We start from the raw sequence: 72089 nt of genomic DNA on the forward strand, positions 1-72089 counted from the left end.
GACTAACCATAATGGTTAAAAAAAAAAAAAAAAAAAAAGCCAATCTGTGTGGGAGCATTCCCCTGACTTCTAGAGAACAGAAAATCAATTTGAAAGAATTAAACCCAAATCTTTACATTCCCAACAGCTGTACAAGAGATTTGCTACTCATTTACATCCAGTGGTTTTTCAGCTGTTCTCCATATTAAATAGTTGCTTTGTGCATGGCAGGCATTCTTCTGAAATCCACACACGGGAGACTTGGTTCTCATGGCAACTTCTTATATCCAGAGGGAAACTGAGGCATGTAGGCAGAGTTTTTCTTCAGACCACCAGTTAGCTCTGTCCTGCCAACTGCTACCAAAAACCACACAGAGACTTAATGTTAATTATAAATGCTCGGCCAATAGCTTAGGCTTGTTACTATCTAGCTTTTGCATTTTAAGTTAACCCATATTTTATCTATGTTCTACCATATGGCTTAGTACCTTATCTTAGTACAGAATGTTCATCTCTAGCTTCATCTCTGCATCTCTTAGTGACTCCCATGACTCTGCCCTCCTTCTTCCCAACATTCTCTGTGCCCTGAAAATTCTGCCTAGCCATTGGCCAGTCAGCTCTTTATTAACCAATGAGAGTAATACATAATTACAGTGTACAAAAAGATTGTTCCATAACAGAGGTATACAGAATTGAAACAAATTATTCACAGCAAAGAGACAACTGAGTAGACATACAGCTCCAGTACTGGCATGTCCAGCAACTAGGTGGGACTGTCACTGTATCACAGAGCTCTGAAGATTATGGAAGTAAACAAAAATCAGGCTCCCAGCTTTGACTCCAGGGTATATATTTTCAAGAACTATAGTATGGATTTGAGGGGGAGGGGTATGGGAGAAGGATATCAAACCAAGGGCCTCGTGCATGTTAGGTAATTACTCTACCACTGAGTCACATCTCTAACACTTATAGCCCAGATCTTAGATGTCTCCCTGAAGAGGGAAGCATTGGTTGCCAGCTAATGGTTCTACTAGTTAGTAGGTGGTAGGACCTGTAGGAGGTGGAGCCAAGTGGAAGGAAGTTGTGTATTGATGGCTTGCTCTTGGAAGGAATTAGAATGGGATCACTTCTTTGTTTTTCCCCAGCTGCTACAAGGTAAGCTTACCTGTTTGTCTTATATCCCCACCATGAAGTATTATGCTGTCACTGGAAACCAGGGACTGATTTCCTCTAAAATCAAAAATAGTCCTTCCTTAGGAGTTCATTGTTTCAGGCATTTTGTCGTAGTCAAGGCAAGTTAACACACAAAAACCTTAAAGAAGGTAGATAGAATGAAAGGCAAAAGGCCTTCAACATTAAGATACTGTCTGGAAGGTCATATGATAGGTAGTCTTCACTGACAATTTGACTGGATTTAGGATTGCCTAAGAGACACACCTTTGGATGTATCTGTGAAGGTGTTTCCAAAGAGAATTAACTGACCCACCCTAAACATGGAGACACCATCCCCTATGATGGGGTCCCACTGTTTAAAAAAGAGAGAGTTAAAAAAAGAAAGACCTGCTGTGGAATAATCCTCTTGTACACTGTAAATATTTGTCACTCGAATTGGTTTTAATAAAACACTGATTGGCCACTAGCCAGGCAGGAAGTATAGGTGGGTTAACCAAACTAGGAATGATGGGAAGAGGAAAGGCAGAGTCAGGAATCACTAGCCAGATGTATAGATAAGAATTATGGGTTAATTTAAGTGTAAGAGCTAGTTAGTAAAAAGCCTGAGCTACTGGCTGAGCATTTATAATTAATATAAGCCTCTGTGTGGTGATTGGGAAGCAGCTGCTGGGTACTTGGAAATTGCTGGCAGGACAGAGACTTCTGCCTACAAAGACCTCTCTCCACTGCCTGTTTTTCTGAGCTATGAGGAGGCAAGGAGCTGCCTGTATCATGTGGTGTAGTGGGTAGCCATTCCAGCTTTGATCTGGAAGTTCCAACCCCCATTGAGGCTTTGGTAATTGTCACCCCTACAAGGCGGGGCCAAGAGAGGACCCTAAAGACCCGAGATCCAGATGCACAGCCTTCTCTTAGATCCTGGACCCTGGACGCTAGAGGTAGACCGAGCAGAGTTCTCCAGAGAATACCACCAGACTGCACTTCCCCAGACCCTGTAACCTACCTATCCCTTCATTTGTAAGTGATGCCACTAATAAACCTCCCTTTTAACTACATGGAGTGGCCTTAATAATTTAACCAATAATGTGGTCTCTGCTATGGTGACTGTATCCCCTTAAACCATGAAGTCCTTCCTTGTAGCCTCTGCTGGGTATTTTATTACAGCAATGATGAAAGAAGCTAATGAGACCTTGCATAGCTGTGGCTGCTCTGCTGAGCCAGCCCGCCTAGGCAGCACTCCTCTGGGGAAGTGGTCTGATGCCTGGCAGCCATCATTTCTCCATGTGCTTGGTATGGTCAGGGCTCTACAGCCAGCAAACTACCGGGCATGCCAAGCTTGCCTCTAAGCCCTGGTTTCCAGATGCACAAGGCAGGGTGGAAAAGCCACCACCAAGATTTTGTCTGAATCACAGTAGCTCTGCTCTGAGTCCGTTACGGCAGGCACACGTGCTCACTACTGCTTACGGGGTCAGGAAAGCTGTGTAGGTGGAAGATTTGTGAGCACTGTCATTTCGCAGCAAGAGTGTCTGGAGCAGCTGGCTCAGTGTTCAGTCACTTCCGGAGGGTCCCCAAGGACAGGCTCTTGAAGTGCCGAATACGGGTACTGTCTCATGTTTGGGAGGAGTGGCCCAGAAGCTGGCCCATTTGGTCCTCCCAGCCTAATGGAACTTTTAAGGCGAGGGTCTCTTGGGATTGAGTTTCTGTCTACAAGAATCTAGGACCAGGAAATCACTGTCTTCTGCTATCAGCTGACACTGGTGGACACCCCATCAAAAGAGAAGACCCTCCATTAGAAAAGATAAGAATAGCTTTGGAAAAGTCTGAACAGTTCTTAAATCAAGCATCTATGACATTCTGATCTTTTAACTTACCTAAGGTACGGGGGTGTTTATTTCTCAGAAGTTTTATCCTAAACCCACTTGAACTGGACTATGTAGTGAGAGTGAGTCCCACGTGTGCCGGTAAACTTGAACCTCCACCCCAGGCTGCATGTCTCTGCTTGGCCAGGCTTCTTTCTATCTGCAGGACTCTCCACAAGTTCATGACTTCCTATGCGTCCTTCAGGAGGACTCAGGAGGCCTTCAAGGGATGACTGTCCAACATCAGGCCTTATCAAAGATAGTGAATTGTCCAAATTCCCTTCGAGAGTGGAGAGAGTAGGTCCTGAGCTCTTGGGAGATTTGCTTCTGAAAGGTAGGTACTGTTCTTGCAAAGGCCTAAGGAATGAAAACAACATGGACATACCTCTGAAGGTTAGTGGATGGTTATTTACAATGGTGAGTGTTATCTGGGTAGTCCCTTTCATTTGCGAGGTATTGTAGGCTTGGATCTTGGAAAAGGTGGCATTGCTAGGCAGTGCCTCAATTGTTAAATCAAACAGAGGAAACAGAGATTGTGGAGCAGCTTCCTGAAATTATTTTATGAATTCATCTGAGTTGCTATTTATAAACAAATGGGTGCTCAAAATGGCAGCCGCTAAACTCTCACACACCCCCACTTTCGACAGCTAACGTCATCAGGAACAGCACACCTTGCTGTTCACACGGTACGTAATATGATTGAAAATAGTGCCAAGCACACCAGAGCTGCTAGATCAGTGGTTCTCAACCTCCTAACGCTGTGACCCTTTAATACAGTTCCTTATGCTGTGGTGACCCCCAACCATAACAATATTTCGCTGCTACTTCATAACTGTAATTTTGCTACTGTTATGAATCGTTATGTAAATATCCGATATGCAACCCCACAAAGGGGTCTCTACCCACAGGTTGAGAAACACTGTGCAAGATGCTCTTCTGAAAAAACACAAACAAGGAACCACCACCAGCCCTTCCAGAGTCTCCTCTGGCTGGGCACCCCATCCTCATTTTTCTCCATGGGAGTCTGTTGACTTTGGTGACTTCAGGGTCATCCTTCTCTTGTTAACTTGTCTCCTAGCTAAGATGGCTCTGTCCGGCCTCCTCTAAAGTGACATCTCTGTCAGGCGTTAGTGTGGCTTAAGTATGACATTTGTCTTATCATAGCCTCCTTTATCTTCTTTCCCTAAGAAAAAAATAATTGGTAGTATTCAAACCCAGGGACCTTATCTGTGAGCAGTGACCAAGTGGCAGGCTGGCATTTGGGGACCAGTTTCCCAGTTTCAGTACAGGTGTTGTGAGGTCACTCCTTCGGAGAACACACAGACTCTTAAAGCCAACAGAAAGTCTTTATCCACCGGCTGGCAAGCTACATGAGGAACTCGCCCAAATCATGCAGCCACTAGTCTTACTGATCTTGGCTTTTTGTACACACACACACACACACACACACACACACACACACACAAACATATCCTGGTTGACACACTTCAATTAGCAAGAACATTTAGCAATAAGTGGAGCTACAGAAGCCAAAAGCAAGGCTAGTACATCTGGGGACTTTCCCCAGAACTATGGACTACGATGGATTAAGTTTTTGTTCTCCTTTTGGCAGGAGTTGGAGTCTATGTGCTGGGCTCTTAGGTCAGAATGGTGCCTCCATCATGGCGTCCATTGTGCTAAGGTCTGGAGGTCGGTCACATGGGGACCTCGTCTGTGAGCAGTGACTTGATGGCAGGCTGGTACACCAGGAGTCAAGCTCTGTACAGTTCCAGGAAGGTTTCATTTTAAAGATCTAGGTGGGAAGAAGAGAAGCAGGTACGTTGGCCCGGTCTCTCAGCAATTTGGGGAAAGCTGAACCCCCAGCCTCTTGACCACAGGGACATTCATCTGCCACAGGCACCTCACAGGGAGCAGGACCAAACCGTGCTGGGCCTGCAAGGAGCCGTCTAGTTCAGTTTCACTCTGGGCTGCATGCTCACAGGCAGAGTCTTTGATCTCCTTATCAGTGACTCCAAGAATGTGACGCAGTCACAAGTTTCAAGTGAGCAGGATTGTTTGTTCTGATTCTGGAGATTCATACTCTAAAAACAAGTCAAAATCTGAATGTCAGTGTGCAGAGATGTGATCCTGATGGCCGTGTCTCCACCCATCTCACAGCAAAGGCAACCAGGGGCCAGACCATGGCATAAGTCATTGGGAGACAAATGGAAACATGCTTTGGGGGCACAGACAACTTGTCCAGCTCCTGTTCCTCTGCTAGAGGCAGGGGCAATGAAACTGATCTGACAGAAATCACCGCAGACTCTAAAACCAACTACTTCAAATCATAATGCCGTGGAAATAATCCAGGCTAGGCGTGTATGTGGCCCTCAGAAGAAGAAAACTTAGTGTTCCTCCTCCTCCTCCCTTTCCTCCTCTTCCTCCTCCTCCTTTTCCTCCTCTTCTTCCTCCTCCTTTTCCTCCTCTTCTCCTCTTCTTCCTCTTCTGCTGTGGGATGTCTTTCTATATGCTGGGAATATGTGTTGCTCTGATTGGTTGATAAATAAAGCTACATTGGCCTATGGCAAGGCAGCTTAGAGGCAGGCGGAAATCCAAGCAGAAAGACAGGAAGAGAAAGGAGAGGCAGAGAGACGCCAGCCTGCTGCCCAAGGAACAACATGCCAGTAGACCAGTAAGCCACGGAACACTTGGCAAAACATAGATAAACAGAAATGGGTTAATTTAAGGTATAAGAGCTAGCTAGCAAGAAGCCTGCCATAGACTATGAAATTAGTAATTAATATAAGCCTCTGAGTAATTATTTTATAAGTGGCTATGGGACCGCAGGCTGGGCAGGAGCGGAGAAAAACTTCAGCTACACTCTTCCTTCTCCTCCATTCTTGTTTTCTGCTTCTCTCTCCTTTTCTTCTCCCCTTCCTTCTCATCCTCCTTATCATCTTCCTCCTCCTGCTTTTCCTCCTCCTTTGTTCTCCTTTTCCTCACCTCTCATTTCTCTTCCTCTTCTTTCTCCTCCTCGTCCCTGTTTTCAGACAGGCATTCTAAACTATAAGGGAAAACAACACATAGGACCCAGAACCAAAGAGACTAAGGGATCACCCACTCCACAACGGGTCCAGCAGCCAGCCCAGTCAGGGATTTAACTCCCTGGATGCATTCTCTTCTGGGTCACTAATTCCCACTTGTCTGTGGCTTGCTGAGATTGAGTCTGTTACCAGCATTAATGTCCCGTTGAAAGATGTTGAGATGATATATTTAACAAAAGCAACTTTTCCATTATCTAGGAAAGAAAAGAACCTTGCCTTTTCTCTAGCAATTTTTTTTTTGGAGAAAAAAAAATTTAAATAGGCAAATATCTTCTTAAAACCTCCCAGCAATGAGCCCTAGAGTCCCTACTGCTGAACAAAATTGTTGGTCCAAGCAGCGGGAGCCGCAGAGGAAGCCCATGGGATGTTGAGGCATCACTATCATACCAGCATGCCTTCACCTCGAGAAGAACTTCGGGTGAGGAGGCATTGGCTATGGTCACTCATCTCAAGTAACATCACAAATCCTGGAGACAGTGAGCGGAAGAGCCAGTGTTCCTCACACATCTGCTCTAGCTAGTATGAGTAAGCGTTACCCCTAATCTCCCCAAGCAACTTTTGTTTTATTTTGACACAGAGTTTCAAATTGTATTCCTGACCAGCCTGGAACTCACTGTGTAGACCAGGTTGGCCTAGAACTCAGAGACCCACTTGCCTCTACTTCTTGAGTTCTAGAATTAAAGGGGTGACCTACCACCTCTGGTCTATCCCCGAGCAAGCTTTTATAACAGGGGTGTTTACAGTTTAACTGGGAAATAAGTTTGGTGTACGAATGAATAAACATTATGTGTCTGAACTTTCAAATACAAGGCAATGAAAGTAGAGATACTGACCTTGACAATTGGAAAGTGAGGTCATCCAGGGAGGTCCTGGCTCTAGAAAACATGGCAGTAGGTGAGGAATGGAAGGCCGGTCTGGGCAGAAGGAAGCAACCTGGGAAAGTTCAAAGGCAATAAGGATGTGGGTGAGAGGGAGAGGCAGTGCTGAGAAATGGCTCTGCCTGGCTGGGGTGGTGATGGGAATTAGCAACACAAGCTCTCGCCTGTGGCTGATGAGTCTCCCTCAACACATGTCCCTGTACACACATCTCTGGGCCACAGTGTCAGAAGTTGGCTCAGAGCCCCCAGACCCCTTCTCAGGAAGCCTCCTACAGCTGTTCCATCTCAAGACACCTCTCTTTCTGACTTCCCTTGGCACTTAGCAGCTAGCCAAAGGGCCCACACCACACTAGAGCCATTTCTTAACTTCTTTGACCATTTGGTATGTTTACACGATACATCGAGATCACATCCATCACTAGTTCTACCTTCACACTTCCAAGACGTGACCCAAACTCCATTCATCTCCCTTTTGTTTTTGTGAGTTTGGATTTTTGGTTTGGGGGATTTTTTTTTTTTTTGTAGCCCTCTGGGTCCAGTTAGTCCTGCCTGTTAGAATATTGACTGGTCTTGTCAGCCTGATTTTGTTTGGGTAACCAAAGCTACTGTGAATTCATGAGTGCAGCAGGCATGCCATGTCCAAAAGACAGCATTTTACTGCATCCCTCCTCAACCTCGGGCTTTTACCTTCTTTCTATCCCCCCCCCACCCTCCCCCCCATGAGACGTTCCCTGGGCCTGAGTGGTGGTGGGGCTTGATATCAAGGTCTCCTTTAGCACTCACTAGTTACACTCACTCTCAGCCTTTGGTCAGTTATTGGTCTTTGCGTTAGCTGCTGATCACTGCAGAGAGAATCTTGCTTGACAAGATTGAAGGCAGCACTCATCTATGTGTATTGACATAAATATTTAGAAAACTGTTTGCCAACGTGTCCATTTAGCAAAACAACAATAGTACTTTCACCCTTAGGGCCTATGACCTCTTGAGCATGGGCTTTTGACCAGGTTACAGTACCAGACATGCATTCCCTCTTAGGGGGTGGTCTTCAAATTCGATCCCAACGTGGTTGGTTACCCTCATAACATTTGTACCACCATTTTACCAGTGGGTATACCTTGCCTGGAAGGTTAGCGTTATAAAATGCAGAGTTCACCATTGGGTAACACCATTGATAGGTTTTCTCCAACAGCCTAAATAGCACCTCTGGCACCATGAAAATTAACCAGCAAGGAGGAAGTTTTCAGGTCAGTTCCAGCTTGATTTCTCTACGTCCTACAACTACCACTCAACTACCACTGTCTAGTTCTGGTAGGCAACCAAGAGCAATGACAATAACCTATGGTATTTTGGGGGAGTCTCTGTGACATCCCTGAACAATGACTCATAGTGAGGTGTCCCTCAGCATATTTTTAATAGTCTCCTTCTGCTCCTCAGCCTTTTGTAGTGTGCCTAGCTAGTGTTTCCAACAAGATGGCAAGTTCTTGGAGATCAGGGTTGATGTTGCTCCCTTTCTACCTCTGGCTTCTCCCTCTGCCCCGGCCCAGGTTTGAACCCTTGCTACTTTGACCTTCATTTGTAGTGTGCCAGTTATTTGCAGCTGACTCCTAAAACTTTATCTCCTGTTCAAGCTCCTTGTCTATCACCCAAGCTCTACTCCATAATCTTCAGCTGTTTGTGAGAGAGTTCCAGAGCCCTGTCTTGTCATCACCCCAGATACGATGTATCCAAAATAGAATGATTTATATTCAGCGCAAAGCTGATCCGACAGTCAACTTCCTCGCCATTGTCAAATTTATTGCAGTTCCCTCAATCATAAATTCACTTTTTGACAAAAATACACATTGTATGTGAAATGTGTATTTCATTACGCTCTAGTACACTGAGTCTGATTCAAGGCTGGATTCCCTGGCAAGCATGGCAACAGTTGCAGTAGATTCAATGTTACATTTCACCTCTTCCACCATCATTAACTCAGTAGACTCAGCTTGCTGGAAGCCATGGAAGATCCAGCCGCAGTGCCTCAGGTATTTTGTTATAGCAATGGAAAACAGATTATTCAATTGTGAATCCGTGTCTCAGTGTAGCGCAAATCTTAAAAGGTCTTATTAATAAAATCAAACCTGGAGCCAGGTATTGGGGTGAATGCTGAAAGATCAGAGAAGCAGAACAAGCCATAGCTTCCTCACCTCGCCAGTTCCTCAGCTGATCCTGTTTCCTCAGACTGAAAGTCTCCGAGTCCTCATCCAAATAGATCTCAGCTTAACTGCTGCTAAAAGCTTAACCAGGCTCTAGTTCCTGATTTTCATGCCTTATATACCTTTCTGCTTCCTGCCATCACTCCCTGGGATTAAAAGCTCACTTTCTGGGATTAAAGGCGTGTGTCACCCTGCCTGGCTGTTTGCATTGTGGATTTGAACTCACAGAGATCCACACGGATCTCTGCCTTAGGAAGGCTAGGATTAAAGGCGTGAGTGTCACCATTTTCTGGCCTCTGTAACTAGTGGCTGTTCTGTTCTCTGACCCCAGATAAGTTTATTAGGGTGCACAATATTTTGGAGAACACAATATCACCACATCCCAGTCATCAAAAGAAGAATCCTTCAATATGCAAATAACATAATGTCCTTGCTTAAATATTTTCATGGCCTCTTGTGCCTCTTATTGTAAGCACACTCAAGTTCTGCCCCAAGTGACACCTCAGCTTCTTTTCCAAGTCACTTATCTCAGTTAGGGTTTCTATTGCTGTGAAGAGACACCATGACCGCAGCAACTCTTATAAAGGAAAACATTCGATTGAGGTGGCTCACTTACAGCTCAGAGGTTCAGTCCGTTATCAGCATGGTGGGATATGGTGGCGTGCAGGCAGATAAAGTGCTGGAGAGGTAGCTTGCTACATGTTGATATGCAGGCCACAGGAAGCAGACTGTCTCAGTGGGAGTAGCTTGAGCATAGGAGACCTCAAAGGCCACCCCCACAGTGACATACTTTCTCCAACAAGGCCACGCCCACTTCAACAAAGCCACACCTCCTAACAGTGCCACCCTCTTTGGGGGCCATTTTGTTCAAACCACCACCCCACTCTCATCTGTTCACTGGCTAGGCTGCCCTGCTGGCTTCTGACCGGGCAGTAACTGTCTGGGTAGGGTGGTGTATGGCTCTTCTCCAGAGTACGTCAACCTCAGGCCCCAGTTCTCTTGCTGCGTTTTCTGACCCTGACCTGGGAAGCAGCCTTCTTGACTTCCCCTCTGCCCTAGAATCTGTCTGGCTCATCCCCGATGCTTCCCAGGCACCTCGTCTGATTTGTCAATGCTATCACCCAGGACTGGCCTCACACTGGAACCTAGTGAGTCCATGCAGCAAGGAGGGTCAGGGGCTCACCCCGCATCCTGACACTGAACCTGCAAAGGCAGCTTGAGCTGATGGGAAAAGAACTGCATAGTGAGAGCCACAGAGCAAACCTCCTACTCTAGAAAGAACAACCTTGTGCCCACTAGGAGCTGTGCTTTATGATGCTAATGGTATAAACCTCTGTACATTATTACACCAGTTTATATCCAGTACTTTCTGAGGCACTGAAAAGAAAAATTGCACTTGCTATTCTTTATCCAACTGCTATTTTTGGCAAATGCTTAAGATTGTTCTGTTTCTTTCTCTGGTTTTATTTTGTCTCCTTAGGAAAGCTTTCAAGTCAGGTATGGTGGGTGGTGCATGCCCATAACCCTAGCTCTTGGGAAGAGGAGGCAAAGGGTTGTGAGGTCAAGGCCAACACGGCCTGCAGAGCAAGTGCAAACCTGTCTCAAGCAACCAAACAAAACTCAGGAAGGTTTCCAGCCCGTCTCTCCATGTAACCAAAGTTCCCAAACACCGTGATGGATGACCCAAGCATGTGCCTAAGCAACATGTTGTATCTCTGCTATGTGCCTCAGTTTACTCCACCACTTCCATGAGGGAGGGTTTTAAGATAGGTGAAACGTTTCAGCTTCAAGTCCCAAATGTAAGGTGGAAGAGCACCCCTTAGTGAAGCCACAGACGGCTGTATGCCTCGGCTGTCTCAGTGAACCATGGCACTCAGCACTGACCAGACCTTCATGACAACTTCATCTCCAGCCCTTGGGTTGCCTTCATGAATGTTTAAAATACAACATTTACAGAGTGTTCAGCTCTTCTCAAATTAGCTTTATCGTACAAGGTGCTGAAACTGTAGGTGTATTTAGGTAAAATCAGTTTGATTACGTTCAACATGGCTATTACACCTCATTACAGCCAATGCCTTTTGGCTACATGTTGAAAGTTGTGCTTTTTTCTGCCCCCAGCTGAATACAGGCTCTGTGCCTAAAGTTAAATCTGACATATCTGGGATGCTTTAGAGAGTCTGCTTTCATTTAATAACCCACGAGGTGCATTAAGTTGAAACTTTTTTTTTAAGTTAATGGGGAATTTTGAGGTGAAACACCAGTACTCCAGGACTTTGATCTTGGGGTGAGTGTGACTTTCAGGCCTTGATTTTAATCTTTCAATGCATTTTATGGTTGCCTTTTCATTTACTGCCCTGAATGAAAACTGTTCAAAAAAATCTTTAAAAATACAAAACCAAACAAACTAAAACTGGACGGCCTTCTTTTTCCTTGGACGCTGTAATGGCACCTGTCTATGCCACGCCCAAGAGAGCAACGGGGCCTGCATCATGGGCACTAGGGTACTTCCCCCCGCCCCGTCCCCACTTGAAATTAGAAGACTCAGTGGGGGGGACTCCAGACACTGGACCCCCAGGCCGTTGTATGACAAGCTGTCATGTGTCCAGGCTGTGGGCTCCTCTAGGCATGACTGAGGGGTTGGAAGAGGTAAGCCCTTCTTTCTCTTCACCTCTGACCTTTGACCTCACAGAGGCCCTTCATGCCTACCTTCTCATCTGTCAGAAGCTTGCATTTGCTCCATGCTTCTGGAGGCGATCGCGACTTCAGTGCTAATCAGCCATTCCATTAAACATCCTTTGGTTGGCACTAAAGTGGGTCAGGCAGAGTATCAGGCTAGAGACGCACAGATAAAGGATATAAATGGAAGTTTTGGCCCTAGGAAAAAATGTGTGTGTGTGTGTGTGTGTGTGTGTGTGTGTGTGTGTGTGTGTGCCTGTGCACTCAAGCGGATAAATGGACAGCAGTCGCAGTAAGATGTGAAGACTGGTGTGTTAGGAACCAAGGTAATCAGGCTTCCCACCCTGAAACCCAAGTGAGAAGATTCTCATCATCCCAGGGAGGCAGCTTTCCTTTGAAGAAACTCAAAGCTGGGGACCGACACTTCCTGGGAAAAAGCTCAGCTCTGGGACAGGATTCCTGGGTATACAGGAATCAGGGAAGGCAAGTGTGTGACCAGAAGTGATGGGAGACCCCTCTCCCAAAACTCCTCAGCCAAGCTGTTGGGAAGTTTCTCTCTTCCTTCTCCTCCATTAAAATCCAGCTCTGGTGATGGCCAGGATGTCCTCAGGTGGGAATGTGACCCCAGCACTGGCCTTTGTGGCCAGAGAAGGGGAACCCCCTCCTATAAACCCACTGAGGGTTAAGGCCCCACAGTTCACCACTTTCTGGCAGCCTTTTTGCAAATTGTGTGTCCTCCGAGTTAATTAGAATGAGCACGGCACTGACTTTCTTCTTAGATGCTTTCTTAGAATTTTAAAATTAGCAAGATAGAACTGATCCGCTCTCCCTTTCTCCTGACAGGGAATGTCTGAAGGAACATGGGAACTCTGTTCTCCCGGATGTGGTAGCCCTGCAGACACACAGGTTGTTGCTGGGAGCAAATGGGTAGTGTGTTGCTCCTGCTCCTCTGGGCTGCTCAGGACACAGGGCTCCTTCATCCTCCCTTCAGGGGCGCCAGCTGCCAGCGGGAGGAGGAGAGGCCCTCTAGGCTGAAGGAGAGGGCGAGGTGCAGGTAACTGAGCCTGGGCTGTGGGCGCTGCTCCTGTTTCTTCATTAACAAATTTGGAGCAATTACAGAGTGTGAATCAGGGGTGAATCTGAGGGCATGAGGGCAGCACTTACCCCAGAACCTGCTTCAGGAAGTCTCTTCGGAAATGTCAGAAAAATCATGATTATGCAACTTACTGACCCCGGATGTGAACTGAGTACCAACCAGAGACAACATGCCGGGACCACACCCAAACTTCCTATGGTTCCCTCTGCACCAGAGAGCCACCACCACGGCTCAGCGGTGAGTGGAGCAGGCCCTCCCTGAGCTACGTGGGAGCTGGGCTTCTGTGTTCCACCTAGGGCCTCTTTTGCCTCTGCCTTGTTATGGGCACCCTACTGTCTACGTGTCCCATTAGTCACCCCAAGACTCCCTGTTCTCTGCTACCTCATGGCTCAGGCTGCAGATAAAGGAGGCTGGGGATCCGAGAGGTTGTGTCGTCCTCACAGGGAACCTAGAGTTTAGCAGTGACTGCGCACAAGAAAGGCTGCATTTTGCTGTGTCTTGGGGTCCCAGGTTTGGGGTTCAAGTAGGACAGGCAGATTTTCCTTTTGGGTAAGAGAATAGGAGAGAGATTGATGATACAGATAAACAGGCAACAGCGTGGTGGGGGCTCTGAAGAGAATTCAGGCCCGAGACAGAGTGGAGTTCCCTTCTGGTAAACCAGAGAGGAAGCAGGGGTTCCACACCATGTGATTAGTAAGTAGTCCATAGTGCACGCAGCTTGCAGTCAGGTTGTCTTGATTCAGGTGGCAGGGCAGGGGAAGGGGTGTCTTTCATGGACAGGAAGGGAGGAAGGAGTCTTGTTCACGTTGGACTTAGAGAATGGGGGGGGGAGTAGGGAGAAGGACCACAGTTGGTTAAGGTGTAACCACTACAAAGGAGGGGTGTGTGCCATCGGTAGCCTGATGCCTTCCTTGGAGTCTGGTAACCTGGGAAATGAGAATTAGGAAGCCACCTAGTCTCCTGGAATCCAGGCACCTGGGGGCTCTGCTAGCGGATGGGCTTTCAGTGGGGGGAGGGGGGCTTGAAGTTTCACAATCGCTCTAGGAATGGCTATTGCAGGTAGATGTGGCTTGATCCACCTCTAGCCTAACAACTGACTAAGAGGGAGGAGTAGAGGAAGGGAGGAAAGAAAAGAGAAAGGAGAAGAGAGAAGAATGGAGGGAAGGCAGATAGGGCCAGAGAGACTATTTTAGAGATGGTTAAAGCTACAGGAAAAGCGAGGAAGGAATGTAAGGGGTCTGGTGTGGCTCTGTATAAAATGATCTCGTTCTGTTCTTTCTTAGGCCAGCCTGCAGTTTGGGGTGGATCCTGAGAATGGCCGTTACATGGTGACAGGAGACCGGGCAGAGCTGGATGGGTAAAGCATTTGCCTTGCAATCAGTGGACCTGATTTGATATCCAGAATCCGCATACAATGTTGGGTGTCAGGTGCTTATAATTTAGCGCTGACGCAGGGTGGTGAAAGGATTCCTGAAGCTCGCTGGCCAGCCTGCCTATCCTAAGCAGGTGAGTCCAAGGCCAGTGACAGATTCTATCTCAAAGGAGGTGGATGGCCTTCCTGAGAATGACACTGGAGGTTATCTACTGGCCGACAGACACACCCCTGCACATATATGTGCACCCCCCATGAACATGTAAATATATGCATGCACACATATACACATGAGAAAACAAGCCATTGGTATATGGTTACCTGACCCCAGTTTGAAATGTGGCTAGGGGATAATGTTTTTAAAGGGCCTAAAGAAAATGGTAGAGGAAATTTCTATAGAGCCCTGTTCTGGAGGCTCCTCCATCAAGGCTAGCATTTTTCCTCTTTGTTGTTAAGCACTGGGATGTCCTTCTGTATGCTGTGAATATGTGTTGCTCTCATTGGTTGATAAATAAAGCTGCTTTGGCCTATGGCAAGGCAGGATAGAGCCAGGCAGGAAATCCAAGCAGAGATACAGGAGAAGAAGGGCGGAGTCTGGGAGACGACAGTCAGCGGCCCAAGGAGCAAGATGCCAGCAGACCAGTAACACCATGGTCACGTGACAATACATAGATTAATAGAAATGAGTTAATTTAAGATGTAAGAGCTAGTTAGTAAGAAGCCTGAGCCATCATCCAAACATTTATAAGTAATATTAAGCCTCTGAGTGATTATTTTAAAAGCAGGTGCGAAACCAGGCAGGCAGGACAGACAGAAAAGCCTCAGTCTACACACTCATATCTCTCTTGGCCTGACATTCCTCACTGTAGCATTTTGATGTCCTCTTCCATTTGCAGGCTTTGATTGGTTTTTGTGGGGGGGGGTTGTTTTTTGTTTTTTGTTTCTGTTTTTTCCTAACTTGAGCTAATCAGCCTTGGCTAACTATCACTCCATTCCTTAGCATGGAAAGGCACTATGGGGATTCCAAGGATTTGAGGAATTGGATGCCAGGAAGCAAGAGAAAGACCAAATATACATTTCACAGCATCACACTATCCAGGCTCTCTGAGCATGCAAATTCCCTCCTCTGCAGCAAGTGCAGGAAGTCTGGCAAACACTCATGGTAGGCACACTCACTATGGGCCTTTTTTGAGTCCTGATTCAGCCAGCCAAGCAATTAGTACTATTGGAGTTCCAGCCTTAGGCAAGGAACCTGCTCTATCAGCTTTTGGCAACGATGTTGGTCTTATCCAACTTTATGGTCCCCCTGCCATTATTTCTATCATCATACATATGCCCTGGTTTCTGTCTGTCCTGGTTAGTCTTATGTCAACTTGACACAAGCTAGAGTTATCTGAAAGGAGGGAACCTCAATTGGGAAAATGCCTCCAAAAGATCTAGCTGTAAGGCATTTTCTTAATTAGTTGATCGTGGGGGAGGGCCCAACCCATGGTGGGTAGTGCCATCACTCACTGGGCTGGTGGTCCTGAGTTCTATAAGAAAGCAGGCTGAGCTAGCCAGAGGAAGCAAGCCAATAAGCAGCACCCCTCCATGGCCTCTGCATCAGCTCCTGTCTCCAGGTTCCTGCCCTGCTTGAGTTCCTGTCCTGATTTCCTTCAGTGATGAACAGCAATATGGAAGTATAAGTCAAATAAACCCTTTCCTCCCCAACTTGCTTTTGCTCATGGCATTTCATTATAGCAATGGTAACCCTAACTAAGACACTGTCTATGTTGATTAGAAACATAAAGTAGTTTTATCACAGTGTAGCATTCTTCTCATGGTTACACTTGACACTTCATGTTTAGCAACCAGTTGGGACTTAAGTCTTACATACTTCAAAGGGAATTGAGGGGTCAAAGTAAACTCTGAGTGGAGAACCCTTAGAGTCTTCTAAGGCAACTTCCCCAAGGGGTCATTGTCATTTGCACAAGTGTGCAAACAAAACAATATTCTTTGAACAAACCCAATTTCATTTTTTGAAACAGATGTCTTCCTATACAATAGAAGCCAAAATATAAGAATAAAAAAAAATTTAATGTTTCTCTAAAATTCTGTGGCTATGGTCTTCTTGGGATACAAAGAGATACCTCAGAAGTCACTGTGGGGAAATCAATTAAGACTTGGTTGGCTGTGCAACTTACTCGACTTTCAAGAAAAATTTTAAGGTTTCACTGCTGAATATTTTGTTAGTCAAGCATATTTATCCATCTATTCATTTATTAAATATGTGTTGGATGCCTATGATGACAGGTACCATGTGAGATATCTTCCCCTTTTAAGTTATATTTATTCTCAGACTTGGAACTGGAATAAAGCCTGACACAACCATGTTTGTACATTAGTTCACGCTTTGAAAGTGAAAACGAGCTGGAAGGATTTTCTAGGAAGGAAACTTAAATTGAAGGAATACAGCTAATACCTTCCAGTAGTTGTCTTTCTTCTCACATTTTAGGCTGAGATGCCAGTCTGATGAGAAGCAATGCCAACAGTGGCATACGAGATGCTGTTACACATCCCCACACTTGCTTCCCTTAGGCAGATGCTCATGCAGAATGGAAGCTTATGGGGGGGGGGGGAGAAGGGAAGTGCTGCCATCTTTTGTCATGTTTCTGACTACTTGGCCCCCAGCTGGTGACTCTGTTTTGGAGGGTTGTAGAACCTTTGGGACTGTCACCTAGCTAGTTGAAATGAGTTGGGGGGTGGGGGATGTGGGTGGTAAGGGGTAATATCATCTTCTAATCCCACTCTGTTTCCTGATCCAGGAAGATCAGGTACAGGACATGCTACAAGCTCTCATGATCACGGAGTCAGCCCCTTCACTCACCATGCCTTCCCTGTCACAGTCACTGTGCACGGAAATAAACCAGTCCCCCCTTCAGGTCCTTCTGTCAGACATTTGGTCATGGTGACATACAAATAAAAGATACAGCAAGATGATACCAAGAATGTGGAGAGGTTACTGTGCTGACATACCATTTCATTCTCTTGTTTGTTAACTGTGAAGGAAGTCCCGCCCACAGAGAGGAAGTCTCATTGTTGGAGAAAATAGGCTCACTCCATATAATAAAGTCCTACCCACATGAGGGGCAGTCTACTCTGCCTTCCCTTTGCAACACATCTACCTGTTCCCAAGGCTTCACTTACTGCTCCTACATTTTACAACCACTCAGTGAAGCAGAAAGAGTGAAGACATTTTGTCACCTTCATTTTAGAGATGATAAAAGAATATTGGGAAGTGTCTTAGGTAGGGTTTCTGATGCTTTGATTTAAAAAAAAAAGCACCTTGTTGGGGTTGGGTGGTAGGGGTGGGGATGGTTCATTTCACAGGGGGATGTCAAGGCAGGAACCTAGAAACAGGAACTGAAGCAAAGACCACATTAAAAACACTGCTTACTGTCTTGCTCCTCACGGCTTGCTCAGCCTGCTTTCTTACACACTTTGTGGCCACGTGCCAGGGACAGCACCACCCACAGTGGGCTGGGCCCTCCCACACCAATCATTAAGAAAATGCTCCACAGACATTCGTCTACAGGCTAATCAGAGGCCCTTTCTCAATTGAGAGTCCTCTAGCTCGTATCAAGTTGACCAACAACCAGGACAGAGAGACTGAGTGATTTGCCCAAGGTCAAGAAGTCTAGGTGGTTAAGTAAGAATCGGGATTTTGACATGTAGCTCAGGAGGAAGCACTCTGACCTGGGGATGAAAAGGTCTGGTTAATGATTTAGATATGGTGGGAGCTACTTGTCATCTAGAAAATTGTGATTCCCTGGGGGAATCCTTGATATTCTCTGATTCTGTTTGCTAGGATATGTGACCATCATTTACATCTTCTACTTATCTCTAGCTATTAGTGGCACACATATGCAATCCTACTACTCAGGAGGCTTAGGTGGGAGGTTCATGGCTTTGAGGCCAGCCTGAGCTATGGAGCAAGACCCTACCTCTTAAAATTAAAAATAATAATAATAATAAAAAGATGGACATTGACTTTGTAGGCTAGTAATTACCAGTGAGAACTCATTTCCTACCTAGAAGTTAGGATACCTGAAGAAAATCATTGGGTAATTAGCAAATTCCTCACTATTCTCAAGCCTCCTTAAGTAATTTGTGCTGCAGAGATCCAAAATTAAGCTCTGGTTTTGTCCTAGGCTGCTGCAAGCTCCCTAATTACAATATGGCGGGAGTCTTGGTTGAGGGTTTCAACAGCTTTGCCGGTAATTCTCAAGAGAGCTGTCATTTAGAAGGTGAGCAATGAGCCAGCGTTACCATCTGAACTCTTAGAGTTGTGGTTCCTTCGGACTTGACGTCACACACTGAAGTCACCACCTTGTATCCTTCATTAACCTCTCTGCGACTGGAGGTGACCCTTCAAACTGGCCCTTTCTCCACTGGTAATGAGATTCAGCTCTCCAAATAGAGCCCCAATTTCTATGATAGTCCACTAAAAGGGAATCAAAAAAATAATAAGTTCATATCACAGGAACTCTTGAATCAAATCCACATGAAGAAATAGACTTGCAAGGCAAGGCATGGCAACACCAATTCCCTGGTACTCCACCTCAGCTCAGCACCTGCCCACTCTCCTGGGATTACCCTATAACAAAGCATTGCTCTGTTATTCCTTATTTTACTACAGGTGGTAATGGAGGTCAATGCTCTATTAAACAGAGAAGGGTGAACCAGGAACATCTGGGCTAAAGGGCAGGTCAATTCTACCCAGTGTGTTGAGCTTTCTCTCCTATGATTTAATTTTGTGCTGCTGGAGTCGATGACTCTGTGGCCATTCCCTGTAGATAAGAAATAAGATCTCTGTCCTTTCTTTTTGTGTTGTTGGAGTTAATGGAACAAAGACACAAACAGCATTTGTTGAGGAGAGCTTGGGAGTTTGCCATTGCCCATAAATAAATTGGGCAGGGGAGCCTCACTAATGTGTGACAAGGGGGAAGGGAAGGAATTGTGACTGGCACCTAGAAATGGAAACATGACAGAAGGTCACTCTGAAGCATCGATGGTTAATGCTGATCAGCAACGTGACTCACCTAGGAGACACACTTCTGGGCACACCGATGAAGGGATTTCTAGAGTACATTAGCCTCTGTGCAAGCCTGTGAGGGATTGTCTAGATCAGGTTAATTCACATGGAAAGATCTCCCTTCATTGTTGGCGGCACCGTTCACCAGGCAGACGTCCTGGACTTATTAAATGATAAGAAAGTAGCATCAACACTTCTGCTGCCTGACTATGAATGCATGTGACTGCTGTGTTGCTAGGATGGACTGTACCTCAGAAAGGAGTTCAAACAGACCTTCCTTTCTGTATGTATGTATCACATTAACGAGACAAATAGCCAGTGCAGGCACTGTGGAGCTAAGTGCTTGTGCCTTGCAGGGAGTCCTCCTAGATACGGGCTCATCTTCTTTCTGCTTGGACATCTGAAAGTAGAATGCTGTATGACACATGGGAAGGAAGTTAACAGTTACAAGCCTCATGGGGGCCAGGGAGTGAAATGTGGTGGTTTGAAAGAAAATGGCCCCCATAGGGAGAGGCACTATTCAGAGGCGTGGCTTTGTTGGAGTAGATGTGGCCTTGTTGGAGGAAGTGTGTCATTGTAGAGGCAGGCTTTGAGGTCTCATATTCGCTCAAGATACTGCCCAGTATCTGAGTTCACTTCCTGTTGCTGGGCAAGATGTAGAACTCTCAGCTTCCTCTCCAGGACCATGTCTGCCTGCATGCTGCCATCTCCTGCCATGATGATAATGAACTAAACCTCTGAAACTGTACGCCACCCCAATTAAATGTGTTTCCTTTAGCCCTGGTCACGGTGTCTCTTCACAGCAACAGAAACCCTAAGACAGGAGTAGAACAGACTTTACAGTAGGATAATTTCGTCTAGTCCATGTACCTCAAACCATGGACGTTTAGGCCTGCAAGACATCTTAGGGGAAGTGCAGTTCTCTAGAAGGATATCCATTTCCCAGGTTGTTCTCCAAGAGACACAACCAGTGTGGCTTAAAACAACACAGGTTTATTTTTTATGGCTCTGAAGGTCAGGGTGCTAACAAGGCCTTGCAGTAAACCTTCCACGCTTCCTCTAGCTTTGTCTACCACGCTCTTTCCATGCCCTTAAGGCTCTGACGCCATCCTGCCACTTTAATTTCCTGGAGAGCCACAGAACTTGTCACCCACAGGAGTGCCAGTGTCCCGGCCAAACACAGCTCTCTCCTGCCATCTTGTGGTGCGGTCTAGACTTTGTTAGGTTAACTCCCCACCACCCCATGTTGTTTCCAAGCCCAAACCATATAGGACAGTGACTCACCTCAGTTATTCCCTGCTCTCTTGGCCAAACTGCAATTTTAAACTCACTTTCCTAGGACTAGCCCAGTCTGTCCCTAGATGTTCTCAGGGTGTCCTGGGTACTTTTGACTGCTCTAGGGCACCATAGTTTTTTTGTTTTGTTTTGTTTTGTTTTGTTTTGTTTTGTTTTGTTTTGTGTGTGTGCTTTCATCATGATCCTCCTCCTCCTCCTCCTCCTCTTTCCCTCCTCCTCCTCCTCCTCCTCCTGCTCCTCCTGCTCCTCTTTTTTTCCTCCTCCTCTTCTTCTTTTTGAGCTTGGCTTCTTAACTTAGCCTATGAATATCAGTCTTTTCTAACAAAAAAGACCAGTGGCTTTCAAATATTTGTGATTAAGATCCACGGGGAGAAATTAGCTTTCAGTTTTGGTCCTACGCATATAAGCAAAAATATTTTGACTCTCCTAAGTGCCATAAAACACTATTTATTGTTCTAGAATGCCACAATTCATTCTTCTATTCTAGCTTGGGTGGTTTTGTTAAAAATTATTAACAACCTTTGATTGGTTTTACAGTTGCCATTCAGAGGGCCAGTGTCCTAAATTAACACAGAAATCTACTTTAACTCCCTGAGTGTACACACATAAATCCGTGAGTCTCTCTGTGTGTGTGTGTGTGTGTGTGTGTGTGTGAGAGAGAGAGAGAGAGAGAGAGAGAGAGAATGTGTGTAGTGTGTGTGTGTGTGTGTGTGTGTGAGAGAGAGAGAGAGAGAGAGAGAATGTGTGTAGTGTGTGTGCAGTGTGTATGTAGTGTGTGTGTGGTGTATGTGTGTGTGTGTGTGTGTGTGTGTGGTGTGTGTAGTAATGTGTGTGAGTGTGTGTGTAATGTGTGTACCGTGTGTGAGTGTGTATGTGGGGTGTGTGTGAGTGTGCGTGTGCATGTGTGTGTGTGTGTGTGTTTAAGACAGAAGGGGGAGAGACAGGAAGGGAGGGAGGGTGGGAGAGAGATCCCCCATTGCTAGGGGAGAAATCAATAGGAGGGAAGGAAGAGTTCTGCAGGGGGCTGGGGGGTGGCTCAGGAGAGTGCTTGCTGTGGAAGCATAGAGGTCTGAATTTGGATCTCCAACACCACATAAAAAAGCTGGGCACACCAGCACTCATCGGTCACTCCAGAACCACCGAAGATGGCAAATCCCTGGTGCCAAGAGGCCGAGGAGGGCACCAAATGCCAACCTCAGGCCTATACATGCACGCGCCCTTCAGTATCCAGGTGTTCCAAGAAAGTCCCTCTCAGCTACTAAGAAAGAGTCAAGACTGCTCAAGTCCCTTCTACAAATGGCACACTATTTTCACATAGCCTGTGCACCTCCCTGGGGATGCTTTAAAACCCTAGATTCCTTACAACATCTAATTCGATGCAAATGCCACATAAACAGTTGCTCCAGTAACCGCGTTGTTTAGAAGTCTGTACAGGTTCACAGCAGACAGTTCCCCCAGCTATTCCGTTGGCAGAGATGATGAAGGCAGAGATGCAGAATGCTTGGCAGCAGTGGAGGGCCAGCTGCACTCACCATCCTGTGAAAGCCACTTTGTGGCTCCCCTGTGAGTGTCAGCTCCACAGAAAGAGGGCTGTTCTAGACTCTGGGGTAAGAATTGGGGCACAGGCCCTGCTTAAGGAGAGGGAGAAGCAGGACTGGGCACGGGGATGCCATTCCAGCAGTTCACTCACCTTACCCGTGAGGGATGTCTGAGAACGGGATGACCCTTACGGCTGTCTAGATCTAGGTTTGACACCAGGCCTTTGATAATTCATAGCAGGGGTGTGGTCTGCCTCTGGAGGGTGTGATGTTATATAGGACCTACCCGGTCCAACAAGCTTTGTCACCTCCTCTTTCTTGATTTCAGGTTCTCATTTATTTCCCCAGACTCAGTATCACCTTGCTCTGACCCTATGTCACAGCTTCCCTTCAGTGTAACCCTGTTTCCCCATCCTTGACAGATGTTAGCTGGAACAAAGTGAACTGGTGCCTAAGGACTCAGGTAGTTCCATGTATGCCAGTAGGTGGCAGTATTGCTCCAAAAGAAAAACCCGTGCTCGTCAGTAAAAAGCTAAGAGGTTTATTTTGGGTTCATTAATAATATTAAATAATAATGATTGGCTATAAAAACGTGATGATGTCAATGCTGCTGGTGAATTTACCTTCACAGGTGGTAGATACTGGGCATGCCATCTCTGACTTTGAATGTTCCTGCAGGAGTGACAGGACATGTGAGAACATTAGTCCTGGCCTACCACTGTTGTGGAACTGGGTTCTTTCAGGAGGTGGGTGGGGAAGGAGGTATTAAAATGAGCCTTGCTTGTAAGAAGTGCGCCGTGCAACTGGGGCAAACATTTTCTTTTGGTTCTGTACAATGAGAACTGTCACAGGGGTGATAAGGGTTCAGAGTTTGTTTTATATATAATATACTATCCTTGGTGTGTGTGTTTGTGTGTGTGTGTGTGTGTGTGTGTGTGTGTGTGTGTGTGTGTGTATTTCTTATTTGTTTGTTTGTTTATGTGTATGTGCCTGGATGTTGTTATTTATTTATGTATATGTACTCATGTGAACTTGTGTATGCCACATACATGTAGATATACAAGTGATACAGAAAAGAGCATCAGATCCCCTGGAACTGGAGCTGGAAGCGGGTGTGAGCCCCATGTAGGTGCTGGGAACTGAACCTGGATTCTCTGCAAAAGCAGTAAGCACCCTTATTTGTGGAGCCATCTCTCCATCCCCTACTGTATATATATTAACCTAGTTACTCCTTAACTTCCTGAGCTAAAGGCTGTTGTGGAATATCTAACCAGGGAAAGATGGGTTACACTTGTTTATGCTGCAGAACATTATTTTAACTACATGAAGGTGTGTTACATTTGTTTCTGTTGCCTTTGTTAATGATGCAAAGATGTGTTACATTTGTTTATGCTGCAGAACATTACTTTAACTATGTAACAAAGTGTTACATTTGTTGATACTGCATTTGTTTAATTGTGTAAAGATGTGTTACATTTGTTTCACCCTGCCTGCCTAAGGCACCTGAATAGTCTAATAAAAAGCTGAACAGCCAATAGCTAGGCAGGAGAGGGATAGGCAGGGCTGGTGGGCAGAGAGAATAAAAAGGAGGAGAAATCTAGGCTCAAGAAGAATGAGAAGAGAAGGAGAGGACAAGGGAGAAAGAGAGGGAGACACCTAGGGCCAGAAGCCAGGCAGTCACCAGCCAGCAAACACAGAGTAGGACATACAGAAGAAAGTTAAAAAATTCTGAGGCAAAACGTACATAAAGAGAAACAGATTAAAATAAGAGCTATGATAAGGCCAAGCATTCATAAGTAATAAAAAGTCTCCGTGTCATGATTTGGGAGCTGGTTGGTGGACCAAAAGAAAAAGCCTGGTACAAAATGTCATTATTGCCTATATTTTATAAAGGAGGAAACGTAGGCAAAAATAGGTTAAGAAGTTTGCTCAAGGTTATACCACAAATACATGGTCAGTTAGATGGAAACCCAGTTGTTTTTACTCAGAGGGGACACTCAATATTATGCCTTAAATCTTAAATCTCGTCAACAAGGTCCATGTTAGAACACTTGGTCCTAGCTTGTGGCTTTGTTTTGGGATGCTATGGAATCTTTGGGCCACTGGCTTAGCCAGCAGAAGTGGTTGCAGGGGGTGGGCCTTAAAGGTTATGTGTATCTCTGTTTTTCAGCCTGAGATTTCTGATTTCTGAGCTGCCAACATGTGAATAAGCTGGGATTCAAGCTCCCACTGCCCTGGGAGGCAGCTACTCCACCATACCTTCCTCAGCCTTGTGGACTCTGTTCCACAAAGTCATGAGCTAAAAACAAACTTCTTCTCCTTTAATCTGATTTTTTTTTGTCACAGCAACCAAGAAGTAACTGATACACTCACCATTACCTGAATCTCTTATAAACAGTTCCAAGCCCTGGCATACCACCAAATGAATTCTTACTGCAAATATATTTTCAGCCTTTAAATTTTATAGAAATATTATATATATGTATATATATATATATTTGTTGAAAATATTGAGAAATATAAATAGGGCATTTAAAATCAAGCAACTACTCAGAGTTTGGTTGTATTCATCTTTTTCTACAAGCCCTCAATTTTTCTGTACTGCTTCTGATATTTATATAGATAGTATGTGTTCTGGCTAGTTTTATATCAACTTGATACAAGCTAGAGTCATCAGAGAGGAAGGAGTCTTTGTAAGATTTGGCTCTAGGCGAACCTGTAGGGCATTTTCTTAACTAATGATTGATAGGGGAGGGCCCAGCCCATTGTAGGTGCCATCCCTGGGCTGGTGGCCCTGGGTTCTATAAGAAAGCAGACTGAGCAAGCCATGGGGAGCAAGTCAGTAAGCAGCACCCCTCCATGGCCTCTGCATCAACTCCTGCCTCTGGGTTCCAACGCTATTAGAGTTCTTGTTCCAACTTCCTTCAGTGATAGACTACCATGGGAAAGGGTAAGCCAGGTAAACCCTTGCCTCCCTGAGTTGCATTGGTCTTAGTGTTTTACCACAGCAATAGTAACCCTAGCTAAGACAGTATATTTTCATATTGTGCTACAGGTTTCTATTGGTTACTTTTCCTGTGGCTGTGACAAAATACACAAAAGAAGCCACTTAAAGGAGGAAGCATTCTTTTTGGCTCATGGTTTGAGAGATACAGTCCATCCTGGAGAAGTAGGTATGGCAGTGGGTGTGGCTTGTCACTGTGGCAGCAAGAGCATGATGCAGCCAGGAAGCAGATAGCTCAGATGGGAATGGGACCAGACTATAAGGCAGAATGCCTGCCTTTATGTCACCCATTTTCTCTACGTAGTCACTGCCTCCTAAAGGTCCCACAGCTTCCCAAAAGAGTGCCACCAGCTAGGAACCATGTGATCAAACCCATGAGCCTATTGAGGACAGTTCACATTCAAACCATACCAAAGTTGTTCCATAAAACTGGAAAACTTAGAAGAAAGTTGATAAAGTCATAGATGCATATAACCTATCAAAATTAAATCAAGAAGACACGAACGACTTAGATTGATGTTTTTATGAGCAATGAGACTGAAAAGGCAGCAAAGAATCTTTCAAAGAAAAACCCAATGCTGTCAAATTCTATCAGACCATTCCAGAAGACAGAAAAGAAAGGAACGCAAAAATGATTGCATTGTGAAACTTCACTTATGTATCTTGGGGTATTCTGCTCAGATTTTTCCCACTGCCTTGTCTTGTCCCCATTTCTCCTCCTCTCCTCCTCTTCCCCACCAAGTCTCCCTTCAATGTCATGTTCTCTCACTTCAAAAAAAAATTTAGATCTCACTTGCGAAATGTGATATTTGTCTTTCTGAGTCTGGCTTATTTCTCATACTATAATGATCTTGAGTCCCAGTCATATTTCTGCAAATGACAAATTTTTGTTTCTGTTTATAGCTGAGTAAAACTACATTGAAATTTATTTATCTGTCATCTGTCTGCCTGCCCAACTGTCCATCAGTCCATCCATCATCTATCTATCTATCTATCTATCTATCTATCTGTCTGTCTATCTATCCATAATCTGTTGGTGAGCATCCAGGTGGATCCCATCCATACCTTAGCTATTATAGATAGCATCACAAAATACACATCTGTGTGGACATCTCTGTCATGCCTTTCAGGTGTCCCCAGGAATGGTCTATATGGACCATATAGTAGTTCTGTCTTAGTTTTATTGAGAAACTTCTACACTCAATTCTATAGTGGCTGTACTGTCTTACGTCTCACAGACTATGTATGGGGTTGACAGTCCCCACATTCTTGCCATCATATGTCATTTATTTTCTTGATGGTGGGACAGCTCCTCTGGCTGAGATGAGATGGAATCACAGTGTGGTTTGATTTGTAGTTCTCTGATGGTGAAATTCTTTTCATGGCCATCTGTACTTCTTTTGAGAATTATTCAACTTATTTGTCCATTTATCATTTGAGTGATTTGGTTTAATATTTTAATTTTTGTGTGTTCTTTATATGTTTTAGATAATAATCTACTGTCAGATGTATAGCTGACAAAAATTTTTGCCTATTATATTTGTAGCAACTTTAAACACATGAAACGTATTTTCTCTCTGTCATAGTTAGGATAACTGTTATAGTTTGCTTTGAAATTCCACATTTACTATTTTTATAAATAGACATTTTGCATAATCTCCCATCCAACTAAGTATTAACCAGGTCCAGCCCTGCTTAGTATGCTTAGGGTAGAAGTTTTGAATTGCTATGCAACCGGTTTTATGAAATGTTCTTCTTGTGACTTATTCTGTTATTTTGACATTTTAAAAAGTCTGTCTTGGCCAGGAGCCATGAACACTGGTTCTGAGCTCCCTCCTGACTCCTTCAGGTCCCACTTTCGTGGATGCCCTATTGGCCGTTACTGCTGGGGTTCACCTCCTTGGTCAGGGTGCCATCAAGAGGGTTCCACGCCAACTACCTCTTGAGGGTTCTCCTTGACCCAGAAAAACTCACTTACCCAGGCAAGTATAGGCTACTCAGTAAGTATCTCCTGTGGGAACAATGGCACTTGACATGGACATGAGCAGAAACTTACAGATCAAGCTCTCCTTGAACAAACTAATACAGGCTTCTTGACCAGGTCTTTACCTGGGCTCTGTCATCAGCTGGTCTAGTCCAGTTTGGGCAAGGTTCCTGCTGAGTCAGTTCCATTAAAGATTCTCCAGTTTCAATACATAATCAAATTGCTCACACCCCAATTTTAATAACTTATCACTCTGCCCTATTTTCTGCTGATCAAACAAGAATCTCCCTAGTTTGGGGCTGGAGGCATGGCTCAGCAGTTAAGAGCACTGAGTGCTCTTCCAAAAGACATGGTTCAGTTCCTGCATCCACATAGCAGCTCTCAACTGTCTGTTACTCCAGTCCCAGAGCATCAGGCAACCTCACACAAACATGCATGCAGGTAAAACACCAAAGCACATAAAAAAAAAAATCTTAAAAAAAGACCCCCCCTAGCCTTGATGTTTCCATAGTAACTTTCCATCCACTGACCCCCCAACCATCTCTCTTGGTTACTGGTCCCCATTTGTCCTTGTCCTATTTGATGCTGAGGCAAAGTTTTTTCTCCTACCTTGGTTAGCGCAGTGCTCTGAATGAGGTCTTCTTTGCTGTCTTTAACAAATGCAAAAAAATGAGTTTTTTCTTAAAGTTAAATAAAATACTAATAGGACCAAAGAGCAATTGATATTTTGGAAGCCTGTTGGATTATTTTGCAAAGGTGAACATTTGTTTTCCCATCACACAGGAACTCCCTTCCTAAGACATTCCTTCAAAAAACATCAGCGTACGGGACAGGAGGTGCTACACTGTCATCAGGACGATGCTACTTCCGTCATTGGTGTCCAGTGTTAACATGGTGGCCTGAGATGAAGACACACCAGGATGCTGCTCGTCTTTCAAGGTTCAATTTCTTCTACAAAATAAGGACAGTAAGTATGTCTACCTCAGGGTTCTTCATGTCCCTTTCTCTGCTCCTTGGAGTTCAGACACAGACCCAGGAGTTACACAGTTCAAACAAAAATATGGTTTTATTACTGGGGAAAGTCAACTGTAGAAAGCAGGTAGACTTGTGGCAGAATCAGGCTCCTATGTCTTCCTTACACCCAAGTCTCATTCTTCTCCCATCACCCCTGAGCCGAGCCCCACCACGCTCGTTCTGCTCTGATGGGCTAACCACTTGAGCAAATAAAGAACACAAGGATGCTGTCAGGCCCTGGGAGCCATACACGGATCCTTCTTTGATAGGCAGTGAACATGGGTGGGTGGGAGAATAGACTGGGGAGCCTTGGTAGACGTGGAAGGAGAATGGGAATGATGTGTAAAGATTTTCCACCATGAAGCCAGGCTCACCAAGGGAAAAACCTCAGGACAGCATCAGCTACCTGATACGATCAGTAATTATTGTTACAACTCACCCAGCAAAGCGGCTGCTTCCTTTATCTTGCCATTTTGCTTATAGCCGAGAGCTTTCACAGGAAAGCATCCATTTCAAAAGATGATGCAATGCAGAGATGGGAGAATTCCCATGATTTTTTTCTTGCAGGGCCCAGCTTGTGCCCTGAGAAGCACTGTTTGAGATACTGCTCAGGTGAGGGAAGTCCCTAAGGAGTCCTCCAGTCTCAGAATTATTCTCTTAGGAGCAAAGACAGTCATGACAGATGGATACATGCTTCTGTTGTCCCTAGCTCTCTGATTCCCATGACTTCTATGCTTCTTTCCTAAGAGCTGTTTATAGCCAAGAGCCTGTCCTTGGGGGCTCCCAGAACTGGCACTCTTCGAGGCCCATTGGGTTAAAAAATACATCAAGCCTGTGAAATCTCACACTTTTCCCGTTATGGGAAACATAAGGAGGCAGACTGAGTATAGATTTGAATGTGTGGTTTGCCTGGAGAGGAGAGATATAAGCTTTGATTGTACTGTGTCTCACGCTGTCACGCAGTGGTGAGATCCCACCCAGGTGAGATTCCTGTTGTCTGTTATCCGAACTGCAAGTGTCCATGGGAAAGCTACAGGAGAAGGCGCCATTTGCTTTCTCAACCACAGCCTTTGATGTCGCCTGATTTATCATCTCAATATAATTTAGGAAAACCGATTTTCACTCTTAAGACTCTGAACTGATGCTTATTGGTATTTTGTTGTCTCTAAGATACCGAGTACAGCTAACGTGCAGTAGGGAAATGTTTTAGGTAACATTGAACTGTAGGATACTCTGCTTCTCTGGACAATGGGTGGAGAGGGGACTTGAGTCTGAAGAATCTGAATTTGGGGTAAAGTCAGTGTGGAGTATTGTCCCTCCCAGTCTTTCCCAAACTTTAGCCATCACTAGTGTCACTTGGAGGGCTTGTAAAAACCAGACGGCTGAGCCCTGCTCCTGGGTGTCTGTGTCAGGAGGCCTAGGATGAGGCCTGGAATTAGCGTATCTAACAACCGCCCCCCCTCCAGAGGATGATGCTGTTAGCGGCCCAAAGTCTCACTCTGGAACCTCTGGTCTAACTGGTCTTCTGTGTAGGTCACAGCACACAGATCTTCGTTTTCTGTTTTCTTTCCAAGAGCGGAGTTTCATTTAAAGGGTCTCATCCTGCGGACTCAATGGGAAATGCAAACAGAGGAAGGCCTAACTCACCCATCATTGGCACACAGACACGATGGGTGTAGGCATGAGGCAGCCCAAGGGGAGTCAGGTGGAGACACGTCCTTGGGTGGGATGGAATTAGTGAAGGTGGCTGTGTGTATCTGGATGAAGCTGACTAACTCATTTAAATGCTCTTCTAAGTGCCTCGTGTCTCTGTGACCTCATATTTGACCTGAGGTCAGATCACAGAGTTCAGCTCACCCCGTCTTGACTTCTCCGTGAACGGCTGCCTTCACAGTTGCCCTGGGCACTGGATCTCAAGCAAGATAACAGTTTGAATTTGTGAACTCTGTGGGCTCACTCAACGCCGGGACAGCCTCTTCCCTATAAAGTTAGTCCCCTGTTGCCTACCTTTGCCTCCTGCAAACACACACTGGGGGCTTTAGGAAGCAGGAACACAGACAGATGCCATAGATTTAACAGCAGCACCATATGTTTGGGGGAAGTGTGTCTCCTAGAGTAGTACTGTTCCTGGTGTGGTCTGCAAGGTGGCTGCGGGCCCCCAAACGATGAATTAAAATGAATTAACGATGACCAATCTGCAGTGATGAAGGGCAGTGGTGGGTGGTGTGAAAACACCTAGTGCCATCTCCTGTACCTTCCTACAATGTTCTTTGTCTTTACTTCAACTTCCTTTTCTTCACCAGACAAGGACAAAGTACAGAAACTAAATAACCCAGGATGCTTTAGAGCAGATTTCTCAACATGTGGGTCCTGACCTCTTTGGGGACATAATGATCTTTTCTTGGGGGTCACCTAAGACCACCTGAAAACACAGATATTTACATTACATTACAATTCATAACAGCAGCAAAACTACAGTTATGAAATAGCAACAAAATAATTTTATGGTTGGGGGTCACCACAGCATGAGGATTTGTGTTCAATGGTGGAAACATTAGGAAGGTTGAGAACCACTCTAGAGGTACTGAGTAAAGAGGGCCCACCTGGGCCTCCCCCAGATTAGCCATGTGGTATACTTTGACCCAGTTCCCCAGGCTCTGTTCCTCAAGGGAAACCACGTTGTTACAGCGTAAGTGTGCGTTACAGTGGTGACCTGAAGCTTTGTCCTTTACTGACACTATCACAAGCCGGAAACCTGGCCACTGAGAAGATGTTAGGTTTAGAGGACTGTGAAGCTCACTGGGCCCAGCTCAGGTGACAATTGAAGGGATTCACAGGGCAAGGGATGAACAGTGGGGGCAGAACCTACCTCAAAACATTCAGGTGCTCTGGGACAGGAAGGTATGTGGGTTTCAAACTGTGGAGTCCTAGCTTCTGCCCTCTGGAGGCCATTTTCTGCCTTGGCTGATCTCCACTCTTCTCTGCCCACCCTCCTGCTGATACAGCAGCTGAGCTTCTTGCCCCTTGGATGTGTATGCTTTAAAACACTTTTCTGTAACCCCCAGAGCTGAGCATGAGCATGAGTCTGGGTAGTGCTGTGGGATAATGCTTTCATACACTGGTTTAATAAAATGCTGATTGGCAGTAGCAATGCAGGAAGTATAGGTGAGATAAGTAGACAAGGAGAATTCTGGGAAGAGGAAGGCTGAGTGGGAGATGCCAGCCTGCCATCCAGGGAGCAGCATGTAATGGCACACAGGTAAAGCCACAGAACACGTGGCAAAATATAGATGAACAGAAATGGGCTGAGTTTAAGTGTAAGAGCTAGTCAGTGGTAGGCCTGAGCTAATGGCTGAGCAGTTTTAATTAATATAAGCCTCTGTGTGTTTACTTGGGTCTGAGTGGCTGAGGACCGGGCGAGACACAGGAAAACTCCAGCTATAGGGTAGTCAGGTACCAATGCCTCCTATACTAACACAGAAAACCCATGTCTACAGCAGGCTTTCTTTTAGGCCACCAACCAGCTCCCAAGTCATGACACGGAGACTTAATATTAGTTATGAATGCTCGGCCTTACCGTATGCTTGTCTCTCCAGCTCTTTTAACTTAAATGAACTTGTTTCTCTTCATCTACATTTTGCCTGAGGGCCTTTGACTTTCCTTTCTTTTTACATGTTCTATTCTGTGTCTGTCTGTCTGTCAGCTGCCTGGCTTCTAGCCCCAGACTTAACCCTCTCTTTCTTTCATGTTCTCTTTGTCCTTCCTTCTTCTCTCTCCTCTTATTTATTCTCTGCCCACCAGCCCCACTAATCCCTCTCCTGCCTAGCTATTGGCCGTTCAGCTTTTTATTAGACCAATCAGGTACCCAAGGCAGGCAATGAGAAACAAATGCTAGCCATCTTTACATAATTAAACAAATGCAGCATAAACAAATGTAACACATCTTTGTATCATTAACAAAGGAAGCAGAAACAAATGTAACACACCTTCACATAATTCAAATACTATTCCACAGTATAAACAAATGTAGCATATCTTTGCCCAGTTAAAATAATATTCCACAACTCATGTCTCCAGCTTCCCACCATGACCCAGGTGTGTTTAGCACTGAAGGCTCTGAACTAAGAGTTCTAGTCCACTCTTCAGAAGTACACAACATGGGCTCCTTTGGGGCAAATAGACAGGACTATTTATGGTCCATTTATCTTCTACTGGCCTTTGGCATGTTATTTGGCCTACTTGTGCCTCATTCATTTGAGTGAAAATGGGGTAATAGAGGGATCTCTGTCAGGTTTTTGTGAAGCATCCGTGATTTAGTATGTGGAATTTGTAAGAACCACATGGTAAGCTTTCAGTGAGTAACAGTTCTCTCTCTTCCCCTCCCCCCCACCCCAGTTATAAGGACAATGGGAGAAGTCAATCACATACAAGCCAGGAAGAACAAATCATTCTGGGATATGGGGCTTGGACTTCCCAACCTCTAGAACTGTGAGACACATGCTTTGTGTTTTAAGTCACCCAGTCAGTAATATTTTTGTTATGGCAGCCTAAACAGTAAAGACACAGGCAAAGTTTAAAAACTGAGACCAAAACAAAAACTAACAAACAAAAAACACCTTCAAGTTTAGAGATAGTCATTTTTAACTTTTTGCATCACTTTTTCCAGATTAAATTTTTTTTCTCTAACATAAAACATGAGCCTTTCTTCTCTGTTGCATATGTTGGCACGGGTGTTGCTAAAAAAAATACAACCTCAGGGCAGTGCCTCAAACATGTGCAGTTGAAAATGCACTTGGACAGCTTCGTTCTGGACACTTTCTTTCAGGACATCAGAATCTATATTTATAAATCTGTTCTTTTAAAAGTGAGCTCTCTGGGCACTTCCTGCCTTCAGGCAGATTGAAGACACTCTCAGAGAACAATTAAACAGGAGAAGGGCCAAGTGCCTTTTTAACCACTACCAGCAAGATCTTAGCACATTACAGTGCTTAACATATTCCATGGTGATTAACATCTGAGACTATATTGAGCAAGTGCACAGTTTTTTTAAAAATGCATGGATTGGAGCAGGACCAAACTCACATGTGTGAGACTGTGACCTTTGCTCCTTTGCAAAGTCCTCACGGAGCTTGAGAGTGTGTACTTTGCTCCTTTCCTGGCACACCTCCCTCTTCTTGCTTCCACTCCCAGCATTCCCTGCTTCCATCTCTGTTTGTATAAATGCCAGTGTGGGAGTGTGCCGACCTTCCGGGTCAGACTTCAGACCATGTTTCTCCTCACTCCAGTGTTGGTGGCGGTTGTCTGCATCTTGGTGGTATGGGTCTTTAAAAATGCCGATAAAAGCCTGGAGAGAGAGAAGGGGGCGGCTCAAGTTCGCCCCTGGGTGGATGAAGACCTGAAAGACAGCACTGACCTCCTTCAAGTGGAAGAAGGTAACAATCCATTGCAGCACCAGGGCTTCAGCCCGTGTGTAATGTGCAAATTGATGCCAGGGCTACAGAAAGCAAGCCATGCAGTCAGACCCTCATTCCTGTTGTGAAAGCAGAACATTGGTCACTTGGTGGTACCAACCCCTGCTCAGTCCAAAGCCATGGGGGCCTAGGTCTCTCCCAGCTCAGATCCTCCTCTGGTAAATGCAGTCTCTCTCTGGAGTGGGGTGGGGGAATTGTATAGAGTGGCAGTGAGCCTGGCCAGGTTTTGATTAGGAATGTTGAAATTGAGAAAGTGGCATGTCTAGGGACTAGCTGCTTTTTATTGTGCCAGGCCCTAGGGGTCAGAGACAAGAGCAGCCTCCATGCTCAGTAAGATAAAAGTCCATCAGAGAATGAGATAACACCAGGCAAGTGGCAAACACTATGGAACTGGAAAAAGGTGTTTAGGGAAGGCCTAGGGGCCTGTTGGGGCTTTGGGAAAGGACAACACTGACCAGGGGGGTGAACAGGGGTAAGCAGCAGGGAAGAGGTATGTCAGAGGAGGAGCAGAAATCCTACACCTATGGTCTAATGCTTGGGAGAGATTCCAAGAAGATGGGAGGATGGGCAGGTGAGGGAGAGACATGCATCGTTGTGCAATGATGTTTCATCCTGAGAAGCCTGTGGCAAGTTAAGAATATTGGGAATTGAAAATGCACTTGATAAACCTAGCCTGCCAAACTCCACAGCTCAGCCAGCCACCACTGAGCATACTCAGAAAGCTTAGAATGAAGCAAGCCATCTAATACAGCATCTAACTTTGTAAAGTTTAAAACTTCTAAGTCAGACAATGTAAAGAGGGGACCATCTGGTCCAACTTGGGAAGCCCTTCCTTTAACACAAATGCCTGTTTCAAGCTTTGATGAAGAATGGCAGGATGGTGGGCAGGCCGTGGATGCCCGAGTTACAGTGAAGAGTATCAGGTCTTAGATATTGCAGAAGACAGAGCGAGTGGTTCAGACTCTGCCATCAATGGATGAGGGAGGAGGATCCAGTTTAGGGGGCGATGTGAAGGTGTGCTGGATTTAATATATTTGCGATGTTAGGTGAGAGATTCTGGCCAGAATGGTACCAGTTTGAGGTGGCACTCAGGGGTTGGATAACTAATGACTTCACCAAGTGGGTCCTGTGGGAAAGAAGGCTGAAGGCAGAACTCGGGAGACACCCAAAGCTGAGAGGAATACGGTAGAGAGATGTATTGCCGAAAGATGACATGAGCAAAGAGACTTGGGGACCACAGTACACTCGCACACAGCATAGTGGAGCCAGCTGGTGCCATGTCCTAGGTGGAGCAGGCCACTTCATTTTCATGGTACTACAACGAGGTAGGCATTACTGTTATCCCCCATCACAGGGGACAGAGGCTGTAGGAGGGTACCACCCACCTAGGCAGGAAGGACTCTGGCAGTCTGTTTCCAGGATCCAGGTATAGAGCTGTTTGCTGGGTAGTGCTCCCAGCAAAGGAGGCGTGAAAACAGAGTTTCAGAGATTTTTTTTCCCTTCCAAGGCCGCATTCCTGGGAGCAGTCAGGAGTTCAAGAGCAGAGAGAAGAGGCACTGTTTGTTTTCAGAGGTCTCTGCAGGAGTTTGCTGAACTCCTAGGTTAGACCCTCTGTGCTGTCTCGGTCCCCATTCCACCGGCAGACTGGGGACCTTCTGCTCCAGAGGAGGCTGCAGGATGTGTAGTCCCACCGTGCACAGCCTGGGAGAGTCACTCAAGACAATCCCACCGCTTGTGATGAGGTCTCTTTGTTTGCTTTGGTCAGAGACAACAGCTAGCATTGGGAAGCCTCACGCAGCTCCTCACTTCACGGTGCAGCATCAGGAGAGCTACGCTGGACTTGGAAGCCGGCTGTGCTCCTGGGTTGCCTATAGCTTGGGCAAATATGACCGCTGGGTCTTAAGGGTTGGTAACGTCATTATAACAACCAAGGGAGCATTCCACACATCTGCTTCTGTACGGCTTCCTCACCACAGGGTTTTCCAAATCAACTTTACGTGGTTGGAAAGTGTTACTATGTGTGTGTGTGCGTGTGTGTGTGTGTGTGTGTGTGTGTGTGTGTGTGTGTGTGTGTGATGATTAATAGCTAGGTATTTGTGATGACTCTCCATCACAACTATTTCCTTCTGACTCAGTGGTTCTCAACCTTCCTAATGCTGCGACCCTTTAATACAGTTCCTCAGGTTATGGTGAACCGCCAACCATAAAATTAAGTTCCTAACTGTAATTTTGCTACTGACTTTGTATGTGCCTGCGTATGTATGTGTATATGTGTGTGTGTGTGTGCGCGCGCGCGCCATGTCATGCGTGTATGTAAATCAGAAGACACACTGAGGAGTTGGTTCTCTCCTCCTACCATGTATGCCCATGGGATTGAACCCTAAAGGCCTTTAGATACACTTTGTGGGCCTGCCTTTTGGTATTCTCTCCACTCTATTTTCTTCTCACCCTACCAAAGCCACTATAACTCGGGAACTCATTTCTTTCTTTGCTTTTCTTCATGGTCCTAAATGAACTGGCTCTGGTTTTTCTTGACCTTTCTATGTTTTTTGTCTTTTGCTCTTTGTCCTAGGTTGTTTTTTCTGACTTATCATCTACTTATCTTTTATTTAGGCAATTTAATCTAAATCTATTATTTTTCAGAAGTTCTACTTTTCATCTCTGCTATGCCACTTGTATTCTTCCTTCAGTAATACTCTAGAGATTTAAATAAGTCCATCTCACTTCCTTCTCTAAGCACAGTGTCCTAGCTGTTTGCTCTTTTGAGCCTGTGACTTCTTGGCGCACTGGGACACATGACTTCAGTGTCAAACATTGATTTTACTAATTTTTGCTCAAGATATTCTATCTCCCCCACCACTGTGTACAGAATTGCATTGGTGAATTCCTGTGAATTTTTCCTAAAATTCTTTACATACTGTCATTTGCTTCTGCTAGACAACTGGGGTGTTACAGGAAGGGCACACCAAAAACGTCACAGGCCCCTGAAAGATGACTTCTTTGCAATCCACACTTTCCCAAAGGATGTAACTGAGGGTCTGGGCTGATTCAACTTCCAACTGTCTGTGCACTGTGGGCTTTGATTTTGGTTGTTCTTCATGCCCGAGGATCAGAAAATGGAAACCGGACCTGTAGGAATTGGCAGATCAAGCAGGAAAGACGCCTCTGCACTCACCTCTCTAGGTGCATATTTTCCCTTCATTTTTGGCTTTGGAATTTCTTATGTGTTGTCAGCCTAATGCTCTGACAAAGACAAAAGCCACCTTCTTTGGTGACCCGAATGGGAGATTGTATCAAATAACCTACTCTGCCACCTAACCGAGACTTCCATTTGTTATTTTTTTTTTGTAGGCAAAAATCTCCTTTACTTTGATTTATAACAGGTCTAGAATTTGAAGGATGGCCATGATCAGTGGTCAAAATTCTATAGATCTTTTTTTCTGCTTTTTACAAAATTCAGTTGGTTGTTTTTCCATCATATAACCATGTAGACTTTTCTGGAACTTTATTCCCTTCCCCCAGTGACCTTATGACTAGGGAGGTAGCTGAATTTGCTGGGCTTCTGTCTCTTCTCTGCAGATGCTGATGAATGGCAAGAGTCCGAGGAAAGTGTGGAGCACATCCCGTTCTCTCACACCCGGTACCCAGAGCAGGAAATGAAGAGGAGATCTCAGGAATTCTATGAACTCCTCAATAAGAGACGCTCGGTCAGGTTTATCAGCAGCGAGCCAGTCCCTATGGAAGTCATCGATAACATCATCAAAGCAGCAGGTTGGTAATGCACATGCCGAGGCTTGGAGGATGTCAGCTCCCCCGATGCTGTGACATCGTTGGGAGAGCACTGAAGTCCGAGCATGCGGACAGAGCAGGAGTGGTGTGTTTATTAATAAAGGCTTTCCCACTGTCAGTGACAGCCAGAAATGTGTGGGTTTTCACTTGCTACATTTATTTAGTTATTTATTTATTTATTTATTTATTTATTTATTTATTTATTTGGAAAACAGATGTGGCGACAGTTTAAAACTTCTAAAGTCAACACATTGTATGAACTTTTGTTTAAAACTAAAAATCCTGAATAGGTTAGTATACATTGCAGGAGAAACATCTCTCTCCTCATTGAAACAGGCCCCTCCCTCCACACACAAGTCACATTTGTATGTTTATCTTCCAGGAAACAAACTTTGGGACATTCTAGTACAGTAATTGGCTGAGCTAGCAACATAGCATGGTTTCCTTCTAGGGATTTCTAAAGGAAACCGAAGCAAGATAAATCCACTTTAAATGTGAATTCATGTCTCCACTGAGGGGAAAAACTAAGAAATATGATGCTATACACTCTTCTATGACTGGCCTTGCTGATGTCTCCTCCCATCTAAGCCACATTTAAGTTCGTGAGGGCCGCTTTTACATACCCACTGAGATTTATCTCTAATCCAAAAGGCATCAAGAATATTTTGTTTCCACCAAGAATACAAATGCCTTAGATAGTTGTATCCTTTGCCTAAGTGGCAACAGTCATTAACCTCCACCCAGTGAATGTGTGTGTGTGTGTGTGTGTGTGTGTGTGTGTGTGTGTGTGTGTGTTTAAATTAAGATAAATTTCTCTTCTCCTCTTCCTCTGCCTGCTCTTCTTCCTCCTTTCATAGCAGCGGCTCTCAACCTTCCTAATGCTGTGACCCTTTAATACAATTCCTCATGTTGTGGTGACCCCCAACAATAAAATCATTTTCATTGCTATTCACGACTGCAATTTTGCTACTGTTGTGAATCATAATGTAGATAGATACCTGACATGCAGGCTATCTGATATGTGACCCCCAACTCACAGGATGAGAATCACTGTTCTATAGCTTTTTGACACAAGGTCTTACTTGAACTTGTCATTTTCCTGCCTCAGCCTCCCAAAGTGCTGGATGGGATTACAGGCACACATCACCACAATACCTGCTATTGTATTTCCTCTTAATGAACAGTTTTCCACTTCTCTTCAGTCTTACATTGATTTTAATTTAATGGGCAATAGGAACAGCTCCAAGTGGGGCCCACACTGAGCCCTGGACCTTTGTGGTGGTGAAGGACCCGGACGTGAAGCATAAGATCCGAGAGATCATCGAGGAGGAGGAAGAGATAAATTACATGAAGAGGATGGGAGACCGATGGGTCTCAGACCTGAAGAAACTGAGGTACAGAACTGGTGTAACTAGGGATGCTTGGTTTGACAGAGTATAAAATTACCACTGTGGGCCCTGGGTTTGTGGGATTTAAATTATTTTTATTAATTATCTTATTTTGATGATGTATTAACTTTATATTAATATGGCTCAGTGTGGTAATTGAGTACATGCATACAGGCTGCATGGGTCATGTTTCTGTTTTCTGTTGTTTCTTCACTTTATTTTAAAATGGTTATGGGAAGTCAAACCCGGCCTCTGCAAAGGCTCTGACCCAAATAATTATTTCTCTTAATTATTTTAAAATGTGTAAAGATTTATTTCATATTTTAAATTATGATTATGTGTGTGTATGTGTGTGGGGGGGGGTTATGTATGTGTAGGTTCTCACAGAAGTCAGAGGTATGGGATCTCCTGGAGCTGGAGTTACGGGAACTTCAAAGCTACCTGATGTGGCTGCTGGAACATGAACTTGGGTCCCCTGGACTAGGAGAAAGAGCTCTTAACTGCTCATCCATCTCTCTAGCCCAGAAATCACTTCTTAGCTGAAAACCTAAGAATTACTTCACTTTCCACCAGTCTGGAACATAAGATTGCGACATGCTTTTTAAGATCTTGAATAAAGAAAACCGTGTTTTGCTTTAAGGGCAAGCTTAATAGATCCGTGCCATCAAATAGACGTTAGGACTATGGGCTCCTCCCTGCAAAAGAAAACAGAGTTGGAATCAGGGTGACCAGGAGCAAGGTGGGTGGGGCCCTCACCTTTCAGAAGGCCCTAACGGAGGTAAGCCCAAATGCTCAGCTCTTGGAATGCAGAGAGGCCTAATACATCTGTCTTCCCGAGGTGGGCCTACTGTGACAAGTTCTATCACGTGATACCCCACAGTCACAGGGGACTGAGAAGAATGTGGGAATCACAAGCTTGGAGACGAGGTGGGACTTCTAGCCCAGGAATAAGAGCAAGAGCAAGGAGACATAGACCTCTTGGCCCTGCTATTATCTCGAGAGGACAATTTTCTCTATGGTGTTTATACTGTATCGGAACAGATGTATTATGGAGTGCATACCTTCATACCATGCTCTCAGATAAGTGTGGGGTATTAGCAATGAAACTCTAACTCTTATTGTGTATTCCTGGGAAGAAATGGATGAGTAAAAGTCATTTTGAGCTCCTCTGCATTTAGTGAAATACTAGTCTAGCTGGACATGGTACCTTCAGGAATTGTCACCCCTCTCACTTCCTGTCACCAAGACAGAATTATTCTCTCGTCTGTGCCCATTGTTCTCACACACACCTTCTGTATATCTAAAATGGCTACCACTCAGCATTTTAATTATTAGTTTACTTTTCTTCTCATTTTATAGACTTTTTGTTTATAAATCCATAATACATATCAAGTACCTCTTGAGAATACAATTACAGAGTCGCATAACCAACAATATGTACATAAAGACACACATGCACAGACATACACACACTCACACAGACATATACACACACACACACACACAAACACACACACAAACATGTATCATTTAAATAATAATATAAACAATGTTCTTAAAAAAGCTAAGAATGGCTGAACACACCTGCCAGTCCAGTGTTATGTGGAGTGGGGGGCAGAGACAGGAGGATGACTGGACTTGTTGGCTGCCAACCCAGTTCTAGCTTCAGTGAGAGATACTGTCTCCGGGGAATAAGATGGAGGGCGATAGAGCAGGTGGCTTGATATCCCCCTCTTATAACCATGTGTACATGGGCACGTGACCAGCACACACTTCATACACGCGCATATACCACATCCACATGTGCCACAGGCACACACACACACATACACACACACACACTCACACACACTCACACACACACTGAACAGCAAATGGACAATGTATCCAGTCATCCTTCTCAGCTGCCTTTGAAACCCATAGCTGGTATTTTCAGTATGTAATGTGGGTCCAACTTACCTTTCAAACTTGATCATTCCAGCCTTGGGGAGCCTTCTACCCAGACCTAAAAATGCCAACTCTCCTTTCAGGAGTTCTTGCTCTTTGCAGCTTTTTATTGGCTCTTATATGTCTTAATGAATCAGTATAAAATTGAATTAACCGAGACTAAATAGTTGATAAGGTATGCTTAGGCGAAGTAAATACAAAAATATTTTTGAATGATCCAATTATTGCCTTAGGATATAGACAAGCTGCTTAATCATCTTCCAATCTTTTTAAAATTTGTATTATTTATCTTTACTACTCTATAATTATTTTATACACTTTTGAAATTTAAGCAGGTCTGGGGAAAGGCCTAGGTGGTTAAGAGCACTTGCTGCTCTTACAGAGGACCTGAGTTTGGTCCCCAGCACCCACACAGCAGCTCACAGTGTCTGTAACTCTGGTCCCAGGGGATCCAGTGTCCTCTTTCAGCTTCTCTGGGCCCCAGGCCAGGTATGCACATGGTATACGTATATACATGCACTCATACCCAGGGAATAAAAATAAATACTTTTAAAGTTAATTTTAATCATTATGAATATGATCAGAATCTTAAATCATGAAAATGTCAAAGACATAATACCATTTACATAGCTGAATGCAGCTTGGGGCACAGGCACAGCCTCTTGGCAGCATTCAGCTCTCTCTGTGCACACAGAGGACAACTGCTGGGTCTGCTCGTGGCCTGAGGGCAGCATGTGTCATCGGTGACTGCTGAATGCCAGTAATCTAAGAGTCCAGACAGTGATTAAAAGGGATCCTCGTATGTCGGCATTTCTGTGATTTCAAAGCGTGACTCTTGTATTAGTAAAAGCCACTTTCCGATATTAGCCTCCTTCACCCCCACGATGACCATGGAAGATGGGAGCGCAGGAGCAGGCTTTACACACGAGGAAGCCGCAGTGAGAATGGAGCCAGCGCCCCTGGCCCCAGCGTTGATGGAACTGATTCACGTTCTCCCTCTTTGTGAGGTGGGAAAAGTACTAACGAATGGGGCCAAGGTGGCTGAATGGGGGAGAAGATCCTTGAAAGCGATGCCTTGAGGTCAGCAGAGGAATTCACGTGTCTCGCGTGTTTGAAGTCGGTGAAGCCTAGCTAGGCTAAACCTCTTGATAATTAGTTACATGTACTATCCCGTGGGGAAAGGGGAGCGGTTTGGACTAGATGGTTCCATGGGCCTATAGCTCTCCTTTCAGCTTCTGTTCTAGAAGGAAGTTTCAGCACAGATGTAATGAAATCCAGGACGATACATTTGCAGTTGGAAAACAAAGTCTTCAAGCTATCATTGATAGGCACACGAATGGCCACCGGCTCCCTCAGAAGCCATTGCCTCTTCCCACAGCTAGGGTCCCTTCCTGTCCTGCCATCTGTCAGTTCCGGTTGCCACCGCTGCTGGCTCCTCCACTCGTGGTTCTGTAACCCTTACCTCCTCATTCAGTCCTCCCCAGCCTGGCCCTCCTTTGACTACCCTCCTGCCTGGGCCACGGCCACGGCCAAGCCTATGTTTCTTCTCCCTCTAGGCTGACTTTGTCATTGGTATTTCAAACGTCACTCTTGTTGATATCATTCTCACTCACACAACCCACGTTTCTGAAGTGGATCTGATCACATGATGCTTCTGCTCAGCAGCGTGGGGTAAACCCTCCATCACCTACCAAATGAGGGACAGGACCCTGCAGAATCTGTGTGTACCCACCAGCCCACCGTGTCCTGGCTTGTCCTCTGTCCTGCAGGTTTCAGGAAGATTCCTGGCCTGCCAGACATCCTCTTTCCTTACTGGCTGTATGCATCCATTCATTCTTCCTGAAGGCCTTTCTCCAATTCTCCTTCTTCATCTTCATGGACCAAGTGAAGTCCTTTTTTGTGGCTTCCAATGTTCTTTTCAACATCAACACTTTGTTTTCAGAGTGCTCCAACTTGCTTATTATCTAATTCTTTTTTGTTGTTGGTTTGTTTGTTTTTCGAGACAGGGTTTCTCTGCGTAGTTTTGATGCCTGTCCTAGATCTCGATCTGTACACCAGGCTGGCCTTGAACTCACAGAGATCCTCCTGGTTCTGCCTCCTGAGTGAGTGCTAGGATTAAAGGCATATGCCACCATCGCCCGGCCTATCTAATTCTTTAGTAGCGCTCAGCAAGCTTCACTCTGCTGAGGATCAGTTTGGTGATCTAAGGCTATAGGATCTTTGTCTCTTTCAACATTTTTCATGTTTTGCCATGCTGGGCAACACTAATATATGTTTATCAACTTCATTAGCCTTATATAAAAAAAGATAAATGTGGCAAAAAAAATTAAAAATCCAGTCTTTTTCAGTTTAAATAGAAAAGACAAGTAAATGTGGATTTAACAATTGTAGATAAGCTAAGGTAGTTTTTAAAAAGGGAGGGGGAAAAAGCCAAAAATTCAGAGGAAATACTCTCCCGGGTACTCTCTCTCCCCCATCCCTCCAGAACCAACTGGATTAAGGAGTACCTGGACACCGCCCCGGTGCTGATTCTCGTCTTCAAACAAGTGCACGGTTTTGCTGCAAATGGGAAGAAAAAGGTCCACTACTACAATGAGATCAGCGTGTCCATTGCCTGTGGCATCCTGCTGGCCGCACTGCAGGTGTGTCCCCCACCTGCAGGCCCGAGGGAGACAAGGAAGACGCGGACCAAGAGTGGCATTAGCACAGTGGTTCTCAACCTTCCCAGTGCGGCGACCTTTAACACAGTTCCTCATGGTGTGGTGACCCCCAACCATGAAATCATTTTTGTTGCTACTTCATAACTGTCATTTTGCTACTGTTATGAATCATAATGCAGACATCAGTGTTTTCCAATGGGTGGGAGGGGTCACGACCCACAGGTTGAGGACCACTGCTTTAGTAGGAAGTTTCAGCCAAGTTTCCAATTAGGGGTCCTTTGAGAATTGTTCATCTAAAGCTGAGTTCCTAGGAAAGGTAACTGATTGACAACAACCCCTGGAAACCTGAATGGGTGGGTATCAGGGTTCTCCCTGGAAATTCACCTGTAGTATCTCAGGGTTGGAAAAGCTGTTGTGTTGGCTGTCTTCCATAGACAGCATGCATGTTGGAGGTTTGAGCAGTCATATGAGAAGAAAGCCAGAGTCCGAAAGTCTCAGAGATTCACTCCCCTCAAATACGCACTGCCCCTTTTCTAGGCTGGTGGGATGACGAAACAGCCACCAGACTCTTCGCTCCTTCCTGGAGAGGTTTACTGTGCTGTGTTGCGTCAGAAAGAGGGCCATGTGCTTCCACACTGCTTTTCTGCAGAGGCACCAGAGCAACACAAGTGTGAAATGGAGCAGAACTGAGTTCTGCCTCTTAGACCCTGTGCCGTCTTTGGGAGACACTGGGGACTAGACAGCTCATAAACAGTTCATCTGATGGAGACTGGGGATTCAGGGGAGGGATGACGGAGAGATGCTAAACATACAAATTAATGCGACACATAATATTGTAAGAGAGAATGGTCCTGCTTTGAAGGAAGGGTCAATTCCATATATGTGTTACATGTAGATGAGGTTCCTCGTCATCTCCGAGAAAGACGTGGTTTGTGTCTAACACCTTACAACGTATGGCTGTTGGTGCTTCTCAAACCATCCTGAGGAGCCTGCCTATCGCTTTCCCTCATGACACTCTAGGCAGATAAATGAAGGTGTCTCGGGCCAGTGTCAGACCATAGGGCACTGCAATGGATTTAGGCTTTGGGAGAAGCACAGGGAGCCTGGTGTCAGCCCCCTTCCCACAGTGCCCTTGGCCTCTGAAAAGGGCTGGCCAGACGAGCTTTCTGGTTGAGCCTGTTACTTTCTAGTTTCCAAGAATTCCAGGGTAGTTTATGACTGAGAGCAGAGAGAGACTGTTCCTGGAACCTGATCCCCAGCACAGCGACTCGATGGGATAGGATAGCCACACAGGAAGCCAGGGACAGCTCCTGACCTTCCCCCTGGCTGAGGCTTCAAAGCGGCCAGGTGACTGGAGAAGCATGGGTAGGAGGAAGACCAGCTGGGGAGGGGCCTAGAGAGCACTGTATGTTTGCACAGATGTGTATGTCTCTGATTCGCCAGCATCTGTCACCAGGCCTTGGTTTTGATTATTTTATGGGTTCTGTGAGGTTGAGCCCAGGTCCTCATGCTTGCGGGGCAAGTTCTTCAGTGATGGAGTGATCTCCCTAGGCATTACATGCTTTTTATGGATGAAGCTATGCGATGATGTGTATAAGGCCTCAGGAGAGCCCATAGTAATTCACTCCAGAGCCTTATAAATATATGGGTTCAGATGTTAACTATCATGACTATTAATAACAAATTATAGTCAGATGGGTAACTGGGATTCTGAAAGGAACATCTGTCAGGAAAATTATAGTGGACTTAGGCCGTGGACTATTGGACTGTCATTGCTCTTACAGTCAGATACAAGGCACAGACCAGATCCTAGCTTATCTTTGTCATTCTGTAAGGATAGTTCCATTCTTCAAGGTTGTTTCCATAAAATAACCGTTTCTATTGCTCAAGCATCATGAGAAAATAAGATGTTATTCTTCCAGATGTTTCCTGATGCTTGTCTATTGAGGCAGCAGGTGAAGGAACACAGGCAAGGTTTACCATGCTTTACCTGAGCTGGTAGCCCCTTTGCCACCCAACTTCAGCAACAAATGAAATGAGCAGGAATAGAAAAGACTGGCCCCAGGCTGGAGAAAGAGCTGTGGTGTTGCCCGACATTAAAATGCTTGTTTGTTCTCTCTCGTTTCAGAATGCCGGGCTGGTGACAGTCACTACCACGCCCCTCAACTGTGGCCCTCGTCTGAGGGTGCTCCTGGGCCGCCCTTCACATGAGAAGCTGCTGGTGCTGCTTCCTGTGGGGTACCCCAGCAGAGAGGCCACCGTGCCTGACCTCAAGAGGAAAGCTCTGGACCAGATCATGGTGACAGTATAGTCAGCCACCCTGTGCTGGGGTGATTCTTGCTTCTCTCCTCCTGGGATTGCTGGCTTTGCTCCCTTTCTGAGTCAGGTCTCCTTTGCAAACCGGTGCACAGGGAAGGCGCTTCTCATGTCATATCTTTCTGCACTCTCTAGAACTTTCCATCCAGTAAGTACTGTTTTTGTTGAGCTGTTTTAGTGAACATGTGGGGCAAGAGGTCAAGAAGCATGCACGCCTTAACTCTTTTACAAGATTATAGATGATTTTTTTTCATTTACTTAAAAAAATAATATAGAGAAGTTACACTAGATAATTTACTATAGTTCCAAGAGTTACCTCTACAATGGTTTTCAGTTTAAATGTTGACTAATCAAGTGGTCCTTTAGTCCTCTGCTTTCTAGTGGCTTTGAGACTATGAATGGAGGTCTATTCTGCCATTGGACTTCATGCAGACTCTGCTAATCTTGAATGAATAACCATTAAAGTCCCTAAATTATGGTACTCACAGAACCAGGGAGGGATGTCTGCGTCATAATCTGGCTGACAGTTGTCTGAACATGATGAGCGAGCTGCGTGTGTTGGAGCTGGCTTATACTAGCACATAGAACCTGGTGGTTAAATACTCTGGAATTATACAGCAAATTATTTAACCAGTTGTGGCTTAAAATTGTCCATGGTGAAGGTGTTTACACAAAAGGAGTTGGCAACCACCACTGAGCAGTTTCAGCTTTTCAGAGACACTGTTTGCCACACACAGCATCTCCTGCCTGTTTGCTCTCATGAAACACACTTACCTGTTCTTCAGGTAACAGCAATACTCTTTGGGACTTCCCTGGTCCCAGGTGTCCAGCTGGACCTACCAGAGCTAGTCAGTTACCCTCCGCAGCCATCGGCCCTCCCAGGGGCCTGATGTACATGTCTTTATTTTTTTGTCTGGGCAGTCCTCCATCCAGCTGGTCTATCACCGCTTTGTGTCACTGCCACAGCATCTTCCTCCTCCTCCTCCTCCTCCTCCTCCTCCTCCTCCTCCTCCCCCTCCTCCCCCCTCCTCCCCGTTTGCCTCTTCTTTTTGTCCTTTTCTCCCTGCTGCTCCTCCTTTTCTTCTTTGCACCTCAGCTGGATTATTGATGAGAGAAAGCTGGTGGCCTGCACGTCAGGGAGAAGGATGGCCTTCCTTTGCTCTGAAATAGAATTAGACTTATAGGAGCCAACACCTTCAGCCTTGAGGTCCTTTGGCATATCTAGAAGTTCCCAACATCTCCACATATCTTCAGTTTTCTCTACGTGTACTTCCCCTCCCCTCGCTTAGGACAAGTATGTGTCCCTGGGGCTTTGCTGAAATGAGGTTTCTTGTAATGCTACTGTGGCATTAGTAGATTCTCGTGCGTGGGAATGGGAACCAATTGCTATACATCTTATTGTTGTACTGGACAAAGTTTCCCTGAGTTCCAAATATCAGAATAATAAACATAGTTTGTTGTCACAGTATAAATAAGCACATACACACACACCACCTTTTTCTAAGGTCTGGAAACGGAGCTTAAAAGTTTCTTTGGTACTGTTTTCATCTGTTCTACTGAGTAAAACTGAGGTGCAAAAAGGACCTTGTCCCCTTTATAGGGTCTCTCCTGTCCTTCACACAGGGGAGCTGGGCATGAGATGGGGAGAGAAGGGGGTCCCCAGTGTGACTGTTCAAGTACACAGACACCAGAGAGGATGAAGAAAGTCACGGTTCCACAGGAGTGGAATGAGGAGGGTCCTCAAGCAGACAGCATCACAGGGAGTTAGGTGGTGGTGATGATGATGATGATGGTGATGGTGGTAGTTACTAGCTAGGGAGCTCTGTGGTTTTGGTGTTGATAGAAGGTACATGTGTGACACATGACAAAGTACACATGGACAAAGCACCACATATACAACTTCCTGCAAAGACAAAAAGGAGGATGTGGTACTTACACATGGGAAGAGTGGGACAGAGCAAACCTCACTACCATCTTCCAAGGATAGGTAGACCATGTACACTGTTTTGGTTAAATTTCCATCTCAGGAGTGCTGAGGACAATCTTTCCTGTTTCTTATTTGTTCATTCTTGGAGGAAACATGCTTTCTCTGATGAGTGAAATTGGGGGGAAATGGATATTGCACATGCCCCAACACCAACATGTACTCCATCTTCAGCCACACGGACAAAGAGGGATGACTGATCATCAGAGAGATGCTTCATCAACTAATGTCTCCAAAGAACTGAGTTTTTGAAGAGCATTCAAATAAACTATTTTTAAAGTATTTTAAATTTTTTAAGGAGTACTTCTAACTGGAAGAAATAGGGTTATCCGTGGACATTTTGCCTGAGAGGGACAAGAAATATAGTGACAATTTTCCAGCTACCTACAGAGTATCCCCTGATTATTCGGGTGAAATAGAATTATGAAATATAATATTGCCAATCTGCACAGAATTACAAACAGTGAGATATTAGAACCAAAGTGGCACCAGCTCTGCCTCCATAGTGTCCTCACCTCCTCCACTAAAACAAAGCAGAGTGAAGAGAGCAGTCAACACCCTTCTGGGTGGTCTCAGCTAATGTGAAGAACGTGCTGGGGAGACTCGGGAGGGGACTGGGGAGGGAACAGTGTCCAAGCAGCAGGGCCGCCAAGTTAAACAGAGTGGTGCTGATGGAATGTAAAATGCTCTAATCCCATTCTGGAGAGTTCCTAAAAAGGCACATGAAGGGGACTGGCATGTGTTGTGACTTGAGAACTGTGGGTCAGCATCAAATGCAACAGCATTGGAGCATCTTTAAAGCAACATAGAAACATTGGCGCAGTGTCTGCAGAGAGCTGGAGCCTATGAGGTCATGCAGGAAGTGACATAAGCCAGGTAGAACTTCCAGTTTGGAACATGGGTTCTAAAGTGGCATTCTCCTGAAGTGTGTAGACTGTAAACCCCTTGTCGGTGCCATAATAACTCCAAACAAGGCTTAGGATCCTCATTCCTCAGCTCTGGGGGACTAATCTCACTCCTGTGCACCCTCCTCAGCTGACCTGAGATACCAGCCATGCTGTGCTCATGCTCATGAACAGCAACGTAACACCCCTGAGTGCCCTGGGGTACAAAGTCTGTTCCCTTGTTAAGTGAGTGACTTACCAAGTCCTGGGATGTGTAGAACTAAACACAGAGATGCTAAAAAGCTCCACATCCATATTATTGATACTTTCAGGCTAACTGTAGGAGGAATCTCACCGTATTCTGCTTTGCTTGTTTAAGTGAATGTTTGAAAGTTTAAATGTTTGAAGAGTTCATGCATGATCTGAAGCTAAAATGCAAAATTGGTGTTTGGGCTGTGATTTTGACAGAGAGGTAGAAGAAAACCTGACATAGCTCATTAGCAATATTAGAACAGACTCATTATAACTTTATCAGAGTTAGTAGAGATGTTGAGGTAAATGAGAATTCCAAGGCATGCTGCTGCACACCTGTAATTCCAGCTACTCCAGAGACCAATGCAGGAGAATCCTTAGGTTTGAGGCCAATCTAGCCAAGAGTGAGACACGCTCAAAAATAAATTAAAAAGTACATGAGAATGGCATAATTGGATGTAAACCATCATGCTAATTATTTGAAATGCTAAAAATTCAAATATAATGCATGTATACAAACAGTTGGAAATTTTAAAACCTTTTTATTTTGTATAGTGTGTGTGTGTGTGTGTGTGTGTGTGTATAGTGTGTATAGTGTCTGTGCATATATAAGTGCAAGTGGCTTCAGAGTCCATTAGAGGGTATTGGGCCCCGGGAGCTGGAGTTACAGGTAGTCGTAAGCCACCTGACATGGGTGCTGAGACCTTGGGTTCTCTGGGAACTCAACAAGCACTTTTAACTGCTGAGTCATGTCTCTAGCCCTCAGGAGTTGGACATTTTTAAGAGACTCAAACTTTAATGGAATTTGTCTTGTTCAGCCTGAAGTGTGTATCTAATTTGCTCTTCCTCCAGGAGATTAATTTTATTTTATTTAAAATTTATATATTAATAATATGTGTGTCCAGTCAGTTTTAATTTATATTGTGCTGCTATAACAAAGTATCAGATGAGGCCGTTTATAAACAGGAAAAGTTTCTTTGACTCAAAGTTCTGCAGGCCAAGGGCATGTTTCATGGGAGTCGTTTTGGGTGGTATAACATGGCTGAAGACATCATGGATGAGAGAGTGAGAGATCAAAGTTGGAGGCTCAAATCCTTTTTCATAGTTAGCATAATTCACTTCACAGAGGTACAGCTTTGCCTCTATGTACTTCCTCCCATCAGGGCTTGCCTCCAAGCATGCTTGCCTTGGCAGTTGAGTGTGCTTTTAGGGGGTTGTTTGAAGCTACAACATGGCCAAAAAGTAACAAAAACCCAGCTGTGGTGGTTTACACAAACGGGATTATTTTCCCCTCATCATACTTAGAGAAAGATATTCAGAACCAAATTATCAGATCAGAGAAATCAGGACCAGCCTCATGCTTCTCTTGCCCTTGTCTCACAACCACAGAGGCTGCCATGGCCTCAACCATCACAACGAGGTTCAATTCTGGAAGCATGATAAGTTTTCAAAAATACTGTGTACACATTGAATGTATACGGAAATATCAATCTATTATCCATCTACATTCTTATCCATCTACCTATCTATTGGATCACAAAAAATTTCAAATGAAAGAAGAGGGATTTAGGAACAGGGATCTGTATTTAACCATAGCTGCAAGGGAGTCTGATGTCCAGGTGAGGAGGGAAACATGGACAGCAATCTCTAGCAGACACATCAGTCTTATGATGGTCAAGAACTTACATCTGCCAAGGGGGTGTTTAACGAGTGTACCTCCAGCCTTGGACCTTGCTCCTAAGCTCCAGATTCTCATACTGGACTGCTTTCCATAACCCTTGCAAAGACATCTTTCAGTCTCCAATTTTCCCTGTTCAAAGTAGTACTATTAAGTCACCAGGCCTTATCTGAACTATCAATTCACACTCCTTTTCTTAGGGTTCCAGTTTGGAAAGCATCTTAAATTCCACTCATTCTCTCACCCCCAACATTCAAACCCATTAGTAAACCTTACTGATTCTACCTCCAAATATTGTCTATGGCAAAGGAGTGTGAAGAAGCAAGGTCAAGTGCTGCTGTGAAAAATAAAATCTTTGCTCTGGTCCAGGAGTCTTGTGTCTGCTTATAGCATGCTCAGTATCCAGTATCCAGGCAGGCTCCCTTGTGAACTCTCTCTGTGTGTGTGCGTGTGTGTGTGTGTGTGTGTGTGTGTGTGTTAAACACTCAGCCCCATGACAGAACGCTGCACTAGATGCTCTCTCTACCTCAAAGGCCCCTGTTCTAGACATTGTTGTAGCTGGCTGTTTCTTATCAGCAATGTTTTTAGCTCAATTGTGACCTCTTGAGAAGCTTTTGACTACCTCAGTTTTTCTGTGGTAAGTCAGCTTTCTGTCACTCAAACAAATACCTGTGGTAACTGACTTCCTGAAAGACTTATTTTGGGCCCTGGACTTCCAGTGTCCAACCACTGTTTTCATGCCTCCACTAGTACCCTGGAGGAAGGAGCACATCATATCAAAGTACTTTCCTCATGGCCAGGAAGTAAAAATACAATAAAATAAAAATAGAAAAAGAAAAGGGGTCCCACTATTCCCTTCAAGGGGACATCCTCAATGACCATCCCTGTCATTAGCTAAAGGTTCCACTGCCATTCCATAGCTCATCTGTAAGGATGAAGACTTTAAAATATGAGCCTTCAATTCGTTCATCTCTATATCTCTAACATTTAAGACAAAGGATTGCTACTTGTCTGTGTGTTGAATGCCTGAACAAATAGAAGATGAAGAGTTTTATGAGTTGGCTAAAGCAAGGGTTCTCAACCTGTGGGTTGTAACCCCCTTGGGGGGGTATCAAATGACACTTTCACAGAGGTTGCATATCAGATATCCTGCAAATCAGATATTTACATTACAATTCACAACAGTAGCAAAATCACAGTTATGAAGTAACGACAAAGATAATTTTATGGTTGGGGGGGGGGTCACCACAACATGAGGAACTGTATTAAAGGGTTGCAGCATTAGGAAGGTTGACAGCCACCTACCAGGATTTGAGACACCACTACTGACTGCGTCAAACCTGACTAAGAGGAAGCAGCTATTGTCAAAAGAGTTTTCTGAGTTATATTTCCGTATGTTCCATCCCAGGGAAGAAAGCTGAGCATGAACTTACACTGATAGCCAGGGACCATACACATACATGGTAAAAGCCCTCCCAGTGCACATCAAAATGGCAGTTCCAGAAGTTGCTTCAGCAAATGACCTTAACCTTCATGTACCAGAGCAGACCTGGGAGACCATGGATCTGCCATTGGAGTAGGAGCCTAGTTGGGATAGTGAGAGGATGTGGACCACTCCAAAAATTAACAGAGACCCCCTTCTAGCCCCCAAGGTCATGTTGATCTTTTTAAAAGGCAAAGAAGGAAGTATGAAGAGGCTTTGCCCCCAGCTCCCCACACATCCTTGTGAGAGTTGCCTGAACCCTGCTTTGAGCCAAGGTGGGGCACCCTGGACAGCTCAGATGTATGCACAGGCTTAGAGACTGTTGGTTTGTGTTTATCCTGGCTTCTCTTTCTAGTCATTTGCATTTGGTTTTCATCCCACTTTGTCTTGGAGACAGCTTGGAACGTATAAATCACTTAATGAGCAAGCAAACAGCAGGACCACCAAAGAGATAAAAAATAATAAAACCCCCCAAAGAGGGGTCAGAGAAGAGCAATTGGAGAGAGCAGAGAGGGTGGGGATGTGCAGAAAGAAGCTGAGATGTGTTCTCCCAGGGACTGTGATAGTACTACCTCACCCTGCAAGGACCAATCTTAATCCTGCCCATTGGATGGCTGAACTAACATCCATTCTTCTCTTTCTTCCCCTCTTTTTCCTTCTTTCCCTATTTTCAGATAGAGAGAGACAAGATAGAGAGGAGGCTGGGCCCATGTACAAAAAAAAATGTAAAAGAGAAAAAGACCAAGTATCCAGCTTTGGGGAGTGTGGCCATCATCCTGACGGTCTCCTTCTCTGGAGCATTGGTTAGTCAAATGAGATCATCAGCTGGCTGTACCTTTGATGACTTGTTTGCCTCCCTGCTCAGACCCAGAAAAGCCTTTTATGTCATCTCAGTTGTATGGTCCCATCCTTTACAGTCCAACTTTATATCATGTTTATGAAAAACTATCCCAAGACACTCCAACCACACTGGAGTGACCAAGAGAAAGAGGAAGACCAAGGTGTGGCTCTTCTGTTTATTCCCAACCTTCCTCTCCACTTTCAGATGTTGGTAGAGAAGAGCTAAGTCTACCCACTGTGTGTTCTCTGGCACAGGGCTGACAAATGACCCACCCTTGGTAAAAACTGGTTGGATGGATGACTACCACAGAAAGTCCCCAGACTTTGAAGGGTGTCATGGGATACCTGGCGGATCTCATCACAACATTTTCTGAATTTTTGCTGGGAAATCTGTGAGGAAGGGTGTTTGAGTCAACAAGTGAGTAGCTAGGGGGCTAGGGAGATGGTTCAATCAGTAAAATGCTTGTCCTGGAAGCATAAAGTCCTGAGTTCAATTCCCAGAATCTACGTGAAAATGCTGGGCATGGACAGTGCATGCTTGTGGTCCTAGTACTGAGCAAAACATCCAAGGTTGAGCTCTGACCTCCACATGTACGCAGTTGCACACCTACACATCTCAAAATGTACACAGAGAGAGAGAGAGAGAGAGAGAGAGAGAGAGAGAGAGAGAGAGAGAGAGAGGTGGGGGTGGGGGTGGGGAGAAAGATTTACCTAGGTAAGCTGTGATGTGTTTGGGGACTGGCATGAAGGAAAGGGGTTGTACTGAATGTAACCTCTTTGGCATTCACATTTTATAGTTTAATTTCTGGCCACAAACTGGAGCACAGAGCTAACCAAACATTGTTTCTGTAAAATTTTGACTTAAAATGGACCCAAAGGGCTATTTCTAGACTCATATCCATCCTCATTGTTATTCTTTGACAAAGGGATTTCGGATAGGAACTAGCCAGGTAGACAGATGCAGTTCTACCTGCTTCCAGAAGGGCATTTAAAACAAGAGATGCTTGTGGAAGTGTGGGGGATTCTGGGAAAGAAATGGAACAGTCAGGAGTGGCTCAATCAGCCTTTGGGACTTCCTGAAAGTGACCAGAAGCACAGATGACCTGCCAGGAAGGAGTCTGGTGCCAAGGAAATGCAGCCACAGTTAGGGAAGGAACTGGCTTGAAGCAGAGACGGGGAGGGGATGGACTTGTCCTCTTTGTCAACCATTAGTTGGCTGAACTAAGCTCCACTCTTCCTTTTACTCCTTTCTTTTTCCTTCATCTGTTTTTTTGTTTGTTTGTTTGTTTGTTTGTTTTGTTTTTGTTTTTCGAGACAGGGTTTCTCTGTGTAGTTTTGGTGCCTGTCCTAGATCTCCCTCTGTAGACCAGGCTGACCTCGAACTCGTAGAGATCTGCTTGGCTCTGCCTCCCGAGTGCTGGATTAAAGGCGTGTGCCGCCAACACCGCTGGCAAAAAATAAACCATTCTTTAAAGAAAGTGAACAAGAAAAAAAAGAAAAGACTATTTGGTAGTGGGCTGGAGTGATGGCCCACAGAAGCATGAGGAACTAAGTTCAGATCCCCAGAACCCATGTAAACAGCTGGCTGTTGCAGTATGCCTTTGTGCCCCCTAGCCTGGGGAGGGACAGAGATAGGTTGATCCCTAGAGGTCACTGGCTGGCCTAGCTGAATCAATGTGCTCCAGGTTCAGTGAGGGACCCTGTCTCAAAATAATAAGGTGTGTGTATGGGGGGAGGGGAGTGATGGAAGAAACATCTGTCTAGCTTTCACACACATGTGCACACTTGTGTAGATGCACCCTCTTGTACGTATACACACACCTACACATGTAACTGTCTCTATAATGCACATGCACACACACACACACCCTGTCTCAAAGAAAACAAAAACAACAAAAAAAAGAATTGTTTATTTTGTATATACTGATGTTTTGAATGTATGTATGTGCATCATGTAAGTAGCTCATGTCTGTGGCTAGGAACTGAATATAATAATGTATTTCAATAAGTATAGTTCTAATTTGTTAAAGAGTAGAACAAGGGCCATAATTCATAAGGATGGATGGTGTTGCATACTATGTAGTGAACCCGGTGGAATAAACTAGGACTATATTAAAATACAAGACTCCTCACAGATCCAGCATTTGTTTCGTAAAATTGAAACAAGGTCTTTGGACTCATATCACAGAGGTGGTGTGTGCCTGAAGCTAATGGACCGCCAATTTTCAACGAGGTGTTTAAATGTAATTAAATTAACACTTCTGCAATTCCTTTAATTAAGGGCCAAGGGAATGAAGTGATTTGACTTGTGCCAGATCCTCATCTGTGGCTGACTTTTTTTTCCATGTTGAAAGCAGTTCTCAGAGCTTCCTAGCTCAGAGGTGGAAACTAAACCAGAGCCAGCGTGAACCCTGGCAGTGACCTATGAGGGAAAATTGTAGGGGAGAAAAAAAAAGGCTGGGGCAAAAATCCAGCTTAAAAGAGGCAGGATGTCCACTAATTACAACTAATCTGGGGCACGATGATCAAAGCTGATGGACAATAGCTTCCGTCCCTCAAGTCTTCACAGCCAAAGACTTGTCCAATGGCCACAAGCCCACACTGGGTGTAATCTGGTGCTTGTTAGACACATGAAATCTCTCCTCGACTTTCTTCCTCCCTCTTTCCCTCCTTCCTTTCCTTCATTCTTTTTTATTTTATTTTATTTTTGTATTTGCTGAGAGATTTTTTACTCTGCAACCCAAACTGGTCTGGAATTTACTATGTAGCATCGAATTTATGACAATTCTCCCGCTTCGGCTTCCCAAGTGCTAGGGTTATGGGTCATCCCAGTGTGCACACGTGCACGTGCGTGCGTGCGTGTGTGTGTGTGTGTGTGTGTGTGTGTGTGTGTGTGTGTGTGCGCAAGAGTAAATACACAGCTTCATTCATGTATGGTAGACAAGGTCTTCACCATTGAGCTGTATCTCCAGTTCTCTTTAATTTTTTTAATATCCACTTTTGAAAAGGTTTAAAGCAGTTGACACTATTGAAACTTACTTAAAGAAAAAAAAAAAACAGACCCCAGAAAAGACCATAAAATAAGGCAGACTGCCTGTATTGAGGTACATACCTTTAGCACTTGAGTGCAAATTCATAGGACTTAAATCCAAACGGTCACACTGCACTGAGCTGGCCAAACATAAGGTCTCTTGGAAGCAGTCCTGAGTGTGGAGAGCCGTTCTCAAGAGTAATTCAGTGTTTACTCTTCATCATGTAAACCTGAAGCCACAGCCAATTTTCACATGACACATGGCATCTGTGTGCCAGCACGGGCTATAGATCACAGCCATTGAGATAAATGGCTCCCTTCAAAATGATAAATTATATCATGGTGCTAAAGTAACTCTGAGCCTTTCATGCAAACTGATAGAATTTAAAATTCCATTTGCCCTTCTAAGCCATATTTCTCTGATTCATCATTAAAAAAAAAGTAAACTGGGATGCGTGCCAGACAACCACCAGGTCCATCTTCACCCACAGGAAGGTAAGAAATGATTCTGGTGCTCGCTGGCTTTATTCTGTAGTGTGGTATCAACGGTTTATCATTTCAAACAGTTTATCAGATGCGGACTTGAAGTGAAGACTATTATATTTGAAAATTAGTAAGCAAACACAGGTTGAAAACTATTAGGTCAACATGGTCCAGAACCCTATTGGTTACAGAAAACTAGGTTGTCTCAAGAGTGGATGCTCACAGCTACCCTGATGTTGATACTTTACAAAGCCTCCAGTCGCTTCCAGTCATTTCCTGTCTCAGAAGTCCAAAGACTGTCTTGGTTTGGGCACCATCAGCTTGCCTGCCCTTGCTGTTCATTTAAGAAAGTCCCAGAAAGATAACTGTGCACGGTGCCCTCCATTCAGATTCACAGCAAACACATAAAAGCCAGGCACAGTGGTACATGTCTGTGACCCTAATGCTGGGATGTTGGCTGGTAGATGGATGGACAGGTGGATCTCACTGGCTAGCCTAGCTGAGTAGCTCCTGCTGTGGGATATTCTGTATGGCAAATGCGTTGCTGATTTGTCAATAAATAAAACACTGATTGGCCATTGGCTAGGCAGGAAGTATAGGCGGGACAAGGAGGAGAATAAAGCTGGGAAGTGGAAGGCTGAGTCAGAGAGACACTGCCAACCACCATGATGAGAAACAGCATGTGAAGATGCCGGTAAGCCACGAGCCATGTGGCAAGGTATAGATTTATAGAAATGGATTAATTTAAGCTGTAAGAACAGTTAGCAAGAAGCCTGCCACGGCCATACAGTTTGTAACCAATGTAAGTCTCTGTGTTTACTTGGTTGGGTCTGAGCGGCTGTGGGACTGGCAGGTGAGAGAGATTTGTCCTGACTGTGGGCCAGGCAGGAAAACTCAAGCTACAAGCTCCACATTCAGTGCGAGAGCCTATCACAAAAACATCACCAGGAAAGCAACTGAGGAAGACACTTGATGTTGATCTCTGGCTTCTACAAGCACACGCAAGTACATACACATGCGCACACATATATAATACAGAGAGAGAGAGAGAGAGAGAGAGAGAGAGAGAGAGACAGAGAGAGAGAGACAGAGAGAGAGAGACAGAGAGAGAGAGACAGAGAGAGACAGAGACAGAGACAGAGAGATAGAGAGAGGCTCAAATCTGAGCATCAATGATGCGACACTCTGCAGCTCCACTTCCATTTAGATGTGACCAATATAGTGGGCACAGAAATCCTGGAGCTACTGCAAACAATTCTTACTCCATACAATGATCCCAGGTCTGTTCCTGTGAAACAGATTTGGTGTAATCACCCTTAATTGTAGGGGACAAGGAGATAAATGGCTATTCCAAGATAAAGTCAAAATAATCCAGTAATCGTTGGGGCTTTTGAAACACAACTTCTAATGAGCTCTAGCCACAGAGCACAGTAGATCAGATCAGTAACTTCTTGGGTGAATACCCCGTTGTGTGAAAGGTATCTTAAAGGTGCGACAGCTCCAATCATAATATGCTGGTCACACTCTGAAGCCCAGTCTATCAGCCAGATAAAGCTTAGTCCCACTCACGTAACCATGGGATACAGATTAAGTGAATTTGCTTCAAGTAAAGCCTTCTAGATTAGGGGACCAGAGATAGAGCTCAGGCAGTGATGTGTCTGCACAGACAGGAAAACCTGAGTTTGGATCTCCAGTAATCACATGAAAGCTGGGCACGGTGCAAACACTAGAGCAAGGGGGTGGAGGCAGGTGGATGCCTGCCTTTCTCTAGCCAGCCAGTGTAGCCAACTGATGAGCTCCTGATTCAGTGAGACCCTGTCTTAAAGATAAAGTGAACAGGTGATACTGAAAGGTTCCAGAGGTCAACCTCTGGCCTCCACATACAGCACACACACACACACACACACACACACACACACACACACACACACATACACACACACACACATACACACACACATTTTCTATATGTAAAAAATCAGAAGAGGCCAGGTGTGCTGGGACACATGTTTAATCTCGGAGGCAGAATCAGGCATGTTAGAGGCCAACCTGGTTTACATGGTGAGTTCCAGGTCCGCTAGCGCTACACAGTAAGACCCCGTGTCAAAAACAAAACAAAACAACAAACAAACAAACAACCCTGAGCTTTGCTGTCTATTGAAGTTGGAAATAGGAAAACCAAAAGCATTGTAATGTCCTCACGGTGGTTTACATGTCCTGGTTTGACTTGCAAAGCTGTAGCAGTCTGTCCACAAGTTCTGTGAAGGAGACAACGAGATTTGTATAAAGCTCCCATCAAGTGCAAACACAACTCACTGATGGATGTCCAGATTTGTGCAAATCATGAGCCCAACCCTGTGAGTGAGTTTTGTTTTATTGTTTTTTTCTTAACTCAGGTCATTAATTAACTTACACCAAACTCATTCTAGAGGTCAAGATCAGTCCTCCACAGTCAAGGTCTTCAGACATGTTGAGTGTCTACTTTACAAACAGTTGTAAATGGCACAGCTGTCTAATTTCTCATGATGTAGTGAATTGAAACAGGAATTTAGAAGGAAAGAGAAGGCATGAGAGTGCACAAAGGAACATCTTAAAGAAAGAGGTGACCTGGGGTTGGGAGGATGGCTGAGGTTAAGAGTGCTTGCTGCTCTCACAGAGGACCAGGGCTGTTGGTTCCCAGCACCCATAGCACCCAAACAGGGCAGCTCACAACTGCCTGGTGCTTCAGCTCCAAAGGATACAAAGCCCTCTTGTGGCCTCTGTGAGTACAGCACTCACATGCACAGCCCGCACTGCTCACACACATCCTTACAAATAAAATTTATAAATGAAAGACAGGACTGCTACAGTTCACTAGCTGGTCACCAGTCAGAGACACATGCAGAAATGCATTTTTCATGTCTGAGAGAGATTTAATTCGCTGAGGAACTTGCAAGTTTAGTCATTTTGACAGTTCTAAGTGAACAATAAAATGTTGCAAGACAAAAGAAGGTGTAGTCAGGTCTTATTTATTTTATTTTTTTCCGAAAATCTGGAACATGCATGAAAATCATGGATGGAAAGTCCTTCCCTGTCTGGTAACATAGAAATAATCTATGGCAGAGCTGTGCTGTATTTCCCCCAGTTGCTACCGAGTAGAGTCAATTTGCATAAGATGAGATTATGATTCACTTCCTACAGGCCTGGCTCCTTAAATAGAAGCTAATTGTGGGAGCTACTTGGGGGGAATCTGCAGACCAAACTGAGTTCTGGTTTTCCCTGCATTGTCAATGAATGCCCTTCTAGAAGACTCTATGAAGGATGCTATAAACACTCTGAGGTGATTTCTTTTTTCAAACTGCATCTTTAATGACCTATGTTAAATTTGTTGTGAGAAGTTTAGGCACCTGTAGTAACTCCTACCTGTAACTCCTACTTGGGAGGCTGAGAGAGGAGGACAACAAGTTCGAGTCTAGCCTGAGCACCAGAGGGGATCTCCATCTCAAACTACAACGTAAAAGGGGCCAGAATGTAGCTCAGTGGTATAGCACCTGCCTATTATGTGCGAGGAACTGGACTCAATGCTTAGCAGTAGGAAGGAAGGAAGGAAGGAAGGAAGGAAGGAAGGAAGGAAGGGCGAGAGGGAGGGAGGGAGGGAGAGAAACTAGATATACCATGCTAATCTGGTTGATTGACAACAAAACTAAGATATGGTTGGGTGAATCCAAAGAATTCTAAGAAGATAGAATTGCAGCCTAAGAAAATGACAGTTAACAGGGATTACAACAAAGACATATTCCATAGGCTTCAAACCCAGGCCAACTGCCCCAGAACTGTGGGGTGACAGGAGGGCATTTGCAACAGTTGAAATACTAGCTGTCTGCCTGCAAACCCAATTTGAGCAACTGTCACAGAAGCCTCAAATTCTTAAAGTGAATTACTAAAGAAAACAAGGTAGGACAGCCTACCAGAGCTCTCACTGTGTGCACATTTGCTCTTATTTAAGACCTGTTTAGAAGGGTGCTCTGCTGGCTAGTTTTATGTTGATGTGAGTCATTAGAGAGGAGGGAGCCTCAACTGAGAAGAGGCCTCTATAAGATCCAGCTGTAGGCAAGCCTGTAGAGCATTTTCTTAATTGATGAGTGACAGGGGAGGGCCCAGCCCATGGTGGGTGGTGCCATCCCTGGGCTAGAGTCCTGGGTTCTATAAGAAAGCCGACTGAGCAAGCCATGAGAGCAAGCCAGGAAGCTACACTCCTCTCCATGGGCTCTGCATCAGATCCTGCCTCCAGGTTCCTGTCCTGCTTGAGTTCAAGTCCTGACTTCCTTCAGTGATGAACAGTGACATGGAAGTGTAAGCCAAGTAAACCCTTTTCTCCCCAGCTTGCTTTTGGTCACAGTGTTTCCTTGCAGCAACAGAAACCCTGACTAAGATGGATGCTGACACGTTTTCACACCCGGGAGAAGGTGTCAAGAATGACAAAGGGACAGAAGCTGTGATTTTATAGGAATGGCACAGTTCTGAAGATGTTCGCTTAAAAAGAGAGAAGAAACGAGGACCCAGTCAGGGTAGGTAACTTGGCATTATTTTAAGGTTCATCATGTCACGTGGTCTCCAACTTTATAAAAACCTGTAAGATAGCAAACTTTAGAGATGAAGAGCTTCCTAGAAATTACAAAGAAAATGGTTAAGTCTTGTAAAGGATAGTTCCCTAGAGAAGGATGAATGGAATGCAGGGACCATCAGACACATGCTTACGTCAGTGGGAAGAACGTCTAAGACAGTCCTGGCTCCTAGACTGTGGTTCTCTAAGCACCTGGACAGAGGGGCAGGAAAGGCACACAGCTGTGATCACTCTCCTGTTCACTCACCTGGATAAGGTGAAACTGTGCTTAGCTTTAATGTGCAGACATGCTTTCCATCCCCAGAGTTCACCTATTTTATTTTCTATGAATACTGTCCTTGAAAACAGAACCAAAGCAGAGTCCGGAGAGATATCTCAGCAGCTAAGAGCACTTGCTGCTCTTGCAGAGGAATGGAATTGGGTTCCAAGCACTCTGCAGCTCTAGCTCCAGGGGATCTAATGCTGTTTCTGGATGCTGTAGGCACTAGCATACACATATGCATGCTTACGTGTGTGTGTGTGTGTGTGTGTGTGTGCGCGCGCGCGCGCACGTGCACGCACACACACACACACACAACCACAAAGATTCTCTCTCTCTCTCTCTCTCTCTCTCTCTCTCTCTCTCTCTCTCTCTCTCTCTCTCACACACACACACACACACAGAGATATTCTCTCTCTCTCTCTCTCTCTCTCTCTCTCTCTCTCTCTCACACACACACACACATACACACACACACACACACACACACACACACGCATGTATGCAGATTAAAATAGTATATAAGCATACAATCCTGAATATACAAATACTCTCTGATCTTGGAAGCAAAGTAGGGTCCACCCTACTTAGTAATTGGATGGGACACATAAAGAAGAACAAAATAATTCTTAAACAAAAAATATCCAGATACAGAGGTCCACACTTTTAATCCCAGCATTCAGGAGACAGAGGGAGATAGACCTCTGTGAATTTGAGGCAAGCCTGGTCTACATAGTAAGTTCCGTACTAGCTAGAGCAACACAGAGAGACCCTGTCTTAAACATAAATAGATGAATCACTGGGGTCAGGCTTTGAGGTTTCAAAAGACTCTAACTATTCCCAGCATGCTCTCTCTGCCACCTCCTTGTGGCTTGAGATGCGAGTCTCAGCTGTTCTTGCTGCCATACCTCTGCTCCACCATATGGACTCTCACCCTCTGAAGCCATAAGCCCAATTAAACACTCTTTTCCAAGTTACTTTGGTGTCTCATCACAGCAACAGAAAAGAAGTGAAGACAGGCCCTTCGTACATTCCTGATAAGAATGTAAAATGGGTGGAATAAATTAGCTGAATAATGAGTTGTGTGTGTGTGTGTGTGTGTGTGTGTGTGTGTGTGTGTGTGTATCTATCTGTGCTGCTGAGGATCAAACCCCGGACCTACACATTATCAAGTATTCTACCACCGAGCACCCCTTTCCCAACTCTAGGAACATAAAGTGCTACAGCTCTGGAAAATAACACACTTAAATGTGGAATTACCGAGTGATCCCATAATCCTTCTCCCAGCTATATACCTGAAATCATTGAAATCATATTTACATAAAACCTGCAGATCAATATTCATGGAGGGATTATTCAAAATAGTCAAGAAGTGGAAACAACCCCCAGGGTCCATCTACCAAGGGACATACGGCTGATGTGTGGTACAGCCTTACTAGGAGCAACCACTGAGTCACTGGAGAAATGAAGAATTCTAATGTTATCAACAGGTGACTTTTCAACTGTGCCAATGAGGGAAGACAGGCATTAGAAGTCACTGCTGTTTGATTCCATTTGTAGAAAATGTCCAGAATGAGCAAGTCCATAGAGACAGAAAGTAGATTTGTGGTGGCCAAGGTCTGCAGCAGAGGGAAGGGGTGTTAATAGGGAGCAACCACTGCAGACACAGAACTACTTCTGAGGCAGCAATGTTCTAGAATCAATCTGAGCTGATAATTGCGTGGATTTGTGACTATACTGAAAAATCACGCAGCTGTAAGCTTTAAAACAGCGGTTTTAGTCTATGATGCATGTGTTCATAAAAAGTATCCTACATCATGTTGTTCATAGTGATACATCCTATTCAGTGGTCTCTGATTTTTTTCCTTAAGAGTTTTGGCGAAGCCATACTTTCTTCCCAGCTCAGTCATTTCACTATCATTTATAGTTATTATATATTTAGTCACTAGACCATTCTGTGTATTGATGTTTCTATGGGTCTTCTTGGAAGGAGCAGATATGCTATAACTCTTCCTTCCCTGGGGACCGTTTTCTAGTTTTCCTTCTGTTGGTGTCTTTTTTACTCTATCATGGTTGGCGTTGAGTTCCCTTCTCCTAAATGAGAATGTAGGTGACTGAACAGGGACATTCACTGACCTGAGCAAAGGCCAGAGTGTGAGATGGTTCCAAACAGAGGAAGGGACAGGCAGAAGTATCACCCGGCAGCGTTCAGTTGGGGAGTTCAGTATCAGGGCAGTGGCAGAGCATTGGTCTCCACTTTCCTGAAGGCTGGCCAGTGAGATGGGGAATTCTCCTGCATTCCCCAGTGTTAGAACCAGCACTCACCATGCCCTGGCACCTACACTAAAGAGGAGCAAAACTGGGCAACGATTCCCAGCAAACAAACTTGTACAGAGAAGCAGCTGAGTCTACAGAGCCATCGGGTGTTTGGTGCACAGCCATGGGACATGTTGGCATGATGACGTCAGCAGTTTGAAATCTGGCATCTGGGTGATGCTCGCGAGCTCCCCCTCCACGCGTGGGTCAAGAAACTTGAAAGTAGCCACATGAGGGTGCTGAGGCTGTACTAACTACCTCATTCTCCTTTCCTTGTGGCAGGTGGGAATTCTTCTCAACTCAATCTGAGTCCCTGCTGAGGTAGTCCTTGTCCAACCACCAGGTGGCACAGTCTCGCCAGATGTGAGCCAGACTAGCGACAATAGGGACAATGAGTCTTGCTGGATAATGTCATCAAATACTTCAAGGAGCTTAGTTGACTGTTATTCCCCGCCCCACCCCACCCCACCCCTCCACCCCCCACCCCCCGCCGAAGTTTTCCTATGTGTTGGCAGTTTCTCCCTTCCAGATCGTGTAAATACAGATGTGTTAGAGTTAGTCATCTAAGTCAACTGTTCGGTAACTAGAGCCAGGCTGGAAAGGGCTACTTCTCTTTGTTTCCTGTTCAGATATTTTGATGATTCCCCTGTCACACATTCTTAGTCTTTCACACAGTTACATCAGCGCCCAGGGCCTCTTTTCTTCTTAGGAAAAAAAAAAAAAAAGCTTGAACTTTATTTATTTATTTATTTATTTATTTATTTATTTATTTATTTATCTGTTTGTTTGTTTGTTTGTTTGTTTATTTGTGAAGAAACAGATGTGAGGTCAGAGGACAACTTTCGGGAGCCAGTTCTCTCTTTTCCACTCTGTGAGGTCCCAGAGATTGAATTCTGGTTGTCAGGATGGGCAGCAGGCCACTGAGATATCTCCAAAGCCCATGATTACTTTGTTCACCCATCTTTGTGACTTGTCTGCCCCAATAATGTAAAGAAGTTTTGTTCACGGTCAGGGCCTGTACCAGCCAAAGGCCAGGCACTTAGGGAGACTGTGTCTCCAGGAGATCATGTTCATGGTCATTTAACATAGGATACCTCCCAGCCCATCTGTGGTCTCCACCAGCACCCCACTCATGCAGACCCCGGGGAAGAAGTTGGCTAGGGCTTCATGAGGGACAAGTTCAGATACAGCCAAGGAAAGGAATGGAAATTTACGAATGGCCTGAGCTTACGTGATATGGCCAGCAGGGGGCCTGTCCTGAGGAATTGTGACCTGAGAAACTGCTTGAGATTCTGGTCTAGTGAAAGTCAGAAATTTGGGGCACTGGGTCCCTGCTGTTGCCCCCTGAAATGTCAGCATTTGAGATGTAATGAAACATGAAGAGGTCCCACTGAGGGCTGGGGAGACGTCTCAGTCGGTAAAGTGCTTGCTGTATAAGCCTGAGGGTATGAATAGATCCCTGAGACTCACTGGCCAGCCAGCTTAGCCCATTCAGCAGTCCCAGGTCCCCAGGAGAAAGATTGTTTCAAAAAACAAGGTAGATGGCAAACACACATCTGAGGTTGACCTCTGTCCTTGACAGACATGCATGCACACACAAATGCATGCGCCCCCCCCCCCCCAAACACCCTCCCTCAAGTCTCGTCAACCCAGTAGTAGCCCCTGAGTAGACAGTAGTAAAGACAGCCACACATCCGAGGTGGAAAGTGAATGGAGTGAGTAGACCCATTACTCAGTTCTCCCCCAATGTCTTTGTGGTACTGTTTCCTCAGTGAAAGGTCAAAAAGAATAGAGTTTGCATTGCAAAGCAAGGATGTAATCTAGTTTTTATTTTTTAATTTTTTTATTTTTTTATGGTGTTTGAGAAACAGCCTTTGATTGTGTCAACAGGCCTGTGGGAGCTATTTATGGGTGTGTTACTGCATGCAGTCCCTGGAGATGACCTTTAGTTCTAGAACTATATGGTTCAAGATTTTATTTTTAACTGGCCCATTCTCTGGGATATAAAAAGAACCTTGTGGTGCTTTGATAATTGTTAGGCGGTAGGATGGCTTTAATTTTTGAATATGTGAGATCAATTTTTACATGCTATTACGGCATTTTTATAACCTTTATTCACTGTTTGTTTTTAAGCCCTGCCTTTCTCCTATCTATCCTTTTGACCCATATATTATTAAATAAGCTCTGGCATAATACATTGACACGTTACAATTACCACCGGGGGCTTTGATACTCTTACTTTTCTTTTTTTCCTTTTGGTTTTTCTATACAGGATTTCTCTGTGAAACAGTCCTGGCTGTCCTGAAACTCACTCCATAGGACAGGCTACCCGCAAACTCACAGAGATCCACCTGCCTCTGCCTTCCCAAGTGCTGGGATTAAAGGCGTGCACCACCACCTTTACTTTTTAAATTTTTAAATTGCACATCCTATAAGAAAGCACAAATATTAAAGAAAGTAGACATGGATTCAGTTTTATAACAACTAAATTTAATCTCAAGGGGTTGAAGACATATGATTTGTTCTTGATGTTGGCTGTAGAAAGTAATGATGGATACAGGCACAGCAGGGGAATACTTACCACATTCATCACAGTGCACCGTGGATGATGGGTGTCTCTTGGGGGACAGAGACAGCTGTACTCTGGGTACTCACTCGGGGACCCAGGTACTTTCCACCTGGTGATTCTACAGTCTTCTATTCCTTTGGCTTCCTCCATCAGGTTTGCTTTGCTTCCTATCAACAGATTAAAAAGGTGTGTGTCGGGGGGAGAAAGGAGAAAAAGAGAATGGAGGATTCACAGTTGACTCAACTGCTTCAAGCTGCAGGTGACATATCATGTCTGCTTAGGTTCCATTGGTGGGAACTCCCCCAAGAGCGAGCTCAGGGAGAAGAGAGCTTGGACATGAGAGTAAACTATTCTGGTCTCTACTACACAACAGGGAAATATAAAAGCTCAAAACATTATAGCTTAAGGGTAAGAAATGCCCTGCACTGCTCTTTAATGCATTTGTTCAACAAAACCTGTCTGCTCACACCATACCCAGACAGGACTAAGAACACGCTAGCCCTAGGAGATGACTTTTCTATCCATTCTGTGTCTAGTCTAAGGAAGCTACATGAGGATCTGACCAAGGATATTTTTTCAGGAAAGCAGATATTTTTCAAGTTGATTCAAATTCCTCCTCATGAATAGCTCTAGGTCAGTGGTTCTCAACCCGTGGGTCGTGATCCCTTTGGGGGTCAAATGACCCTTTCACAGGGGTTGGCCTAAGACCATCAAAAAACACAGATTATTTATATTATGATTCACAACAGTTGCAAAATTAGTTATGAAGTAGCAATGAAAATAATTTTATAGTTGGGGCCACCACAGCGTGAGGAACTGTATTAAAGGGTCACAGTGTTGGGAAGGTTGAGAACCACGCTGCTCCAGGTCCTTTGTTTCTGTGGTAGCCTCCTTAAGCATTCACCTGCTTACATCTTTGCTAATGTGGACACCCCATGATTCCTGCCTCCCTATATTCACCCTGTGCTGTGTCCTTCGGGGGTGAAGACGGATCACCGTGTAACCAGTACGATGTTTTGAAACTGATGGAGCGTGGTCTCTGAGAAGAGGTCAAAGACATCTTGGTGGTTTCTTTGCTCTTTCTAAGATGACTTGCTTGTGAGGGAAGCCAGCCGCCATACTGTGAAAATACTGGAGGATCCCTATGAAGATAGAGGCCGACATGTCAGGAAATGAAATATCCTTCCAACAGCCAACACCGACACGCCAGCCATGTGAGTGCACCATCTTGGCATCAAATCCCCCAGTGCCAGTCAGAGCTGCAGGTGGCCTCAGCCCTCTGTGATCTTCAGCCAACAAGGTCCCGGGAGACCCCATGCCAAAACTGCTCAGTCAGGACTCTCCCAAGTTCCTGATCTGCAAAAATATCGTAAGAGATAAGAAAAGGTCATTGTTTGCTCAAACCACTACATTCAGGAGCAATTTATCCTATGGGGACTGTTAGCACAGTCTGTCTGTACAATCTGTTATTCTGTCCTGGGTCACAAGGTCAACAAATGCAAGAGAATGGACTCCTTGATTCTGTTCCTTTGGTTAGAAACTTCTTTGACTTAAGTCAGAGGTTCTCAACTTCCCTAACGCTGAGACCCTTTAATATAATTCCTGTAATAAGCATAGTAAAAAATGCCTTTTAGACATGTAAAAATAGCTTAGTCAGGATCCCCACTACGCCCAAGGCTGCACCTGATAGCCAGAAGTCAGTGACATCACTCATTCAAAAAAACCAGACAGAGTCCTAGAACACCATGGCTCCCACTGGATCAGATATAATCAGAGAGAGACCAGTAGCAATGATCTGCTCTCCACGTCTGGAGAGACGCCACCTTGATCTGCTCCGTTACTGAAGAGTCTCCTGCAGGATTTTGACCCGCGAATCAGAGACTTCTGTTAGGGACTGGACCTGACCTTCAGCTAAGATGTGTCGCACAGTTGAGTAGCCTTGGGGAGATAGGCTTAGTACCATAGTTAGGAATTTAGAGTGTGATGTGTGATGACCCTTAGCATAATAAAATATAACTTTTGTTACACTAACTACATGTATCTACCTTCTTGTTCCTGACAGTTCCTCATGTTGTGGTGACCCACAACCATAAAATTATTTTCATTGCTACTTCATAACTGTAATTTTGCTACTGTTATGTTTCATAATGTAAATATCTGTATTTTCTGATGGTTTGGGGGGTCACGACCCACAGGTTAAGAAACACTGACTTAAGTGGCTTTACTGTCTTTTTTTTTCTAATGTTCATAAAAATGTTGCCACTTCATCTAGATGAAGTTTGCTAACACACAGTTTACCTTAGCCAGTGTGTTAGGTAGGGTTCTCTGGAAGAGGAGAAGCAATAGAATGTATATACAAAAGGGATTTATGAGATTGGCTTATGTATTAGGGGCTGGGTTATCCAGGACTTTCTGTCTACACCGTGGAAGACAAAGAACCCAGTAGCTATTCATTCAATGAAGTGAGATGCCTCAGAGTCCCAATTCGGTGGAGGCAGAAGTTGTGAAAGCTGAGAGCCTAGTGCTCTGCTCAGGTTACAAAGCCAAAGTGGAGATGTCTGATGGGAATGGAGTCAGCAACAGACACACCCACTTCATAGCCGGGCTACCCATTGCAAGCTGTCACCAATCTTGAGGGTGAGTCTCCCCTCCTCAGGTAATCTTCTCTGGAAACATCCTCACAGACATGCCCAGAGGCATGTCTCCTCAGTGAGTTTAAATCTCTTCCTGTTGACAGCCAAGATTTATAGAAAGGTTGTTTTACTTAAAACTTTGTCATTATTTTTGAAATTTTCATCCATGTACACAACAGAATATGATCTTATCTGCTCCCCAATTTCCTATTCCTACTTCCCTGACACTCGTCCTAATGTACATTCACCAATTTCATGTCTTTTAATTTGTTTTATGGATTTTGGATAACTCAAGTCCAGTTAGTACTGCTCATATGAGCATGGATGTGGGCCATCCATGGGAGCATGGGAAACCTACCACTGGCCAAATTCTCAATAAGGATTCCCCCCCCCTCAGAAACTCTCTACTGCCAATAGGTCCTCAGTATGGGATGGGGCTTGATGATCATCTACCCCATCTATGCCAGGATGTTGGCTAGCTTGATCTTGTGTAGATCTGATGTAGCTAACCACAGCTGCTGTGAGATCATGATGTAACAGCTATGCTCAGTCCTGAGGACAGCATTTCAAAGCATCCTCCCCATCCTCTGCTTCTTCTTCTGCCATGTTCCCTGAGCTTTATTGATGGTGAGGTTCATATAGATGTCCTATTTGAGGCTAAGCACAATCTCTTATTCTCCGAACTTTGACCTGTTACACATCTCTGTATTGATTGCTGTCCACTGCAAAATGAAGCTTCACCAACTGATGTTGAGAGCAGCCCAAATCTGTCGGTACCCAAAGCTCAAGACTGATTTGCTCTTGGAGAAGTGGTCCCTTAAGTAGAGTGCTATTCATTTAAATTTTTACATGGACCTATTTGGGAGGTTACTGTCACTCACAGATGAGCAGATGAAGTCTCGGAGTGTCTAAATGACATATTCTAAGTTACAGTCAGTATTCAAAACCAGAGGAGTACCATTTTAGAAGGAGAAAGTGTTCATCATAGTCAACTAGACTTCTCTGTGAAGACCCCACAGGGAGGGCATCGTCTATTGCAGTAAAGTACATGCTGAATGGAGAAGAACCCAGTTGCAGCTTGAAGTCAGTTCAAAAAAAGCAGTTTAACAACTATTTACTAAGCACTAACCTGGTAATGTAAATGTCCCCTTAGATCTTACTAGCTTGTAGATTCTTAATACTGGTGATGGTGGTAGTGGTAGTAATGATGATGGTGATGGTGATGATGTTGATGATGGTGGTGATGGTGATGATGGTGGTGATGGTGGTGATAGTGATGATGGTGATGATGGTGATGATGGTGATGTTAATGATAGCCTGCTATTAGCCACATTTCAGATACTATTCTAAGTCATTCAAATGCTTTAACTCATTTCACCTCACAATTGTACGGTAAGAACTGCTGTTATCACGCTTTTACTGACTAGGCACCAGGGTAAGGAGAGTAGAAATAACCTGTCCAGTGTCACCTAAGAGTAAGAGATGGATCAAACCCAATGAGGCTAACCACATAGTGCATGCCTGTGCATCTTTCTTGTGCTGGACACCTATCTAGGCTACTGAATTATGAAGTTAGGCTTGTCCTCCACCTGCTGGCTTGGGAACAGCTCCCTTACCACACCTTATCTCCCATTCTGTGTTCTGCCACTGTTCAGACTACTGTCCGTTTTTTGCTTACCTGCACCTATGGAGTGCAATGTGATCTACTAAGCTACTCAGTGCTTTCTATGTGTATATATGGCTGCTGTGACTTCTGAGAACATGTGTTGTAGTCAAGCACACGGGCTCCGATGGCTGTGTTCTCCATCATGCCATCCTTCCTGCAGCCTGAATCAGTGAGCACTAAGAAGAAGTCTGTGATTGACAGGGCAGCGTGGTTCAAGCTGTGGCGTGAAAGGGGATCGTTTGGAGGATGTTCCTCCTGGAGAAATTCAGAGCTGTGGGCAGAGCTGGTTATTATGAGATAGGAGAGCCATCCTTGGCTCCAGTTAGAACCTGGGAAAGGTTCTTCTTCCTCTTGTACCGCCATTCTCCTTTCCAAGTGTTCACATGTTTCAAGTATCATTCCATACTGTTTAAGCTTATTACAGATGCTGAGATGCAATTCCAAAGATGATATGGCTTACGCAGAGCAGAAATTCATTTCTTACAATCGTGGAACCTGGGAAATTCAGGGTTAAGACAGATGCCATGTCTGGTGAGAAAATGCTCTTCAGTCTAAAGATGATATCTTCTCCCTGCATGCACACATACTGGCCAAGACAAGGCAGCTCTTGGGGGAGGGAGGTTTATAAGGCGCTAATCCCATTCAAAAGGACTCCACCCTCATAGCCATAAATCTCCCCAAATTCAGTTGTTTCCACAAAGGGCCCCATTTGAGGTGACTGTGAAGAACTAGCCACAGTCTAGATCAGGCTTGGCAAACACGTCCATAGGCCCAGTCCAACCCCCACATCTGTTCTGTCAGAGTCACAAACTGCAAATCGTTTTTACATTTTTAAGTGGTCGTAAGTATCAAAAGATGAATAACATTTTATGGTGCCATATAAAAGTCCAATGTCAATTTAGGTGAATCAGCCTCTTGTTGGAGCACGGCCATAAGCGTTTGTTTACATAGTACCTGGGGCTGCTTCTGTGAGTTGAGTTGCCGCAACAGAGATTGTGTGGCCCGAAGAGCGTCAAATATTTACCATCTGGCTCTGGAGAGCAGAAGTGTGCTGACCTTTGGTCCAGGTGGAAGAGGTGCTCTGGCCCAAGGCGTGAGGCCAGAAAACACAGAGTGTCTGGAAAATCGCCTGCTCTGAGCAATGCCCTCAGAGAAAGGACGCTATGGAAGAGAGAGGAGGTGGGTCAAGGTGATGTGGGGCCTTCCCTAGGAGCAGAAGGGAGCTCCAGAAAGCAGGGAGACACAGCGGAAAACTGATCGGTGGGGCCACGAGTTGTCCCTTTGCCAGTTTGGGAATGTATTGGTCATTTTTATAATCACGATGACCTAATGCCTGACAGAAGCAAAGAGAGATGTTTGTTTGTTTGTTTGTTTATTATTTGGTTGATGACCTTAGAGGGTCCCGTCCGTGGTTGCTTGATCGTATGTGCTGGAGCAGGACATTATGGCAGTCAGACAGGAAGCAGAGGGCAAAACAGGAAGAGGCTAGGGACAAAATACTTCCAAGGACTCACTCACAGTGACTGCTTCCTCTAGCTAAGTCCTACCTCCTAAAGTTTCCAGAACCCCCCTAAATAGCGCCACCAAATGGGATCCACGTATTCACTATACAAGCCTGC

General features: G+C 44.9%; 1 protein-coding gene across 1 annotated transcript; it reads left to right on the plus strand.

The window, feature by feature from the left end:
- Positions 1 to 33484: 33484 nt before the first annotated feature.
- Positions 33485 to 45784, plus strand: Iyd (iodotyrosine deiodinase). The gene is made up of 5 exons (XM_059272388.1): positions 33485 to 33650; positions 37269 to 37460; positions 38713 to 38872; positions 43299 to 43455; positions 45602 to 45784. The coding sequence occupies exons 1-5, from the start codon at positions 33485 to 33487 to the stop codon at positions 45782 to 45784; spliced, it is 858 nt and encodes a 285-aa protein (XP_059128371.1).
- The last annotated feature ends 26305 nt before the right edge of the window (positions 45785 to 72089 follow it).

Source organism: Peromyscus eremicus, chromosome 8b (genome assembly GCF_949786415.1).
Source record: "Peromyscus eremicus chromosome 8b, PerEre_H2_v1, whole genome shotgun sequence".
NCBI lineage: Eukaryota > Metazoa > Chordata > Mammalia > Rodentia > Cricetidae > Peromyscus > Peromyscus eremicus.

Excerpts from the sequence above, each read along its gene's own strand:
- Iyd (XM_059272388.1), top strand. The coding sequence starts at position 33,485 with ATGTTTCTCCTCACTCCAGTGTTGGTGGCGGTTGTCTGCATCTTGGTG. Across the intron at positions 37,461-38,712 it reads TAACATCATCAAAGCAGCAG|GAACAGCTCCAAGTGGGGCC; the intron begins GTTGGTAATGCA and ends AATGGGCAATAG. Across the intron at positions 38,873-43,298 it reads TCAGACCTGAAGAAACTGAG|AACCAACTGGATTAAGGAGT; the intron begins GTACAGAACTGG and ends CCATCCCTCCAG.